This window comes from Scophthalmus maximus, chromosome 18 (assembly GCF_022379125.1).
Source record: "Scophthalmus maximus strain ysfricsl-2021 chromosome 18, ASM2237912v1, whole genome shotgun sequence".
Taxonomy (NCBI): Eukaryota; Metazoa; Chordata; class Actinopteri; order Pleuronectiformes; family Scophthalmidae; genus Scophthalmus; species Scophthalmus maximus.
In genome coordinates, this window is record NC_061532.1 from 2,045,079 (window position 1) to 2,117,167 (window position 72,089).

Sequence of the window (72,089 nt, forward strand, 5' to 3'; positions counted from 1 at the left end):
GATGAGATGCTCAAGGTTTCCTAATGGAAATGCACAACATTGTGTTATATATTAAGTGTGAGTTGTCAAATTATATATGACAACAAAGCAAAAATAGAAAAACACTAGAAGACATATTAAATGTCTTTTATTTTTCTATTTTCTTCTTTACTTATAAGATTATTACCATCAGATAAAAAATTTACCAGCTTCTTCCCACTAATAGCACAGACACACTGTCCAATACAGTAGCTTCTGAACCAATAGTATCGCCTAATTTTTATTTAGAATGCTTCTTCCCTATAGATCTGGCTGAGCTGACTTCACTTGTCACTTCATCCAAGTCATCAACCTGTCTTTTAGATCCTATTCCATCAAGGCTATTTAAGGATGTATTACCTTTAATAAATAATTCCATATTAGATCAGATCAATTTATCTATATTAACAGGCTATGTACCAAAGGCCTTTAAGGTGGCAGTAGTTAAACCTCTGCTCAAAAAACCCACTCTGGACCCAGATATCTTAGCTAACTATAGACCCATATCAAACCTCCCCTTTATCTCTAAAATCCTTGAAAAAACTGTTGCTAACCAGTTATGTGACTATTTACACAGGAATAGTCTGCTTGAAGACTTTCAGTCAGGTTTTAGAAAACATCATAGTACAGAAACAGCACTACTGAAGGTTACCAACGACCTTCTCATGGCCTCAGACAGTGGATATGTTTCTATTCTCGTCCTTTTAGATCTTAGTGATGCATTTGATACCATCGATCACAAAATTCTGTTACAGAGACTAGAACACATTGGGATTAAAGGAACAGCACTAGAATGGTTTAAGTCCTACTTATCTGATAGATTTCAGTTTGTTAACGTTAGTAACAAATCTTCCATTCATACAAAAGTGTGACATGGAGTACCACAAGGTTCTGTGCTGGGACCGATACTTTTCACTTTATATATGCTTCCTTTAGGCAATATTATAAGAAAACGCCACATCAATTTCCATTGCTACGCTGATGATACCCAGCTGTATTTATCTATAAAGCCAGATGAAACTAATCAGGAAGACAAACTTCAGGATTGTCTTAAAGACATAAAGGCCTGGATGACTTATAATTTTTTACTTCTAAATTCAGAAAAAACTGAGGTCATTATACTCGGCCCTAAACACCTCGGAGAAACATTATCTGATCATATAGTTACCTTGGATGGCATTACCTTGGCCTCCAGCTCTACTGTGAGAAACCTTGGAGTTACCTTTGACCAGGACATGTCCTTTGACTCACACATAAAACAAGTCTCTAGGACAGCCTTCTTTCACCTGCGCAATATCAAGAACATTAGAAACATCCTATCTCAAAAGGATGCTGAAAAACTAGTCCATGCATTTGTTACTTCTAGACTGGACTACTGTAATTCATTACTACTAGGATGCCCCAATAAGTCTGTGAAAAGCCTCCAGCTAATCCAAAATGCCGCAGCACGAGTTCTGACAGGAACTAGAAAAAGAGATCATATTTCTCCAGTGTTAGAATCTCTGCATTGGCTTCCTGTAAAATTCAGAATAGAATTCAAAATACTGCTCCTAACCTACAAAGCCCTTAATAATCAAGCTCCATCATATCTTACAGAACTCATAGTTTCATATTATCCCAATAGATCACTTCGCTCTGTAAACGCAGGACTACGTGTGGTTCCCAGAGTCTGTAAAAGTAGAATAGGAGGCAGAGCCTTCAGCCACCAGGCTCCTCTCCTCTGGAACCAGCTCCCAGTTTGAGTCAGGGAGGCAGATACCCTCTCTACATTTAAAGTTAAACTTAAAACCTTCCTCTTTGATAAAGCTTATAGTTAGAACTGCTCAGGTGTTTAATAATCCATTTCTTTATTATGCTGTTATAGGCCTAGACTGCTGGGGAACTTATATCATGAGCATCTTTCTCCCTCTCCCGTTCTCTCCTTCTCCCTCTCTCTCTCTCTCTCGTTATCTCTCTCTCCTTCTCCCACTTTTTTCGATCTCTCTCTCTCTCTGCCCCCATGTATCTACATTACAGGTCACTCTGTTTTCTCTCTCTCCTAGTAGATCTGACCCCAGAGGTGCAGGATCCAAACCCGTCATTATTATTATTACTATTATTATTATTAGTAATAACATCATTGTATTTATAAGTGTCAGTTTTCACTAATTATAAGTATCAGTCTGGTAGAAATTAAAGCAACTGTTATACAACCCCCTTATCCCCCGATATGTTTACAGAACATGTCACTAACCCTGTTTAGTGTATCTCTGACCCCAGAGCTGCAAGACCCAAACCCATCATTATTATTGTTATTATTATTATTATTAATATTAATATTAATATCATCACTAATAATAACAACAACATAATTGGGTTTTTTTTTTTAATTATAAGTATCAGTCTGGTAGAGATTAAAGCGGCGGTTGTACAACTCTCCTCTCTCTCTCTCTTCTCTCCTACTGTCTCTCCTCCCACCCTCTTTCTGCCCACTTCTCCTCTCTTCCCTATTTCTCTCCTCACCCCAACCGGTCGAGACAGTTGACCGGCCACAACTGAGTCTGGTTCTGTCAGAGATATCTTCCTGTTAAAAGGGAGTTTTTTCTCTCCACCGTCGCCAAGTGCTTTGCTCATTGTGGGATTTGTTGGGTTTTCCCTGTCATATTGTAATAGTTACCTCACTATGTAAAGTGCCTTGAGACAATGTACACTGCGTGCACAATTATTAGGCAAGTTGTATTTTTGAGGATTCATTTCATGATTTAACAACTACAGCGTTCTCGCTCAATCCAAATGTTAATAAAGCTCAAACCGGAATATTTAAGAAAGTAAAAGTGAAGTTTTGTCTTTCTTAAGAGAATATCTCAGTGTGCAGAATTATTAGGCAAATATTGGTGCGCAGAATTGTTAGGCAACTAAATGAAAAATGAATATTTTCCCATCTCACTTGTTTATTGTCATCTGTTAAAGTGAAAATAATGAACAAACAACTCTAAATATACAAATAAACATTTCTAAGATTTAAAAAAAAAAATCAGTGACCAATTTAGCCACCCTTCTTTTCAATAACCGTCACAAGCCTTCCATCCATGGAGTCTGTCAATTTCTTTATCTGTTGACGATCAACTTTTCGTGCAGCAGCAACCACAGCCTCCCAGACACTGTTCAGAGAGGTGTACTGTTTTCCTTCATGGTAAATCTCCCGTTTAAGAAGAGCCCACAAGTTCTCAATAGGGTTTAAGTCAGGTGAGGAAGGGGGCCATGTCATTTTCCTGTCATCTTTAAGGCCTTTACTGGCAAGCCATGCAGTGGAGTACTTTGATGCATGTGATGGAGCATTGTCCTGCATAAAAATCATGGTCTTCTTGAAAGATGCAGGCTTTTTTCTGCAGCACTGCGTGAAGAAAGTGTCCTCTAAAAACTGCAGTAGTTCTGGGAGTTGATTTTTAGTCCATCTTCAACCCGAAAAGGTCCAACTAGCTCATCTTTAATGATACCAGCCCATACCAGAAGCCCAACTCCACCTTGCTGGCGTCTGAATCGAAGTGGAGCTTTGTGCCCATTACTGATCCAGCCACGGGCCCATCAATCTGGTCCATCAAGAGTCACTCATTTCATCAGTCCATAAAACCTTTGAAAAATCTGTCTTCAGGTATTTCTTGGCCCAGTCTTGATGTTTCAACTTATGTGTCTTGTTCAATGGTGGTCGTTTTTCAGCCTTCCTTACCTTGGCCATGTCTCTGAGCACTGAACACCTTGTACTTCTGGGTACTCCAGGTGGGTTACAGTTCCGGAATATGCCAGCACTGGAGGACAATGGGTTCCTAGTAGCTTAACGCTTGACTCTTCGTAAATCTTTGGCAGTTAATTTGCGTCTTTTTTTTTCTACACGTTTCTTTCGACCCTGTTGACTTTTTGCCACAAAACGTTTGATAGTTCTGTGATCACGCCCCAATATCTTGCAATGTCAAGCGTGCTGCATCCCTCTGAAAGATTTTTTACAATTGTTGACTTTTCAGAGTCAGTCAAATCTCTTTTTGGGCCCATTTTGCCTAGGGAAAAGAAGCTGCCTAATAATTATGCACACCTTGATATAGGGTGTTGATCTCCTTAGGGCACAACCTCCCTTATTACACAAATACACATCACCTGATATGCTCAAATCCATTAACCACTCAAGTTTATACAAGTTGGAGTTGGAAAATATGCATAACAATTATGATATGGTCAAAATACTAATTTGCCTAATAATTGTGCACGCAGTGTATGTTGTGATATGGCGCTATACAAATAAAATTGAATTGAATTGAATTGAAAGAACAATTGGATGCCAGCCTCATTAATATTCGGATCAGCATTCATTAGGTGATTTGCAAGGACTTTTTATGGTTAAAAATGGGCGTGTACAGGGAGGGATATGAGGCTGATTCACGTACAAACATTGTAGGTGATCTGTGATTTATAAAGGGAGAATTGCGCACAGGTGTGTGTACGCACTGTTTTTTTTTTTTATTAACATATGTTTATTGATTTTTAACAAATCACATCACAGTACATTCCAACAAAGCATAAAATAATCAACTTAAAGCAAAGCAAACCTCCCCAACCCCCACCCCGACAACAAAAGACAAAAAGGGTAACGACATTACATAAATGGGACATTAAAATAGCTTAGCATCATATAATTAACATAAAAGTTACATCGACATTCCTTATGAACAGATCACCTTGAGAATTCCAGAGATTCTCCCAGTTCACAGCTCCCCAAGAACGAAAGAAAGGGGTTCCAGATCTCATGAAGTTTGGCTGATTTCTTTTTCATTGTGTATGTTAATTTTTGTAGGACAAGGCATGCTGATAGCTCTTTCAACCAACGACCAACAGAGGGGCTTTTAATATCCTTCCAGCAAAGAGATATCAAGCGTCTAGTCTGTACAAGACATAAGTCAGTTAGTTTTTTCTCCTTGCTGTTTAGTGTACAGTCCTCTGGGTACAAATTAAGAATGCAAAGTTCAGGGCAGTCAGGGACTGGGTTCAAGGTCATATGAGAAATACATTTCATGACTACATTCCAGAACTTTCGTATCTCAGGGCAGTTCCACAAGCAGTGAAGTAAGGTGCCTTTTTCTGTATTGCATTTGACACAGGTATCAGGAATATTTGGATTCATCTTATTTAGTCTAACTGGAGTAACATATGTCCTCATAATCCAGTTGTACTGGATCAGTTTGAGATGGGTATTTATTGTTAGTATATGAGCTTGTGAGCATATAGCATTCCAATCTTCCCCGGAGATATCCTTTTGCAGGTCTTGTATCCATTGAGTTCTCTTATGCTCAGTAGAGTCTTTGTGATTTTTAAGCAGTGTTTTATAGAGTAAGGATATTTGACCTTTGCCAATGCATTTATTCACTGCTAGATTTTCTAGTATGGACAAAGGAGGTTTTGTGTTAGAATGCGTCTCCGAGTAAATGAAACTCCTTAGCTGTAAATACTTGAAGAAATGTGTCCGAGGTATACCATATTTGCAAGTCGTAGGCCTTTGGTGCAGGCACTTTCGATTTGTACCCATGGTAAGAGAGGTTCGGGCGAGAACCAGTAGATTGCAGCACTAAGTTGAGCAGCCCAGAAGTACCATTGTAAATTGGGTAATTGTAACCCTCCTCTCTCATATGGCAAATAAAGAAGTGAAAGTCACAACCTTGCCCTTCTGTTATTCCAAATAAACTTTGTAAACATTTGCTTCATTTTTAAAAAGAACTGCGAAGGTGGGGGTAAAGGGATAGATTGGAATAAATATAATAACTTAGGCAGTATATTTATTTTGATTACGTTTATACGTCCTATAAGAGAGATTGGCATAGATTTTCAAATATTCGGTTACTGTAGAAGTCATAGGTTCTAAGGAGTACTAAGTCTTTAATGGCTGGGCTAATGGTAATACCAAGGTATTTAAATCCGTTCACAGCATTATTGAAAGGGTGGTTTATCACTGGATTTAACCGCTCCTGCTTATTTAAAAACATGACAGAGGATTTTGTTTTGTTTACTTTAAAGCCTGAAAACTTTCCAAATATGTCAATTAAGTTGGTTAGATTAGAAATTGAATTGCTTAGGTCTGTTAGAAGTACAGGGTGTCGTCTGCATACATTAAAATATGATGCTCTATGTCCAATATTCTTATGCCTGAGATTGAGGGGTGTGACCGCTATTGCAAACTGTTCCGTCACCAGAACAAATAACTTTGCCGAGAGAGGGCACCCCTGACGGGTACCTCTTGAGAGTTTGAAAGGGGATGATATTAAATGGTTGGTGGAGACCTCTGCCATTGGATCAGTATAAAGTATCTCTATCCATTTTCGAAAATAGCTTCCACATCCAAATCGAGATAGTACATCAAATAAATATCTCCACTCCACCCTGTCGAATGCTTTTTCAGCATCTAAAGACAGAATGGCAGTGTCAGGGGCTCCCTGCCTCGCGTGTATTACATTCAACACCCTTCTGACGTTATGGAAGGCCTAACGGTTTTTCACAAACCCATTCTGGTCTGGATTGATCACAGTCGGAAGCACTGGTTCCAATCTTCTAGCATGACCTTAGCAATAATCTTAGCGTCAGTGTTAAGCAACGAAATAGGTCTATATGAAGTGCAATTGGTAGGTGACTGCAATTGGTAGGTGACTTATCAGTTTTCAAGATGAGTGTTATCAGCGCACCCCTCAGGGAAACTGGGAGACGCCCCTGTTGAAAGGCCTCTTCATACATTTCTAAGATAGGTCCTATAAGTTGATCTTTAAATATCTTGTAGATATCAACTTGGAGACCATCAGGACCAGCAGTTTTACCTCCCCTCATATTGGTAATGGCATCAGCAATTTCTGAAGCCGTCAGCTTATCATCCCTATGTGTTTTAAAATCAACCGGTATAGAAGGAATGCAAGGACCATCCAGGAATTCAGTCTGTCTCTCCAAATTTACTGGGGATTCCGGAGTATATAATGTTTTATAATAAGTGGTAAAAATGTTGTTAATTTCCTGAGGGTCCGTTGATATTGTCCCATCCTGTGTTTGAATAGCATTAATTGCCCTGTCTGCATTCAGTTTTAAGATGCCAGGCCAACAATGTCCCTGGTTTTTCACCTTGATCATAGTAACTCTGTGTAAGCCGGATCAGACTATTTTCTGCTTTTGACGTAGACAGTTCTTCATATTGGGTTCTAAGAGACATTAATTCTTGTTTTATTTTTGTGGAGTCATCCAAAAAGGCCTCTCTCTCCAGTTGTCTAATTTTGTGGTCAAGCTCAGTCATTCTGAACTTGAGTTTGTTTGTTTTGGAACTGGTATAAGATATTATCATGCCTCTGATGTACGCCTTAGATGCCTCCCACCTAGTAATAGCAGAGGTCTCATTTGTATTTATGTTGAAAAATGTCTCAATTTGTGCCTCTAAGAAAAGCAGGTAATTTGAATCGGAAAGCCATCTGGGATGAAACCTCCATCTGGAGGTGGCTTTAACCAGCCCTCCAGCTTAGGGTGAGGGTTAGGTCTGATAATATTATACTGTTGTAGTTACCATCCATCACAGAGAGGAACATGGAGCTGGAAATAAGAAAATAATCTATGCGTGAGTATGATTTAAAACGGGGAGAGTAACAGGAAAATTCTAATTTATCAGGGTTTAATCTCCTCCAGGGGCCACATAAGTTCAGAACATTTACATACTGTAACAGTTTCTTCCTACGCTGCACATGAGAAGAGTCCACACCAGATGAACGGTCCAATTTAGTATCTAAAGTGCAGTTGAAGTCACCTGCTATAAGAGCTTTCCCTGGGAGAGAAGCTATTAATAAAAATAAATTTTCAAAGAATTTGGGGTTATCATCGTTTGGGGCATATACATTAATCGGGTTAATCTTTGCATTTATTAATGTCGGGACAAAACCCATTGTTACAAAATAAACACTCAACACCAGCAGCTGTGAAAAGGCACCATTACAACTTGTAAGAAACAGACATTACCTTTCCTCAATAGATGGAAAGCAAAGTTCAAGTTGAGTGTTCACATCGTCTGCTGTCGCTAAAAAGTTCAGTCACTGACAGCGGTCATCCTGGTGTAATCTCTCGCGTTGGGGCCAGTCGGCTAGATTTTCAGTTGGTTAATGAACGCTTCCACACCCGCAGGGTCGGCGAACACATGAGGTTTCCCTTCATGGAGCAGCCTGAGTTTAGCAGGGTACATGAAACTGTAGTCAATCTTCAGGTCACATAGACGTTGTTTAACATCATTAAAACGCTTCCTTTTCTTGTGAAGCTCGGTGGAGATGTCGTGAAAAAACATGACATGGTGGCCTTCAAACAAGATCTTGCCTTTCTTTCTGGCTGCCTGCATGACTCGATCGTCTTGAAAGTTTAAGAACTTCAAAATCATGACTCACGGTGTAGTGGAGTGTGGCGCCCCTGGCAGCCTGTGGGCTCTTTCAATAATCACCGGCAAGAGCATCCTCCTTGTCACCGATCCGGTCCTCTGCTTGCCCCAGTCTCCCTGAAAAGTCTTTAATGTCTGACTTAATCCCATTAATTGCAGTTAGAACTCCGTCAAATTTGGAGCCGGAGTCTTTTTTCAGAGCGACAATTGCTTCCAAAATCCCTGCTGTTCCCGGAGCTTGCACGTCAGTAGCTAGCATGCTAGCATCTTCCCCCGTTTCTTCGAGTCGGTCCGTCTTGTTCTGAGCCTTTTTCTGGTTGCCCGAGGCGGTTTTGGATGGTCTGGATGACATATCTTGGCCACGAATATCGTTAACTTTAGTTTAGAAAAAGTATGTGTTCGTTTTTAACGCAGGATAATTTCAATTTAGCCAATATTGACGGAGAAAGTGCTGCAGCTGCGACCGCTCAGCTCCGCGCCATAGCTCCTCCAGCTCCACACTGTTTTATAAGTCTGAATGTTTTTGGCCGTACGCCATTTTTGGCTTTTGGGCGCGCATACACTTTTAGTAAGGATCCTATGCAGTTTTATAAATGAGACCCCTGATCTAAACACAAGACAGACAGGCCTACAAACAAGCACCAACTGGAGGCAGCTGCAGTTCAAGGCTTTGCAATGCATCCAAGGGAGGAAACAGCATTTGGTGATATAATGGGTTCCACGCTTCAGGCAGACATTGACTGCAACAGATTTTCATCCATGTATTATAAACAATCCTTAAATTTAAAATTATGTAAATTTGTCTAATTACTTCTGAGCCTAATGTAATATTTCTGTTAAACCTGTCGAACTAAAGCTAAAAGTCTACACTTTGATCACATCTTAAATTTTCAAATCCATTATGGTTGTGTATAGAGTCAGAATTACAGAAATTGTGTCACTGTCCAAATACTTATGAACTTGAAGACGAGAGAAAAGAGGGGTTTGAAATATAGCAAAGGTCCCCAGTAGGGCCATCACATACCAGATTTTCACAACACACTTATCATTGCCAAAATAATTCACTATAATAACATTATCACAATATCTATTGATAACAATAATATGCTATCAGTCAATTAAATTATTAGCTTTGTGTTTTGTCTCTATTTTGGCAACACTAAATACTAATATCTACTAAGTAATAGTGTTAGTTAGAGCACCACGATGAAAAGAAATGGAAACTTTTTTAGAGGCTCTGGATTATTCACATGACATTATCATGTGTATCAACAGGATATTAATATATATATTAATTTTGCACTAGGACTACTTTGTTATTTAATACTAACAGGCAAAATAAAGAACATGCATGCTCATTACAGAAACTAAAAAATTGTGCAATTATGAATTCATACTGAACAAAAAATAACTAATCTGACTTCCACATTAAGAACAAGGCACTCCCCATGGAAAATTGAGAAAAAAGATACCATTGACAAATCTGTAATCCCAGTTTCATGTAAAATATGAAACCATTACGAGAAAAACCAAACAAAATGGGGACCAACTCATACAAGACACTTCTCCAACTCCACAGATTACCTTTTAACCTAAAGGCGATTAAGATGATTCAGATTAAGAGATACAACTGTGACAACTGACGAGATATGCATCAAAAATATAAGACAAAGTATGTCAATTTATAATAGGGAAACAAAGGAAAAGGTTGACTATTAAACCTTACAGAGTGAGGACATTTCGGCCATTCCTCACTGTTACATGGGCTGTTTAAGGGTTAAGACTAGGTTGGGTTTAGGCATTCATTTGTGATGCTATGGTTTAGGGAATGCATTATGTCAATTCGCATTCTCACAAAGATATTAGTATAAGTATGTGTGAGTGTAAGGTAAAATAAGAAGTCTCAAATAAAATGTTAAAACATGGAGTAAAACATTTGAAACAGTTTGTCCAAAGTTCTTAGTTTATGTTTAACAAAAAGTTAGAAAAAAAACCCTGATAACATTAATAAAGCTATTTTTGCACTATATATTCAATTTCAGATTTTTAAAAAATATTATACTTTAAGAACAGTAAATTTATAATACAATTTCAAAATTAAGATTAATTCAATGAAAACAAATCTTTAAACTGACCGAATTTGCCTTACACAAACAACGGTTTAAGAATAAACCCACAAAACGACACACTCTCAACCATAAAGCTAGCTCCAGCGGCTGCGTGCTAGCATTTACATCGACTGAAGTTAACGTTAGCCATTGTTGAAGGTGACATATTATGCTAAAACAACTTTTTCAGCCTTTTTGTACATATTTTGGGGTATGTGGGGTGCCTGCCGCCCCACAAAACGTGAAAAAGGAAACACAAAGTCGTTATTAAGATGGGCTCTGAACAAGCCAGTCACAACCATAGACTGTATGTCACAATCCGGGCGTCCTACTACGAAACATGAAGCTGCTCCTGGGGTAACCACGCCACCAGGAGCAGCTTTCTTCACTCCTTACCAGTTGGTGGCGGTAATGCACCATTTCGTTGATTGCCAACCGCCATAAAACAATAAGAGAAGAAGAAGAACAGCCACGCCCCCAACCTGCAAAATCTCCGCCCCTTGGACTGCGAGACACCGGAGCGCGAGCATAATGCCGAGAAGAGTTAATAACGTTTGCGCTGTTCTAGGATGTACTGGCCAACATAGGTCTGTACATCGACTCCCAGCCTCAGAGGACACAAGAGCTAAGTGGACTGACTTCATATTCGATGGAGATGTTCCAGTCAGATTCGGTGAAAACCTGCGAGTTTGTGCCAAACACTTTTCGTGGGACTGTTTTTCCAACCTGGGTCAGTACAACGCCGGACTGGCAGAAAGACTTTTCCTTAAAGATGGTGCAACTCCTACCATCCGTGGCGAAGCTACAGAGGTGAGTCAATACCTCATGCCTTTGTGTGTGTGTGTGTGTGTGTGTGTGTGTGTGTGGGGGGGGGGGGGGGGGGGGGGGGGGGGGTGGGTGGCACACGACAGTGTCGTTCATATTGCCGGCTTCAGTGGGCTCTGGCCACCGGGATGTGCTCCACGTCCTTGTATGCGTTGACTTGTTGAAAAGTAAAATGTAAAGTCCGCGTGTTCGCTTTACTCCCTTTGCTCCCTGTGTCTGTTCCTTGTTCGTTTAGGCAGCATCAGTTGACCCTGTCCTCTGATGTAAACACCACGTGTGTCATTGAACTTACAGGCTGTAGTTACCAGGCCACAGTAACGTTGACGCTATGGGTGTTGTGGATTAACTCTAGACTGAGCATTTGTTTCATCAGCACTCTCCAGGAACTTATTTTCCTGAAGATTTTGTCTGCAATGCCAGTATGTGGTGGCAGCCTGTTGCAGCAGCTCCCGGTGTTTAGAACTGTTTGTCTTTTACTTGCCTTTTTGTACTTTTTTCATTTCTAAATCTTTGGGACCACTGCAATAGTGACGACAACAATGCCTGGTGTCTGTTTCGGAACGTTTCTCGCTGTTTCACTGCTACTCTCGTTACTTCCGGTAACGGGGAGCCACGCACAGACGCGTTCATGGTTATTACTGGGGATGTGAACCATGCAAGACTGGACAAAACACTCCCAAACTTTCATCAGTATGTTGACTGCCCCACCACGGAAAACAGAACACTGGACCTCCTGTATGCAAACACCAACGATGCATACAGTGTCACCGCCCTCCCCCTACTCTGCAGATCTGATCACAACCTTGTCCTGATGACCAAAATACGTCCGCTTGTCCAGCGGCAGCCTGTGTTCACTAAGACAGTGAGGAAGTGGACTCAGGAGGCCAATGACGCGCTGCATGACTGCTTTGAGTCTACCGAGTGGGATTTGCATCACAGAATACATAAAATTCTGTGAAGACAACACCATGCCAGCCCGGACTGTACGTTGCTTCCCCAACAACAAGCCCTGGATCACCAGCGACCTGAAAGGACTTCTTAACAAGAAGAAGAAAGCCTTCAGGTTGGGGGACAGACTTCTACTGAGAGAGGTACAACACGAGCTGAGAGAGAGTAAAGACTCTTACAGGAGGAAGCTGGAGGCCAAACTCCAGCAGAACAACGTGAGGGACGTGTGGACGGGGATGAAGGCCATCACCAGGTGTGGTGTGAGAGACATGCAGACGTCAGGGAGCCTGGAGAGAGAAAACGAGCTGAACAGGTTTAGCTCCCAGCCCTCTCAGTCCGCCGTCTCGTCTACCACACACCCTGCCCCCCACACACCTTCGCTGCCTCCAATGCTCCCGCCCCTCCTCCCCCTCTCTCCCCTGTGGTGAGCACACCGGATCCAATCCCCCCACCTTCACAACACCTCCATCCCCCCACGGACAGTCAGAATCCCCTCCCCCGCTGGACTGTGACAACGGCCCAGGTGAAGAGACAGTTGGAGAGACTTCACCCACGCAAGGCTGCGGGACCCGTTGGCATCAGCCACAGGGTTCTGAAGACCTGTGCCAGCCAGCTGTGTGCTGTTCTCCATCATCTCTTCAACCTGATCCTGAGCCTGGAACAGGTACAGTGCTGTGGAAGACTGAACCATGAGCACGCTGATTGGCTGGTATGAGAATACTGCAAATACGGTGGCTCTTAACAGACAAATATAATAATTTAACCAAACGATCTACAAGTGTGTCGCTGTTTTTGTGCAGCCTGGTCGGGTTGTTATTTGTATCGTGACCGGGTGAAGAAGGCGAGGGCTCAGCAGAACGTGAACGGTGAGGTTGGATACTAGCTTTAGCCCAAGTTGGCACAACCACTTTGTGTCGCTTTGCCATCGGCACTCCAGTCTGCCTTTCTGTCATTCAACAGTGTCTGCGTATCTTTCTTACTGATGCGCTCACATGAATATCAACAGTTGTCTTACATCGGTCAAAGCATTTATTTATTTTGTCATGACTTTAGCTTTATTTTACTCATGTTGTTGGCATAGATTATCGACGATTATTGTCTGTCAGATGTATACAGTGTTTTATTTCTTTCTGAAATATTTGAAACTAACAAATGCATAATTATTATTGTTTTTGGTGTTTAGACAAGGATATCTGGACTGCTGGCTGAGGACAGACATCATGTGGCCTGCCAGACAGACCCCCCCGTCCCCCCCCAGACTAACACAGTTGGTACACAGCTGTCCATCACAACTTTCCAACCCCACTTCAGAAGTAAAGGTTTGTTGACCTGAGTTTTATTATTTTCGTTATGTGTGTCTGCATGTTGCAATTTTATTATTTTTTCAATTTTGCGTGGCTAATAAATTCTCATTATTTAATCAAAGGAACACAGAAGACAATATCCTGTGCCAGTGTCGGCACCTCACCTGTTGCCTTCTCCACGTCAAAACCATTTATGACATCAACAGCGGTGAAGAGGCCACGCTTGGAATTGGAGGAGGAAGAGGACAATCCTTTAGAGGGCAGCTCATCCATGAAGATTCCTGATCCACAGGACTCTACGTATGACCCTGAAGACTCTTTCACAGCCTTGACTGTGTCAGTAGATGTAACGTGAGTAAATCAATATTTAGCTCAAACATTTTAAGATTCCTCCAATTATTCTAGCATAAGTTGTACTGAATTATATATTTGTTTGTTTCCAATTTTTATTGTTTGAATAGAAAGGAATCTACCGACCCAGTTCATAAGACGTCAACTTACATTGTCTATGAAAGCTGCCTACTGGAGTTGTTTCGGATATGCCCTGAATGTCGGCGGGTTTCAGAAGTACGTACGAGTAGAGTGGGCACATTCATCACCATAGAACAGAAGTGTCTGGGATGTACGTACAGAAAGAAGTGGAATAGCCAACCTCTTCTTGGAAACAGTCCTGCTGGCAACCTCCAACTTTCTGCTGCTGTGTATGCCACTGGGGCATCCTTCTTTAAACTTCAAAAGGTAGGGGATAAGGACTCAATCATATTAAAAGTAATAAACCATAGCATATCATGTTGCTTAATGTTATTTAGAATGTTGAGAGGAAATTTTATACCCCCAGGGATTAGAGAAAAAAGAAATAGCAAAGTTCTTATACCGGATCTTTTTCTGACCTCAGATCTTCCGGGCAATGCATCTGAAGATGTTTCAATATGACACCTTCAGAAGACACGCCCGGAATTACATAGAACCTGCGATCGTGCACAAATGGAAGAAAGCACAGGGTGGAATGTTGGAGCAGCTTAGTGAGCAGCAGAATGTCATCCTCGGTGGTGACCTCAGGGCTGACTTACATGGTACGTAATTCAAACTATTTTGTAATGATGTTTTTGTTTAGAGAAGTGGTCAATAAGACAACAGATCATGACAATGCATGTTAAGAATTCAACTTCTGTGCTATCTCACTCCTGGTGCTTCTGGAGCAGAGCTGCAAAGTCTGTGTATGTTTCTGCAGGACCCCCACTGCAACTACTGTTATTATATTATTGTTATTAGAATTAGTTTGGTCTAGACCTGCTCTCTGTAAGGTGACAACTTCTATTTTGAATAGGCACTATATGAATAAAATAGAATAGAATATATATATATAAATTATGTATAATTCCACATTTATTTTTGAAGGTCATTCTGCCAAGTTTGGGACTTACTCCATGATGGACCTGAAGAGCAACACCATCATTGATCTGCAGCTGGTTCAAGTGAGTGAAAAGATATTTATTGAATTAAACTACACTATGTTTAAGAAATGGTAAAACAGAAATTACATTAATGTTACTAAATATTGTAGGTTACATGTGCTTCATTTACTTTTATAATCAGAGCAATGAAGTTGATGGAAGTTATCATATGGAGAAGGAGGGTCTGAAGAGAAGCCTTGCTCTCTTGGAGGCGCATGGTGTGACTATGGACAGCATTGTTACAGACCCTCACCCTCAGATCCAGAAATTCCTGAGGGAGTCCAACATCACCCACAACTATAATGTGTGGCACATGGAGAAAGGTATTTTTACTGTCTGTTGTGTGTCAGAGGGAAAATGCATCAGGAACATTTAGCATCTGTAGATGTGAACAGTCTATATCGATTGATGACAAAAGTCTTTGTCCAAACAATTTTCCCCATTATCATAATCAATGATGTGTTCCACAAGTTTAACACAGACTATTGTTTCCCTGACATTTTTGACCAAATTTAAATTGAAAATATAGATTTGGCACATGGAGACCCTGTCTTCCCCCAGTGTTTACATCCTGAACACACTTCAAGGGACAAGAGCAAGAATGTGGTCTTCACTTTTCTTGAAATGTTATGCAGGTAAATAAGGCTCCATTGTCTCAACACATTTATACAAATCCACTGTCCATCATATTTCTAAAGTGTTATTTCTCCTCCCAAGACTCTACTTGGCAGCCCTGCACTTCAACGAGAATGCTGGGCTTCCCAAAGCAAGAACATCAGCTGGTGAGCCGCAGTACAGGATGTACTTCCCAAAGCCCATGAACGGAGAAGTCACAGCAAAACCAGTGAAAACTGCAGCAACCTTCTGTAAGTTTTAAAAACTTTTATTGAATTATTTGAGAAATTAAATAAATAATGTGCAAACAGCAATTAAACATTGAGTGAAAAATAAATAATAATAATATTTAAAAAGTAGCTGTTCACTTTAAAAACACCGTTATAATGAATAAACCTGATTGAAAAGAAAAAGAAATGTGCAACAATGCAGCAGGGTCAGTGTGCTATTGAACTCTATCACAAACTATATATCTATATATATATATACCACTCTTATGTACAATAGGTTATGTGGATGAGTTGATGGACCTCATCTTTGACGTCTTCAAAGATCCTGCCCCATTTATGGATGAGGTGCTGAGGATCCCAATCCCACCGGCTCTGTCGACCCAGTTTGACAGTCCAGAGAAGCAGGACGTGGTAGCCTCCTTTGTGTCGGGGTTCAACCAAGCACAGGTCTGAACCCCACGTATCTTCCCTCTGCGTCGCGGAACACTGTGCGACCACACAGGCAGGCAGTACCACAGGATTGTCCGGCCCAAAAAGCCCCAAACCCAGCTTACAAAGCTTCTGTAGGCCAGGAATCTATAACGGCTGAAAAAGTGGACATATTTAGTCAAAGTTTATTTTGACACGTTGAAACGTTATTTGTTTATATTGTACATTTGTGATTTTTTTTTTGTGCCATTTATCTTTTTTCTATAATAAAACAGTATTCTGCTATAAACTTTTGTGCTTTCAGTGTTTGATATTTTACATGATTTCAAGTGCCAAAGCTGAAATATGATCAGTAACAATATAAAAGAGTGAACAGTAACGTCTTTATTTGAATGTATTTATTACTAATTCTATTACTCCATAAATGTATTATAATATCAGACAGTTTTTTTATAGAACAAAACCTACTGCTGTATTCCCCTTAAACGTAAATGGCCATAGTCCGCTCTATATACGTTGAATGCATTCTGTAGAGAGAACACATTCAAACACACAGGTTCAAGGCCAGGATGATCCACCATGCACGTTGGGATGTTCTGCTGAAGCTGTTCTTGTCTTGTAACCTAGTACATTTTAAAGGTAAGTATTTGATTACAGAAAAATAATGACTGTATAATTTTAATTTACACCAAGCATTTACTTTTACCTGGGGTATCTCCCTGCACCACACATTCTCCTCTGTAGGCATTGTTGCACAATTCCCAAATGTACACCTGTGCCAAGAAGAAATGAATACATGATAACATTGCGGATGCAGATTTTTTCAACTCAATGGTTTGTTGCTAATAACAGCACAAGTCACCAAATAAAAGATTTCATAACCTAATTGGTGTTCATGGGTACATCATTTTTAAACTAGGCTGGAAGATTATTATCAACAAAATCAGTGCTGTTCCATTAAAATTCAAGGAGGTCCAGTTATAGAAATTTTCGTGAAACAAAAGTCCGCAACCTCATAATGTCTAACTTGTGTATGATTTAGTGCCATATTGAAATATGCTGGGTGCCTATTTATGAACAACTGACTGTCAAATGCAATAAAGAAAAAGGCCTGCAATTCAATTACATTTTAACAATGTTAATTGTCAGTTTTCATATTGAACTGCGGGAATTATTAATAACAAGTACTCTAATAATTACATTACATTCATTTAGCAGACACTTTTGTCCAAATTGACTTACAATAAGTGCATTCGACCATGGGGATATTACGCAATAGTTAACAAAGTGCATAAACATTCATCAAATAGGCAAAGAAAGCTTCAAGTGCTATTAGTATTAGTTTTTCTTTTTTTTGTTAATGTATGTGCTCGCAGTATATTTAGTTAGATTTAGAATAGTAGATTCAGGGGGTATGGTGCAGTCTGAACAGGTGAGTTTTCAGTCTGTGACAGTCCTGACATCAATAGGGAGCTCGTTCCACCATTGAGTTGCCAGGACAGAAAACAGGCGGGATTTAGAAGAACTGTGGCTGCCTGCCTTTCGCAGTGAGGGAGTGGTAAGGCATTTGGCAGTGGTAGAACGGAGTGGGCAGGCTGGAATGTATAGTTTGACCATGTTCTGGATGTAGGAAGGGCCTGAACCATTCGCAGCATGGTAGGCGAGTACAAGTGCCTTGAATCGGATTCGAGCTACCACCAGCAGCCAGTGCAGGGTGCGGAGGAGTGGTGTGGTGTGGGAGAATTTGGGTAGGTTGAAGACCAACCGGGCCGCTGCGTTCTGGATGAGCAGAGGTCGGATGGCCCATGCCGGCAGACCAACTAGGAGTGAGTTGCAGTAGTCCAGGCGTGAGATGGGGGCTCGTCCGGGATCCTTTTGAGGGTCGGGTTCGGTAGGTTCTGTTTTCAAGTTACAATACATTGTGATTGCACGTTTTCATTTTCTGTTACGGTAACTTTTTCTGTTTGATATATATATATATTTTTTAAACAATATATTTATTGAATTTTCTTTTTTCCCACACGAACAATCGAGAAAAAAAAATTAACAACAAAAACAACAAGAATAACAACAAAAGTAAAAATCAAAACAAAACCAAACAAACACAGCTCAGATCAACAAACCTATACAGGAGGTTACAGGAAATAATCTTATGTTGCAGGTAAATCAGGGGCTACGAGAAAGTAGCTTCATGAGATTCCTCGTAAAATAATAGAAGACAAATCAGGTCCAAGATAATTCAGATAGGGCTGCAAGACTTCATAGAATTGGTCTGCTTTGGTGTATACAATATGTGTGAGATATTCCAAAGGAACCAGCTCAAATACAACTTTACTCCAGCCCTCAAGAGAAGGGCCCTTATCACTGATACACTGTAACAATATATTTTTCCTAGCATCAAATGTAAGAATGTCATACAACCTTTTGCCAGTTAGGCCCAAAATCAAAGACATTGGATCCTTTTCCAAATCCCTGTCAAATATTTTTTCCATGTCACATAATATATCCGACCAATGCTAATGTTATTTACGACACAACCATAAGCAATGGGTTAAGGTACCTATTTCAGTCTTACATTTAAGACACAGAGGAGAAAGTGAAGGGTTGAAACAATGTCTGCGATGAGGCGATATATGTATTCTATGTATTATTCAATACTGGATTGCTGTTGTTCGAGAACAGATGGATATCTTCTTGGCATAACTCCAAATATTTTCCCATGTCTCCTCGTCAATAGTCACTGACAATTCATTCTCCCACACGCCCTTAATTCTCTGTGCATCAATAGGAGACATGCCCCGCATTACATTAGAAAGCAAATGTAGAGACACATTTCCTGGTGGTTGAAACAACATTTTCTCAATAACAGATATCTAAGGGTGATGTATAAGGGTCGTACTCATAATGATATAATGCCTTATTTGCAAGAAACGAAAAAAATTATGTTTTGGTTGCTGATATTTCTCTATCAACTGTTCAAAGGACATAAGACTTCTATCTGAAAATAAGTCTCCCAGCTTGACTATATGTTTGTTATTCCATTGCAGGAACCCAGAATCCAACATTCCCGGCCAAAAAATCAGGATTCTAAATTATTGGGGTAAATCTGGAAGTCATTTGAACCTCCCCTCCAGACGGCGGATTGATCGCCATGCCTTAAGAGCATTGATTGTTATCGGATTGGCACAATGATCTCTTATATTCTTGAAATTTTTCAAAAAATAGTAAGTATTGTAATCTAGATAAAGCATGGACAGACTAAGAAAACTCTCCTCCCTCACACAGAGAGCTTTTCTCTTAATTTGTGGAAATACTGGGTAAACTTTCGCTCGCCATCTTCCAGCGGACGTGACTTCCTAATTTTCTAGTAGACGTGATCTACGTGACCTCCTCATTTTGCATGACAAATGGATTATAGAGTTTAATGCTCCATTTACATTCTTTGATTATTCGTAATAATGTTACATCTCTCTATATAGTTTTATTACATTCATTTAATAATCAACATAACCTCAATCAGCTTTGCTTTAAATACCATTTCATATATTTCAATCAACTTTTATGATTTATATTGACTCTTTGTGTCTTGTATTTCTCTATGTGTTACTATTTATACTGCCCATACCTTTTGTAGATAATGCATTTAAGGTTGAGATCTCAACTTCTTTTTGACACCCCCTTCTTGAGGTCGAGGACTCCGTTCGGTTGAATCTGTAGAAGGCCAAACAGCGAGTATATCGTCATCTTCTCCCGCTGACAGTAGAAGCACATCCTCATTTGTTGATGTTGATGGTTCATCCGTTGAATCCCACCGATCAACGATTGTCATCTCATCCATACACGGCGTGGTACAGGAGGAGAACAATGTTATCCCCCTGGTACTGGTCACTGATGGGGTTGGAAGGTTTTCGATGGTTGTTGCATCCTCGCAGTCATCGGGCGGAAGATCTGTGTTTTCACCACTTGTGTCCTCTACTGCCCCTGGAGATGTAGATGTGGTACAGTCATCTGGTCCGGGCTCAAGCTCTGTTATTTCTGCAATCACAGAGCTGAACTGATCCTCGATGATTGTGAGAGCGGCACGTAGCTCCTCCTGCTCAGACGAGGCCATGGGTGGCATCAGGGACTTTCCTATCCCCAAGCCGCTTGCTGAATCTGGTAACGGAGGTCCCTCCTTGATTATTTCTCCAACTCCTTCCACCCAGAACCAGCTAACCCCCTCCGTCTGAGTTGCAGCATTCTTAGTGGAAGGCAGCGCCGGAACGATGGTTTTCATATCAGGAAATGGAGATCCAATCGCCGCGAATCTGCCACCACCAAGGTTGCAGGATGAAACATATTTGCCCCCAGGCCACGCCCACATCTTCATGAAGGATGGACAGTAGAATCTGTATTCGGACACCACAGGCCCACAGGGTACTTCTTTGTGGCAGAGCACAACTCTGGCCAGATGAACTGAAATGAATCTTTCGTAGCAGCCAGTGCACCACAACATTGGGGTAATATCCCAAAGATACTTGGCTTGTTCCAGGGATATCCCGCAGTGGTTGCAGCTGGCTTCTTTCTTCAAGGCATAACACATAAAGTATGATTATTGTTTGATACATGGTTTTTTAAGCATAGCAAGCTTTAGCAAAGACCCATCTTAACATTAGGTGTGGCGGGTAGCGCGTCTCATGGCCAATTTTTCAACCATGGTGAGGTCATGATAGGTGGTGGAGTTAACCCCGGGCTCCCCATGGATGTTTTCATTGGGCCATATTGATACAGTGTAGTCAGGACTGTCCCTAATCCGACTATTACTGATAGTACTTGATAGTACTTTTAGGGTTATCCAAAAAAAGGAAATCCATTTTTCTTTCCGTGGTCGTTTCCATGTAGGCCGCAGATGCTCATCTTCATCTCTTATGGAGTCATATTCGCCTCGGATAGAGTCCAGACGTCTTCTCCTGGAATGCAATTTAGTCGCATCGGTAGGTCCATCCTTCTTCAATGGAATATGTCCAGATCTTGACTTTGTTTGAAGGTTTTCTTCTTCTTGGTCGGTTGGTTGACTAGCAGCTGCTCCTGTTATCACCGGATTTTTTAATTTTTCTTCTTAGAATCCCACCTTATGTTTACCCAAGTTTTTGGCAAAAGATGGCTCATCCAGGGTCTCTTGCCGGCAGCTGGTTGTGGTACTCCGGGCAAAGGTCCTGGGCTCTAGGGACTCAGGTCTTCTGTTCTCTTCACATGTGCTCCAACGGAGTACACTCCCTTGAATGGGACCATGACCATCCACACAGACACTTGTCCTGTGACCGTTTCTTCCAGTCTCAGGGGGGTGGCTGCCCTAGCAGCCATCGTGCCTGGGGCTTGCAACACTCCATTTCTCCAGGTCCGTCACAGCTCCCTGCCGGATTTTCTGTACACAGGAATGGGTACAGGGGTGGAGCCATGGGGTGACCTGGTCCCGCCAGTGCATTCGGTGGTATGGATGGTCTTTCCTCACGCTGTGGTGCCATCACTGCCATTGTCATCACATCTCCCGTCTCCCATCCAGGCGAGGTGTTGAACATCATCAGGGAATCGACAAATCTTCTCACCTGCCACCCTTCACCTTGTCCCACACACAGTATTCTGCCGTTGTTGAATTGGAGGCGACAGTAGTTGCACGGCAGAAGGAAACGCCCTTCCCACTGGCAGGAACAGTCCGCCCAATCCGGCGTCATCCCCCCTCAGATCCCACTGGGTGATGATGGTTATTCGAGGTAGAGCTGTCAGCCTACATATCCCACAGACAAAGAGTCCATAACCAGTGCATCCATGGCAATGCCCCTCCCAACCTGAAAGATCTACTCTCACCACAAACCTCCTCATCCAACCTCCGCTCCTGAAACAAAACCTTCCCCCTTCACCCCTCCAGGACCAGGCTGCGCACCATGGGGGATCGAGCCTTCTGCTCAGCCGCTCCTCGCCTGTGGAATTCCCTTCCAGACCCTTCCAGAGGGCTCCACAAAGCACTCTATCTTTTAAGGAGGGCCTGAAAACCTTTCTTTTTAAACAAGCATTCCCCTAAATTTTTGTACTTTTTCTTCTACCGGTTTTTTCTTTTTAAACCTATTTTTAAACATTTATTTTATCTTGTTTCTACTCTGTAGCACTTTGAGATTGCTTTTAGCAATTAAAAGTGCTGTATAAATCAAATGTATTATTATTATTATTATTATCATTAAGTAATGTGTCAGCAAACCCCGAAATGTTTGGAGGTTGTTTGAATCATTTATCATTTGTCCTTGCCCGGTTTAAATTAAATCAATTAAGTGTCTAGTAGTAGTGAAAAAATCCAAAGTAGGTCAATGGGAACAATAAATCAAACGGACCCTTTCAATCACTGAGTATGTTCAGGAAGTGAATTTGCTCATATCATCATGCCAGAGTAACAGCCCATGGAAGTTGTGCAGCTCGTACAAGTGCAGAGAGTACCGACTGTAACACTTGGGAAATAGCAGTGTTCCTTCAACCACCTTCCTTGAGGGTATGTTTGGGTACAAACAGACTTGAACTATTTATGAGCAATTCATAAGAAAGCTAAATGTTGTGTAGACATTAGCTGTGTGCGTGTATGTGTTTTCATAATGCCTTCCTAATTATGTAACTGGGTTGTGGGTTTTGGCAGCCTGCTATTAGGTTGAAATTTTACTCAAAGGAGCTTGTCATATGCCTTTTTTTCAATAAATGTAGCACATGTCAATCAAAGTCTAATCTCTGATCGACATTAACTGTCTGAGCCCGAACCTGTCGGATGCGACAAAAAATGCGTCATGTTATAGAAGTCCTCATAACGTTTGATCAGTTCATGCCAGCAACTTACGATTTGTTTGGACCGGAAGCTGACACTGGCTTCGTGGCCCTTTCAGAAGATTTTTTAGTGCGGCCTGGAACTTCAGTGTGTTTTCGGAGACTTTGTACAATATGTCCATGATGATAAATCCAACACTGAATGAATATGATGATAATTTTTATCCCGTTTTTCAATATGTAAAAGGCTTCTGTTGTTGTTCACAAACTTTTAGCCGTCCATTTTTAGATCCACTTGACAAATCAGAGGCTTTGTTACAGATTTGTACCAATCCGACGCTGTGTTGTCGACTGGTCAAAAAAAATGCAGAATGGTACAAGTGACTTATTTGTAGAAAAATGTGGATAAATTTTGATTTGCATTAGTAAGAAGGTTTTGAATTGTTTTATCTTATAGCCAAGGCTTCAAAAAACAGCTTTCAAGAGGGTTGAAAAAAAATTCAAAAAAATCGGGTCAAAATTATAACGTTTTCGTCCAGGACAGTTCCTTCTTTACATTTTCATGCAAAATAACTTGTTTGTATTTTCTTTTGCAAAACGCAGGCATGATATAATTTCTAAGATAGCATCTCAAACATACACATACATTTTTCTGAAACTGTACATCACTAGGACAGCTGCAAGGAGGGGGGGGGGGGGGAATTGTACCAATATATTTCAGCAAACAAAACCAAACAATATTTCTTCATTACATTGATTTGTCCTGTAATTCTTTTGCTGTGGTACATTTCACAGATGTTTATGCCAGCCTTTTGTATTAGGCTGGATCCTTCATTACTTTGTTTGGTGCAGTCCCTCTTCTGTTCCTACGCACAGCACGTTGGGGGCAGACGTCACCTTCCTGCATAGCAGCGCATGGGACAAGACAATGATAGTGAACGTAGTCAAAGTGACACACTGCTGTTCAGGCAGAGGCCCTGACAAACTGAGGAAAAATGTCAAAAACATGTACTTACTGTTTTTTTGGGGTTTTTTTTCCATCAACACCATCAGTTGTGCTGTTGAGCTGTGGCTCAGGAGTTTGTGAATTATGTATGATATAGAAAGGCTGTTTGGGTGAGTGTGAATCTTGGTGTGAAAGGGCTTTGAGTGGCCATTCAAGACCAGAAATGTCCTATGTCCATTTAGTTCATTGATTGAATATGTTGATTTGGTAACCTACTGATTGTCTAGATTAAGATCCAACGCTTGCTCAATACAACATTTCATCATTCCCCTGGACTTTGCCTCTATGACCTTGTTGAGTGAGAACAGACATGCTCTGAACTTTATTCACTGTGTCAGGTGGTATTACTTTAAAGTACCTTGATTTAGTTAACAAAAGCTGCAAACTGGACTGCAGTTCTCATTATGTGAGACACAGAAGTCTGGAATTGAACCAGCACTCGATCTTCATTCCTTACTCAGTACCAATAATTCTAAAATATTCTGACACTGCAGGTAAAACACTGGCCTTATTGTTATGAAGTTGTTCTGTATTAGGCATACAAGACGCAGCCAACACATTTAAGCCATCTTCAGAAATTACAGAAATTCACCGTTAAGTGCAACACTGCCGGCAAAATGAAATTTCCCCTTCCAATTGCACGAGACACTTAAGACAAACATGCATTTTATTCATCTATGTCAATATGATGTAATCCACTGAAGCTAAATTTGATCTACTTCACTGGTCATTCAGACATATAGTCACTCAGGTGTAAAGTTCAGAGCAACTTTATTTTGTGAGAGGCTGCTGCACCTGCTGCATCACAAGCCTTATAGACAACAGTCACAGTCTTTGTTCAATGAGATTTTCTTGCTAAACCAATTTAGCCGATAAAACCCACAGCGTTTAATTTTCTGTTATCAATGCTGCATTTATCATGAAGTGATCTACAAGGTTTTGAATTGTTTTATTATTGCAATTCACAGCAGATTTGAAATTTCTTTCTACATTGCTGAACTTCCTCAAGCATCACTCTATCCAGCTTATAAATGACGAACATATTAAAGTTTATTTAATTTCTACTTCTAGTCCGAAGATTATAATATGGCGCATCACCATCAGTTTAACTACATTTACCCACACTAATATGTAAAGAAGATATAGACAATTAGATGAAGACCAACAGAGTTTGGTCATATATCATGAAGTGATCTACAAGGTTTTGAGTTGTTTTATTATTACAATTCACAGCAGATTTGAAATTTCTTTCTACATTGCTGAACTTCCTCAAGCATCACTCTATCCAGCTTATAAATGACGAACATATTAAAGTTTATTTAATTTCTACTTCTAGTCCGCAGATTATAATACGGCGCATCACCATCAGTTTAATTACATTTACCCAAACTAATATGTAAAGAAGATATAGACAATTAGATGAAGACCAACAGAGTTTAATCAACACAGTGCATGTTGTAACTTTAAATTCCCTTATATCTCATGGCAGAGAAGGGTAATGCAAAATAAAACAACTTGAAAGGGACACCATTTTCTCGAGTTACAGCTGACACCCAAACCGGAGGTGCTGCTGGACAATCTCCTCCAGGCCCAAACATGTAAGTCTGTGTTGATCAGTTTGACACCCAGCCGCTGTGGGCCAATACTCGATCCATGTTCTCTCACCGAGCACGTACTGATACCTGTGGACAGAAAAGTGAAACACACATGTCAGATGCTTGGAATGAAAGAGTACCAGATACGACACACAACACACAAAGAGTGTAGACACAAAGAACAAACTTACGACTTGCCCATGATGAGGTATGGTTTGCCTGTGCCCAGATCTACAGACTCCCTGGAGTGTGGAGAACTCAGGAATCGGCGTATATCACCCAGAGGACCCCCATCGAAAACTTCCTGTGATTAGAAAAATGGCAAAAGACGGAAGATATTTAAAGATTGAGTGCAAACACTTTAAGCTCAGTGTCCAGTGGAGTCAGATTGATAACTCTCTCATATTTGTGCAGTAGAAATATGATGCTACAGCTGGAGTTGGCTGACATCATGGCATAAACACTGGAAACAGTTTTATCTCATTTGTTAAACCTGTACATAAACTGAAATGTTAAATAATTCACAGTTTTACAAGGGTTTACGTGCTGCTGTCTCCAAGGGTTGCCTTGCAATAAGATAGCCAGCTGCAAATACTCAGCACACAGAAATGAATCTTTTGGTCTGCCTCACAGCATTAATTCTTATTAGTGTGCTTCCTTTAACTGGCCATGTTTTTGGAGACTAGAAACACCACTGATGAGATGTCAAGCCCCCTTGAAATTTAAGAAAGCGGCAAAAAGAATCTATGCCATCTTCAACTTGAAGACACTTAGACACCTGTTCGATAAAACATTACATAGGGGATTGCAAATTTGAGATGGTTCAAGGAGAAGATAAACACCCACCGCTTTTGATCACCTCTTGTATCCGCATTGTGTAAATGTCAGTGGACAAAACCTCAGTAAATTGCTCCAGTTTCACTTCGCACACAGAGGATAGACAAGTTGCAGTTTGTTACCTCCCTTGCTTACTTATTCTCTCAATGTCCTTCTCACATACAAGTCATTCACATTAAGACAAATCTCTTCATCAATGCAGATCATTTTCGATTGCGTCTTACTAAAATCTATTCTGCTGCTCGGTGTGGTCTCACAAAATTTGGTGGTGCGCTGATCATTGCTGATGTTGCCCTTCTTCTGCATACTGCAGTTCTATGAAAACACACAATAGGCACAAAGGGACAAGTCATGAACCGATAATTTGAGCATGTGTGTGGGTGTGTGGATTGGTTGATGGGCGACTGCATCTGACACCTGCCCAGATCCCTTCGCAACAATCTGGTGATTTACTGTGAGTCACATTACACGACCAACTCCTCCAGTCTCGTTTAATCTTTAATTGGTCTCAAAGTATCCAGATTTATTAAGGTGCAGTCAACAGACAATGCAGGGGGATGAGTGGTCACTTCTTAATGAAGTTCTGTATTAGTGCTTACGAGTTCCTTCAAGAATTTCAGGTGCATCTTCACAGAGACACCGTCCTGTTTACCTGCAGCACATGTGCATATCTTATTTCTACAGAGCCTCAGTAGTTGACCAGCTGTCCTCACTGGATGGTAGAATTTCACACACTGGGTTTCTGCAATGGGAAAGGAAGATAATTGAAACAAAACTATGCTAACTGCATTGTTGCATTAATTGAAAATGTACATAAAATTCTATCTGCAGCAGAGAAAAAGATCTTGGAGCTCTCTGGAGCATAGAGAGTTCTGAGTGTGTTTGAGACTTACGGTCATAATACTCATAGACAGACACAGCCGCCGGCTGTAAGATGCCCACTTTCAGCTTCTGGTGGATCCTAAAAGTGATCTCCTCTGGTCGTGTTTGAGAAACCTGTGGAGAAATGTAGAGCAAAGGTGAGGTAGAGACAAAGAGAGAGAGAACAAGGAGAGATAAAAGGGGAGAGAGGGAAGAAAGGCTGACGTCTTACCTTGTCCAGGTAGATGATCAGTGAGCCTCTCTCTGACAAGAGTGTGTTCATCTCATATTTTGCAATATACTACTACACACAAACATACAGAGTGTCAGACACCTTTCCAAACCATATACCGCTGTGTGGGTTTTGTGTGGATTTTTAAAAGCTCTTACTAAGTCCAGGTCATTTGTGTTAACGGTGAAGCCAGTAAGCAAGCCAATATCCAAGATCCACATGGTTGCATCGCGATCCCTGTCCTTATATCTGAGCAGAATGGAAAAACAAAACAGGCACATACAAGCAGACAAAATGACAGCAAATGATAACAAAAAAACAACAAGAGACAATGGGCGGCAAATTACCTGGGATGAGCTCCACGGACATGTGGAACTGCTGACAGTAGCTCTCCTTCTCTGTAGACAGAGCCTAGTACTGCGACACCATCTGTGACGCAGCAAAAAAAAAGGGCATTTTAATATTGAATGCACTGTCATCAAATAATATAGGTATCCATTTGAAAGGCATTGTTCACACAAGACTGAAAATGTATCTGGTCTCATCTGGGATGAAAAGGACACAGGTTGATGTACAACAGATGATAGAGCTGCGGGCAAAAACATGTTTTTTATTTACTGTCACTGTTGCTTCTCCTGTTCCTGTGGCCGTCACTTTCACATTCTGGTTTATATCATTGATCTGTGGGGACACACACAACACACACACAAAGACACGACATCAACAGAAGTAACAAACAGGCAGAAAGCAACAGGCATGATGACAGAGTGTGTTCTCACTTCAGATGTTCTTGTGACATAGTTGTTGTTGTTGTTGAAGTTGTACTTCTCAGGCTTTGCCCTGCCCGGCCGCAAGGCAAAGCAAGGCAAGGCAAGTTTATTTGTATAGCACATTTCAACAACAAGGCAATTCAATGTGCTTTACATAAAACATTAAAAGCATTGGGAGGAAACACATAAAATTACATTAAAATACAATACAATTGTATTAAAATACAATTATTAAAAAGAGAAATTAAAAAGAGAAAATAAAAACAGGTGATAAAAGTTACAGTGCAGTAAAAGAAATGCATAGATAGTTTATTTACTGAAAGGCAGCAGCAGACAGAAAAGTCTTCAGTCTTGACTTAAAAGAACTGAGAGTTGCAGCTGTAGTGCAGTTTTCTGGGAGTTTGTTCCAGATCTTTGGAGCATAGAAGCTGAAAGCTGCCTCTCCATGCTTAGTTCTTACTCTGGGGACAGAGAGCAGACTGTCCCAGACGACCTCAGAGGTCTGGTGGACAATTTGTCCGCATTCAGATCGTACCCTGGTTCTTTAGCAGTGGCATAATATTCTGCTACGGCCTGTTACACTATTATGGTAGCCTGGACAGGAAAAGAATCCACATGAACTAACAACAAAAAAAAGTTAAAATGCATTAAACAGCTTGAGTCAACATGGATGTAGTCCTGCGTTACCTGAGTTGATCCAAAGCCTCCGCCAACCTTCTGCTGTTGGCTGAACCATCTCACAACAGGTCTGGCTTCTTCAAAGGCCTTTATCAACAGAAGGTGAGAAAAGACTTGACGTCTCTGTGGTTGACTGAATTTTTTTTTGTGTGTTTAAAAAGCAACAAAACCTTGTTAATTATAAGGAGAGATTACGGTTCTTTTATTTCTATACTTCTCCAAAACCCACCTTGTTAATCAGTTTTTTCTATAATGGCACATCCTCCTTGTAGAGTTTTGGCACTTGCCTCATTCAAGTAATCAATCACAAATCAACTTTTTATTTTTGTCAAATTTGTGTTTGTGTTTTTACGTTGTTCAAATAAAAGCAAAAAGTAGAAATTGTTTTCACTGTGGCTGGATTTTCATTGCATAATAAAATAAACGGAGGAGCGGTAAATCCCTTCAAATGTCTACCACCAGTTTGGAGTGCTCTGTTCAATAGTCAGCAGAACTGAAAAGAGTCTGTGGTGTTGAGTAAAAGAACCAAACATTTGGAAATATATTGAAATTTAAATGTTTCTAACACACGTTTCACTGACTCTCCTCATAAACCCTCCACCCTTTTAGTGAGGTAGAAGGGCTTATGAGTGTATTGTATTATTTCTGCAGCTTGACATGCTTGTGAAAAACAAATAATGTAAGCGTGACGTGCATACCTTGGCCTTCACGAGAGCAAGAAGAGCATAAGCTGTGGCCTCCAGTGTGTAAATATGTCCTTTAGGTACAGACCAGTGGGACAACTCTAAGGATAAAACAGAAAAATAACTCTTTATTATCAAGCAGAACTTGTGACAAACTTAGACACATTAATCAAAGCAGAAGAAATGTGAGCAGACACTCACACACAGGCTTGCACACAAGAGAATAGGATTGATAAAGGATTTTTAAGGCCAATACAGATTAAAACTGTTGAAAAAGGAAAAATCTGATATTCTGTTTTTAATACGGACACATATCTTAAACATATCTGAAAAATACCTTAAAAATAATTACTTAAAATTCAATTGAGCAGGACACAGGAGGAAAAAAAAGTAGAAATCATCTTCCCATAATATCGACCATGACATTGTGATGTTCGGGCTCTAATAAATGTAAAAGTTTGTGGACGTGTGTTATTTTGGTCTTCTATACATCTCTAGAGTATTTGTGTGTGACATCACCTGGGGAAACAAACTTGAAGAGGATCTCTCGGTCCAGGTTGCCTTCATTGGCCAGGGCATATGATGTCATAGCTACAACATATGGGTTGGTGAGGCTGGGCAACTGCTTCCCCAGGTAGGCCACTGCTTTGTCTATGCTGCCTGGCAGACTCTGGACATCAGGAGAAGAGAGGAAGGTAGGCAGGAATCAGCGTAACGGATAAGCAGCAGGAATTTCAGTGCAAACATGAAAGGCTGCAATTGGGTGCGATAAGAGCAGTCCATCCGTTCATGTTTAGAGTCTACTCCTGCTCAGGAATGTTGAAGCATGTGTCTTCAGAGCCATACTGAGACTCATTAGTAACAGTTACTGGTGACGCTACTCTTAAAGAAGAAATCTCAACACAGTATCAACCTTCCAAATCATAATTAGCTAGATGTTTTGGATTTTTAAAACTATGTCAGCTCAACTGATCATTTCCTGATCCCTTTTTCTAGTGGGTGACCGATCAGAGACTATCAACCATAAATAGGAACCAAAACGAGCGCGGGTTTATAGACAGCAAAATATTCTGCATGTAAAAAGTTTATGTTAGTCTTTAGGAAGTCTTCAAGGAAGTTCAAACTGTGGGATGATCTGCTCTATTATAAGATGCAATTGTCCATGTCTATTCTGGCTTTCAAATTACAACCGAGTGTGACTTACCGAGGACACTATTAACTAATTACATGAACTTGTGCAAAAAAGGCCTCTTATATGGACCCCATGACCGGCACCACCACTGTTTTTATTGTATTTTGGTAACACCACATTATCCCAAGTGAACATGAAAGCATAGTGTCGGAATATCTGAACAAATAAAGATACACAATGTAGCCAAGTTGTTAGAGAATGAAATGCAAGTCTGTTTTTGTTAATATCTGTCATGTCCGGAATAAAGGCCTCAGTTGTTTCTAAACTTATTAAACCTTTTGAGCGGTGAATCTCCCACGAGAATCCTTGTAAACAGTATGAGTATGTGTCGAGCATCAACAGAAAGTTGTTTCGCCCTTCTCTAATGTGGCGTGAGTAAATGAAGAAATAAAAGAGGTGAAAGAAAATGTAAATGCAAATGTGTGCAAGGCACTCACGTTGACAGTGGCAGTGCATAGTGTCCGTGACTCCTGCATGGCGATGTGGCAGAAGGCCATCATGGAGGCTTCTGAATCTGTGCCACGCACATCACCCTACACACACACACACCGCACACACATTCGTTTTCGTATAAGGTGATACAGCATGTAACTTTTTTCATCTCCATCAGCTATTTTTTGGCATCAAATTGAAGACTGATGTTAATGAAATTAGTGCGCGCAAAATCATCTCTCCGTGGGACACCGATCCAACTTCTCTGAACACGCCGTCGGGATGCTGTGCGTTGAGGATCAGAAACTTCACAGCGCCGCAGATCACGTCTTTTTGCAATGTCTCGAGATTGTTGGCCATGGTAAACACCTTGGCAACATAGGCTGTCAGCCTGAGAGAGAGAAGAAGAGGGTAATTGTTTGGTTCCAGTTATTTGCACATGAGATACACCCATCCTTGCATAGCCAAAATCTACATAAGGGGAGGATGTGCAAACGTTGGCATATGAGTTCATGGATGTTTGGATGCCTCACCAGGTGCTACCCTTGCGGTTGGTCCACACAGCAAAAGACCCATCTTTCTTACGGAAAGAACAAAAACATACAATGTTCTTACTGGCTGTCATTAACTCTGCCGAAGCCCATGCGTTGGATGATAGTAATAGAAGTCCTGTTGAATTGAGCTCCTTGTTTAAAGGATATTTTTCTGATGGTATTTTTGTTGTGAAAAAAAGACAATCCTGGTTAAAAAAAAATGATATTCATGTGTCTATATGTTTATTTAGTTATTTCATCTGCAAATCAGTACGTGTAGGGGATTTTACCGGTCTTGATATGCTGGAAGGCTTCGTTTCGTTTCTGAAAGCCCACGATTTCCCACTGGTTGGTTTTATCCAGATACCTGGTTGCGATGACAGGTAGGGTCATGTGGATCATGTTCTGCATTCCACAGCCTGATGGCTGGTAGATCAGTGTGCCCATTGATTTCCCACTAATGGCGTTCTCCACTAGGACACCAACATTTTCCCTCCCTGCACGTACACAGACCAACAAAAAAAACCAAAGCACCGTAAATCAACACAAAGAAAACAAATCAACAACCTTGACTCTCAGTGGTTGTGGGGGACCATACCTTTCACAGAGATCTGTGTGCGCGTAGGTGTGTTTGGAAACATATCTGTCTTTGGTATTCCACTGTTCATAATTTCTTTTTGTACACCACCTGAAGGAAGAAAGGGGCTAGTCAGAGGATCAACTCAAGTGGTAGAATATTACAACATGAATGTAAAATGTAGCTGTTTAATTGGTTGACTCACCTGCACCTTTATTAGTGGGTTCTAGAGTTATACCCCTTTGGAGATTTTACCAGTACGCCTTCAGGCTGGGAACAAAACAACAGGGCAAACATCAGAAATCACATATTTTATGCTGGTCTATGACAAAATGCAGAATAATATTTCCCATTGGTCTTATTCACAGTTCATTTTGAAAAGGCTGATTCAGTGTATATTTGCATTAGATGTTAAGCCACAAGAAATGCCTCCTCATACTGCCTTTATCAAAGGAGAGCGCCCCCATTCATGAAATCACTCAGTTCTCCTTATATATATATATCAAACACTTACTGTAATAGTGAGCAGTATTAGGACACTAACTCATCATCATTATTTTGCTTCATCTCTGACAGCTATAGACATGAACAGTGGTAAGCCTTGCATTTTTATGAAATGTGAAATTGTAGGATTGTTAGCAGAAAGTCATGCACATTGATTAGCTTTTTTGTTCCTATGGTGTTTTTTCAGATGATACTATATAAGAAGGTAGATTTACAAGCTCAGAACTTGGACTTGAATATTCGCCAGTGATTTAACAGAAGTGAACAAAGACATTTTGTTGCCATTTTATGTGCAGGAGATGCTGAATATGTGGCTACACACAACAACTCAACTCAAATTGGTTGCAACTGGCTGACAGTAGCCACATATACATTCACATCACAAAGTAACAGGTCTGAGAAGTAATGTAATGTTAAAACTGAGCACGTTTTTATTGAACATTTTACTGCAGCAGGGGAACTGTTTTGATATGTTTTTTAAAAAAGAAAAAATAAGCTGTTTCTCTTACCACCACCTGCAGTATCTTCGTGATTCCATCAATGAGTTAAGAGCTTTTAACAGCTGGTTTGACCTCAATGTGGAATTGTCCTTCCATCATGGGAATGATGAAAAAGGGTACAGATCGTGTATATTGGGCTCCGACTCTGACCTCCTGATGATACCTTGCATGTTTAGAAGCTGCACTGTACACGTGCGCCTCCTCCATCAGATCCACACGCACCTTGAGAAAGAGACAAAGGTGGAGGAAGAGAGTGAGACCTGCCACCAAGCGGATGTGTTTCACAATTTGACTCTCATGTTTGACAATTTCCTGTACAATTTGTCACAAATAAAACAACAACAATGTGCAAAGGGTGTTAAAACTAATATCAGTAAAAATCATCAGTTTTAGTGTCAGTCACTCAAAAAATAATCACCCATGATTTGAAGAAATTTAACTCTTTTCATCGTTACCCAAAGGATCTATTTGATCTTGAGAGTGAGAAGGCGAACTTCCAGCTGCTCTCCGCGGACAGTAGAGTCTGGCAGCCTGAGATCAATGAAGAATTTCTTATGGACAATCACTTCTAATGGCACGCCAACACAGATTCCTTAGAGATGAGAGGAATAAAAAATAGAAAAAGGTGATGAAACAGAGATTAATGAAAAAAAAGGGTTAAAGACATTAAAGAGTTTTAAGATATTCAGGTAATAACTAAAACAAAAGGCGGATCGCACTCACTGAATCCTCTCCATCTCCTTACAGCAGTGCAGGAAGGCCTGGACACAGGCTGCACCGTCAGAGATGTACTCACTGCGCCGCTCACAGGTGTACGAGAGGGGGGTTTCTTTCATACCATCCAAGCAACACTCATGTTGCGTCTGATCTTCATACTGACTCACTGGAAAGTAAGAGTTGTGGAGAAGAGACGTGAGAGGTGAGAAGGTATTGTATGAAGTACAAAAAAAACAAAAATTGGAAAGCTTGAAAAAAAGCATTTTAAAATAGGGGAAATTTGAAACAGACATGAATAAACTAGTTTATCCACATTGCACAAAATCCCAAGTTCACGCTTAGAATAAGTGAAAAACAAAAGTCCCAGCATTTTTGTACCACTTGATCAATACATGGTGAAGCTGAGTATTGTGAGAGCCAATGACAGAAGTTGTGGTGACTGGGTAGTTAAGAGCTGTGTTTTTTCACCTAAGCTGGTTGTGACGTCCATTACTGTAGTGGTTCTTTTCCTCCTGCTGGGGACTAGACATTTCAATTCTGGAAATGTAACACAAGCTAAGTGTTAAACAGAGCACAACAAGGCTGGACCTAGAAGAGAGCTGGTGGTGGTGAAGCCAACATAGAAATGTTTTAATAGGAGAAGGTAAAACAATGACAGTAAAGCAGCGTGCAGGACTCAAACAACAGTTCGGCATCGAAGAATACACTCATACTGTCCTTCCCTCCGCCGGGTGTGCAGCCTGTGTCATATTTCTCAACAATGTCCCACACCTGAACAGAGCAGATGTCACACACAGAAATACAAACACACTCAGCACTGGGTTCAATTCAATTCAATTCAATTTTATTTGTATAGCGCCATATCACAACACATCACAACCCCCGCTGTAATCTATACCAGACTGATACATATAATTAAAAAATACAATTGTGTTGTTGTTATTATTAGTGATGATATTAATATTAATATTAATAATAACAATAATAATGGCTGGTTTGTGTCCTGCAGCTCTGGGGTCAGAGATACACTAGGAGAGATAGAAAACACAAACAGGGTTAGTGACATGTACTGTAAACATATCGGGGGATAGGGGGGTAGTATAACAGTTGCTTTAATTTCTACCAGTCTGATACTTATAATTAGTGAAAACTGACACTTATAAATACAATAATGTTATTAATAATAATAATAGTAATAATAATAATGACGGGTTTAGATCCTGCAGCTCTGGGGTCAGATCTACTAGGGGAGAGAGAAAACAGAGTTAGTGACATGTAATATAGATACATGGGGGCCGAGAGAGAGAGATCGAAAAAAGTGGGAGAAGGAGAGAGAGAGAGAGAGGGAGAAGGTGTGTAAAATAAAACAGACCTATCTGTAAACTGTCAGGACAAGTGCAGCTTTGATGTGAGGAAGACTTATCTATCCAGTGCATTTGCAGAATGACAGATATACAGTAAACTGGATGTTGATTGGTAACACATAGTGTAGATCCATTTTTACCTCCACGCTCTTCAAAATATTTTCACAGATAATAAATTGAATAAAGAAATTGCCTTTTTCTGGGTGAGTCCGTGCTTCTTATTGAGGACGTAGACGCCTTTGTCAACCGCCGCCAGTCCCACTGTGGCATCTGGATCCCCGGTGACCTGCAGACCAAACGTCCTGCGAGGCTCGTAAGACCGAACAGGTCTAGATGATTCCAGCTTCAGCTGAATGTGAAGGAAAGGGCAATGGATGTGACATGCAGTTTTGTATTTGTTGAAGTTACACACGTGTTTCTTGGACACTAATATGTCCTGGAAGTACTGGATTGACTTTTTCACTTTGTGTGTCTTGTTTGTTCACTTGATTAGTTTAACTCACTGGGCCTATGCAGGAGTCCTTGACATCCACCCAGACAGAGTCTGATACCACCTCATTATCACTTTGATGGTAGTAGGCTATGATGCGGAATGATGGCTGCATTTCTTTGGTGATGGGAACTATCAGGGAAATCAGTACTTGGCCTCTTGACTTATAATGGCCATGTTTGACCAACTGACCCCTGCTCAGGATCTAGGGACACAGATTTACACAAACATGAGAGAGAGTATAATGGTCCACCACTCGTCAAACTCAATCTGACAGTTTTATTAACCCCCCCCCCCCCCTTTTAATAGTCATAAAAGAAATACATCCGGTCATAAACATACATCCAGTCATAAACTGCACGTGCGGTCGTGACGTCATTTGGACTTCGGGCGTGACCTTGTGTGACCTGTGCCTGGTTCCGGCCATTAATGACCCCCCATAAACTGCAGCTGTGTTTTTGATCTTGTTTTGATCTTGTTTTAACTTTTAATGTTATAGTTTGTTCGTCCCATGACTGGAGTCTCCGAGAACTCCCCCCTTTTCTCTTCCTACTTTCCCCTCAGACTGCATCTGCACCCCTGCATCTTTTCACAGGCTTTCACAGGGTTATAAATTCCATTCTCGGACAGCATCTGCACGCCCAACCTGACAAACAACCCACATAGGCCCCTCCTTTCCGCTCATGATCTTTTAAAACGTTAGTCTTTCTGTAGTCTTTAAGCTGCTTGAAACATTTGTCTCAACATCGCAAAAAGAGTTGGTGTCGATACTACCGTCAAAGTTGTTGGCGTGCGCAGGAGACTGGAGGTAGCGAGGCGATCTCCGTTGGCCACGATGATCAGCGAGACCCCGGTGACGGCCTTCAATGCTGGGTGGTCTGCTCCGAAGAAACGAATGGTTCACCCCCAAGTGCATCTGCACCCCAACCTGCGTGGACTTCCTATACAACATGTTCTCCCCCCTCGCTATATGCACTTCCTTTCGGTCACGGAGCAGTTAATTCATTCACTTATCCATTTAACAGTTCATTTATACTCTTCTTTAAATCTAAGCCTACACATAGTTGAAGTGTGAAGACAGAGTAGACGCTAGAGCTGTGCACATATGACAAAACAGAACAAAATGTCTACACAACGACCTGGCAACTAAATGGCTACACAACTAGATTCAAAAGTCTCAGATCCCCCAACTCATGTTTGGGAATGAGATTTGGTTTAGTTTTTATGTTGAGACGTTGTTAGAGTACAGATCTGAACCATAAATTAAGTGTTCATTATCGGCATACAGGCTTCTTCACAAGACTCTGTAAGCTTACACCTACATTGGTTTAGGAAATGAGAAGTGAGAAAAGTCTACCCTATTCTCTTATCATTTAACAAAATTACGGCCCCTCAGCCCCTCAAACACACACACACACAGCAACCCCAGCGATCTCCGTTGGCCGCGATGATCAGCAAGACCCGTCTGCTTAACCTCTTTATATAAATTCCATACACAACGAACAACAAAGTGTTTTAGTTACTTACAGTATTTCCTATCTCATGAAATTGTCAAAGCTTCTTATCAGCTCTACGTTTCGTTCTCGTAATGAAAGACGAGGGCAATCAAACTCCTCAGGGGGTGATCACAAACAGCATGGATTTCCTGACAATGGGAACCAGACCCCGTCTTTGCCACAGCCCATCGCCCGCAGACACACACACACACACACACACACACACACACACACACACACACACACACGCACGCACATACACACACCCCACGCACACACATTTTGAGCAAAGCAACGTTATCTGCTTTTTACAACTTTGACCAAAGAGTTTCAAGGATATAAGGACAAGCTTGGAAACAGTCATCTCCATCACTTTCCAAATCTTCTGAAGAGAGAGAGAGACAGAGAAAGACCAAGAACCCTCTTTGGAAGACGCTGGTATGTTAACCTATTGTGAGTACTTTCAATTTCTTTAGGATATTTGATGTTTACAGAGGTCTAAAAATGAACATATTTTTCTACAGAGAGCATAACATGATCACCTTCGGTACACTACCAGAGTTTGACATCTTAGACACTGACTTTGAGTATATTGTTAAACTATATAATTAATATAGTTTAACAATGACTTAACTGTAAAAATTCACCAGTCTTCTCTCTCTCTTTCTTAGATTCAATGTCTGAGTTGTGGGAGATTGACCAATTTGCCAGCCAGCAGCTAAATCTGGAACAAGAACCACAGCCACAGCCGCAGCAGACATACTCTGTTACATCCAGCCCCATCAATCTTTTATCCCCCCACCCGGACGAGTTTCCTGAGGTGTACGGGTTGAACCAGCAGCATCAGGTTGGGCCTATGCTACAGAGGTGGATCAGCAGAGGGGCCGAACCACCGTGCCAGTGGTTTTCATGTTTCCACAACCAGCAGACACGGCATCCATCGGCCCCAACCCTCCGCCACCTACCGCTGCCTCAGCTCTCCCTTCATCAGCAGCACCCGTCTATGGAGAGACAGCAAGCGGCCAAGAAGTAGAGGATCTACACCATTCAGAGGTCAATGTTTCATCTAAATTCAGAGCTCCGAGAGTTGGAGGCAGACGCCGAATTGATCCGTGTAAGTTTAAAGTTTTATTCTTTAATTTATTGTCGAAAAACTCTGCACAGAATTATGTAATTGTGGACACAACTAGAGTATGAAAAACTAATTTTTTATCTCTCTCTTTTTACGCAGGAGTAAGCTCACAGCAGAGGGGAAACTGCTGTCGTAACTGTGCTTATATCGCAGAGAGGGAGCTTCTCAATCGGCAGAGACACGAAGAGGTGCAACTTCTCAATCAACAGAGAAACGAAGATGCACTGATTCAGCATCAGAGGTTGTATGAAGTGACCGCCTCTTTACTGCGTTTCATGCAGCGTGCAAGACTGGAATAAGTGATGTACAGGGTTCTGTAAAGGAAGTGTTGGGTGATTTTAACCTTTATTTTTTTTGGTTTGGTTTGATTGATTTTTGTTATTCTTTTATGCTGTGTACAATTGTTTTTCCGCATCTGCTAATAAAATGGACCTAAACATACCTGACATGTGTGACCCATTTTTCGCCATCAACCATGCTATTGCACAGATCGAAGCAAATCAACATGAGCAACCAGATAATCAGATGAATCCCAGTAATGAACCCACAAATGCTAATAACATCGTCGATGTACGGCCTCTAGATTTCTTTGAAGATTTAAACAATGCTTCAAATAATCTGCAGAATCAACAAGGTGCAGGAAACCCGATCCTCAACCCCCAGACTCTGCTACTGTAAATGATCAGGAAACAGCGCAGCCCAGCTGTTCTACTCATAATGCAGTTGATGCAGCTCACCACGAACCATAATCAAATAGACGCGAGAGATTTAACAACGTCGAAATTATTCAGCCTCTCGACATTGTTAGCCGTGAAGAGGAGCTTGATTTTGCAGAATATTATTCTAGGGTGATGGGTATGTTGGAGACTGCTGCCGAAAGAGCCTTTCAACAGGCGGGTCGACAAGACGTGGTGCAATTTGAGCTGAGAGGTGATAATCTGAATCATGACGCCTCTGTCATCTTGAGAGGGGAGAGGGTGACCGCGATTTGCTCTATTCTTTTATTGACCGCATTGTGCAATCAAACATGACCGTCAGCGGCAACAGTAAGCTGCATGTAGTAGCTTAAATCATAAGAAACCCTCATGGTGCCGGTAAAAGACTTTTAGCAGAAACATTAGACACCGAAATCTTGAAAAAGAAGAGACCTTTTCTATACGTTGTCGAGAATGAGCACAACAGTCTGTGTTTTGCTATGAATTTAGCTCATCTACTCAACCCTAACATCACAGATAATGAAGCGCTAACGATTGGTAAAAGCATGCAAAATAGCGCGGGAATGTGCGATGACACGGCTGTAACTCTGAGTGATATACTGTTCCTGTTTCTGCATGAAAACCACTATTACGGCATCATCAGCGCAAAAGCCTTTCTCGGATGTAAAAACGTGTGTAATTATTGTTATGAGGTCAGTCAATGCGACATCTTTAAAAAATGTCTAAATTGCAACTGGTGTTACTACGTTCCCCTGACCGGTCATATTAAGCCGCACGAGTGTTCGAAGCTGAAATGTAAAATTATCTTCAATAGCTCAGTCATTTATGAGAAAACAGGAAGTATAACAAGCTCATACATAGGGGAACAGAGAATCACCAAAATAAAACAGGAAATGGAAAAAACTAACAGCAGACATGACAGTTATTGATATCAAACCACCTCTTATATGTCCGTGACATCCTGTCAGATCTTTCATAGCTGTTAGTTTGTGAAAAAAGCCAAAGGAAATGTCATAGCATCACTATTAGTTAGCATTTTGCTTTAATATGCATATTTGAAGGTTTGTATCTTCGATAGCTCTGTCATTTATGAAGTTATTGACATCAAACCACCTCTTATATCACCGTGACATCGTCTGACAGCTTTCACAGCTGTTAGTTTGTGTAAAAAGCCAAATCAAATGCCATAGCATCAAAATTAGTGAGTATTTTGCTCTAATATTCATATTTGAAGGTTTGTTTCTTCAATAGCTCAGTAATTTCTGAAGTTATTGTCATCAAACCACCTCTTATATATCCGTGACATCCTCTCAGCTTTCACTGCCGTTAGTTTGTGAAAGAAGCCAAAGGAAATGCCATTTTAACAACATTAGTGAACATGTAGCTTTAATATGCATATTTGAAGGTTTGTATCTTTCATAGCTCAGTCATTTATGAAGTTATTGACATCAAAACACATCTTATATGTCCGTGACATCCTTTTGAATCTTCCACTGCTGTTAGTTTGTGTAAAAAGCCAAAAGAAATGCCAAAGCATCAATATTAGTGAGTATTTTGCTTTAATATGCATATTTCAAGGTTTGTATCTTCAGTAGCTCAGTCATTTATGAAGTTATTGACATCAAACCACATCTTACATGTCCATGACATCGTCTCACAGCTTTCACAGCTGTTAGTTTGTGTAAAAAGCCAAAGGAAATGCCACAGCATCAACATTAGTGAGTATTTTGTTTTAATATGCATATTTGAAGGTTTGTATCTTCAATAGCTCAGTCATTTCTGAAGTTATTGTCATCAAACCACCATCAAACCATATCCGTGACATCCTCTCACAGCTTTCACTGCCGTTAGTTTGTGAAAGAAGCCAAAGGAAATGCCATAGCATCAACATTAGTGAGTATTTTGTTTTAATATGCATATTTGAAGGTTTGTATCTTCAATAGCTCAGTAATTTCTGAAGTTATTGACATCAAACCACCTCTTATATGTCCGTGACATCCTTTTGAATCTTCCACTGCTGTTAGTTTGTGTAAAAAGCCAAAAGAAATGCCAAAGCATCAATATTAGTGAGTATTTTGCTTTAATATGCATATTTCAAGGTTTGTATCTTCAGTAGCTCAGTCATTTATGAAGTTATTGACATCAAACCACATCTTACATGTCCATGACATCGTCTCACAGCTTTCACAGCTGTTAGTTTGTGTAAAAAGCCAAAGGAAATGCCATAGCATCAACATTAGTGAGTATTTTGCTCTAATATTCATATTTGAAGGTTTGTATCTTCAATAGCTCAGTAATTTCTGAAGTTATTGTCATCAAACCACCTCTTATATATCCGTGACATCCTCTCACAGCTTTCACTGCCGTTAGTTTGTGAAAGAAGCCAAAGGAAATGCCATAGCATCAACCTGAGTGAGCATTTTGCTTTAATATGCATATTTGAAGGTTTGTATCTTCAATAGCTCAGTCATTCATGAAGTTATTGTCAAGAAATAACTACTACAAATTAAAATTAAATACGAAATCTGACATCTAAAGTTAAACACTGCAATCAATACTAAATAAATATATCTGACAAAAAAGACATCACAAACAGATGTAATAACATAAAAACAACCAACTAAACACCAAATACACCAAAGTTCTTCAAATCCCCTAACAAAACAAAGGGACGGAAATTAGAACACCATTACTTAAGGTAACAGTGAGGAAACAAATAGTAATCCACCGAAAAAACTGAAAAAATTAAACTTTCCTCACTTTCCACCAATCAAACACAGAATCACTTCTTGAAACACAAAATATCCTACACCAACCAGTTTTTACTCACTTAACAACAGAAAGGGGCGTGTCCAAATACACCACGACTGAGGGACCAAATCACCAGCACCACAGATTTATGTGGAAATCACATAACCCTAACCCACAACAAAGTTTAAAAACAAACCAAAAGTCCAACCAACCAGACACCAAATAATTTTATCTTAACACAATATCCTTTACATGGACCATGAAAGGGGAGGGACGTATGACACCATGACTAAGAGACCAAATCACTTGCGCCACAAAAATTTATTATATAATCAGACACTATCGGAAAATACTTAAATAAACATTCAAAAAGACGTACCTAGAAACAAAAAAATACTACACATTCATATCCACAAAACCAGATAAAACCCAACACAAAATCGGGAAGAGATCCCCCCCCAAACCCGCCCTCCTCAAAATTACCTTGACCCACTTACAACCACAAAAAAACTGTCCAACCCTAAAAAAGTCAATAATACCTACATTAAGAAAAAAAACACCTTGTTTTTTATTTTAACTTGGAAAACTGTATAAACTGTAAAAACCCACAATGCTTTTAAAATAAAGGACAAACCAATCTAAAGCACCATATAAAAAAAGCCCCCTCACAAATGTTTTTCAAAAAAAGAAGGGGGCGTGGCTGATAACTAACCCACTCCCCCTTGTCCTAAAAACTCAACACCATGACTAAGAAGAACTTTCAAAACACAGAGCACCACACACCCTTACCCTTAGCATAGCAGGAAACTAAGACTTTTGGGTAAGTACGCCCATGAGGAAAGAATGTCACCTACCGTACCAGTCTCGTAGTTGTGCGGTGTATGGAACACAAGAGTTGGTTAATAAAATGCTATATTGTGGCCTTGTGGTGTGTGAGGCACAATATCATAAATAGCTTTTCAGGAAAGAGTCCTGAATTTCCCTTGTTGGCCACACCTCTGGGTGTTAGGGTTCATATGAACGTCCAGGAAGCATCCAGCCGGCGGGATTTAGAGGAGGCTATTCTGGCGAAGTTTGAAGTGGAGAATGTAATTTGTCAGAGGGGTAACTTTTCTTCTATTCAACCCTAATTCACATCCAAAGAGATCAGTTACAGCAGCAGATCTTCCTCGGAATCCCGCGCAAGGAGATGGCAAGACGTTTTGGTGTGTCTGTGAAAACTCTCAAGCGCAGAATGGCCATGTGGGGGTTAAGGTAAGCAACCTATCTGTCTAGCTAGATAAGGTTAACGACACCTAGCATAACAAGACACAATGGCGGCGCAAGACCCCGAGGAGAGGGAGGGAGAGAGAGAGAGAGATTTTTTTATATACGTCAGGCATCGATGTAACTGCGCCTGTGTTTTGAAAGGAGCTAGCGGACGTTAGCACGCTAGCTCCGTTAGCAGAAAAAAGTCAACAGAAGTGGAAGTGTCTGCGTTCTGATCATTGATATACGAACCTAACCATCTTTCCTATTTTGTAAGCTTGGTCAATAGAATTTATTAAACCTGGCAAATCCAGAGAAAGCGTATTGAAATATAACATTTAATTACACGGCGCTGATAAATTCTGTCTTCCGGTCTGATAATTAAGTTGTTTGTTTGCAGTACATGGCCTGACTTGATTTTTTTCCCGTCTGGATGCTCTTGTCCTCATCCCTAAAAAGGCCTTGCATGTTTGAGAGAAAAATCATTATACTTTCTCGGTTGTTTCTCTGTATTTAAAAAAACATAGTGAACTACACTGATAGCAGCCGAAGTTTGCGGGGTGGTTACCATTTCCATGGTAACAAAGATGTCGCTGTGACAATAGGATTGTGGCTAGTGTAGTTCTTAGGTAAGGTGTAATGCCATTGATTCTTCAGGAACTACATTTCTGAACAGCTGATTCTGCATTATCTACTTTTGACAAAACCGCAATTGTAATATTTACAGTTTTGTTTTCTTAACTGTAGTCTAATAGCTGTAACTTTCTGTGTACTCTGACAACAGGACTTGAACAACAGTATCAGCGACGAGGAGTTGGACCGGATTGTGTCTGACATTCATCACCAGTACCCCAGTGCTGGCTACAAGATTATATTGGGTCACTTGAGATCAAGGCAACTTTTTGTCAAAAGTATGAGCACTTGACATATTTCATTAGTACAGTATTACGGAACTACTGAACACAGACGGTGGAGTGAACATGTTTTCAACAAAAATATATATACTTTTTTTAAATAGCTAATAATCTTGAAGTCATCCCTTCAAATAGCCTATCTTCATAGCTTATTTGAACTGTAAAAGTAATATATACAACTGTTTACAATGATGACATGATGTTCACAATGACGTTGTGAACAACGTATCCATCATCATGTGTTAATGTAAATCTCCTTTTATAGAGGAACGTGTGCTGGAATCATTAAGACGTTTGGATCCTGAAGGGGTAGTGATGCGCAGACTGTCACTACGAACCATACGGCGAAGATGTTACTCTGTTCCAGCTCCCAACAGCGTTTGGCACATTGATGGCCATCATAAGCTTATACTGTAAAGTGCTTCTTCATTGACTTGAACAGTTGGTTACAAACATTTTAGGAATCGTTATGCTCAGGCATGGCATTTAGTTTTAAGAGCAAGGTGAGCAGTCAGCATTTTATTTTGAACCAATACTTCATTCAAATTTTCTTTAAATGAGGGGTGTTCTGCAAACTTATTATCTAAAGGGGATCCTCATCATTCCGGGGGTTTCCTGTCTGCTGCACAACAGTATGGAATCCCCTCTAGAGTCCGCTCTGATAAGGGGGGGAAAAACATTCTGGTGGCACGCTTCATGGTGACCAGCTGTGGACTCCATAGGAACTCTCACATTACTGGAAGGAGTGTGCACAATCAGAGGTACTTGACACACCAATAAGTAATTTTATAAGTTGATTTTTTTAGTCATTATATTATTGCATTGCGTTTTCTTTGCATACTTATACTTGTTAAGTACAAAAAATACACAGAAAAATAAAAATTAAAGTACGTCCCATTTCGAAATGACATTTTGGACACTGAAGGAGTTTTAAGGAGTTAAAAGCACGTCTTGTCACGAAAACACACACAAAAAGTGACACGGGGAAATATGTGATACACACATGAACAGGAGTTTGTCACTTTCACGATGGACGTCAAAAAGAAAAGCGGTCGATATATCGCAAGATACTCTTATGTTGAAAGAAACAGGATGATCTGTGTTATGCAGAGGGAGAGAAATAACTTGACGCGTTAATGTGGTTCCGCATTAAAATCAGCTCGTAGTTACGCTCGTCATCTGTTGCAGGGAAAATGCTCAACATAACAGAAACAAGTCTCGCATATAGTCTGCGCCATGATTTTTTTCATAAACACGTTAAAGGCAGAGAATATAAGTGGAGTGTTGTTGTGGTTTCCAGGTTGACACACTCACTGCCTGTCCCATCACAGCTCACACAGGAGATGGTTCCCTGACGCGTCCAGATATTTATCTGACAGATATCTGGACTTGTCGGCGAGGCCTCAGTGAGTCACTTTGGCCTTGATGGTTTTATTGGAAATCTGTAGTTCACAGGAGAGAATCTGTTCTCAATGTGAAAAAAAATTATTTTAAACAATAGTATTTAAATCAAAATATTTAATTTGTGATGATTCACATTAAATCCATCATTTTACATTTAAATATCCATTATTACAATTCAGTCTTAAGAAATAAAAATGTGATTAATCGCGATTAATCACAGCAAATTGTGCGTTTAAATAGTTAATTTTTTTTAATCGATTGACAGCACTAATATATATATATTCAAACTGAACAATTAATGTATATTAATGTGAATAACATTTTTAAGGTTGTTAAAAATTACACTATGGTCCTTCGAAAATAATGTTTTGACTCCGTCTTTATTCTTTCAGAATTGAGCGGTTGTGGAGGAATGTATTTGAAAACGTCATTGATCTCTTTTATATCACCCTTCTTCGCCTGGAAGCTGAGGGATGGCTTAACCCAGACAAGGGGACAGACCTCTATGCTTTACATAGATGTTACATGCCACAAATCCAGTCACATCTGCAACAATTCCAGAGAGCATGGATAAACCACTCCTTAAGATCAGCCAGAAACCAAACCCCACTGCAGCTGTGGTTGAGCAAACCAAGAGATGGGAACAGGACAAACTTCTGTCAGGTAATTTTTTCCAATCAATGTAGTGTCTTTACATTTTTTCAAAATATGTAACATTAATAGGAAAAATATGTATTATTTTAAACCTAATAATCAATTTCACAACAAATTCCAGGCAGATGACGAATGCAGCATTGACTGGATAGGGCTTCAGAGACCTGTGACAGATGGCGTTCACATTCCTGAGGTAGAGCTGCCCCGTTAACTAACTGTGGCAGAAATGGCAACACTGCCAAATCCAACTGTAACATTGCCAGAGACGGTACAAACATACATTGAGACAGTAAGCAGTCTTCGAGAAATGCTGGATCATGTATGATTTCTTAACACATTATCACTAGACTCTACAGGTCTTCAGTTCAACTGAGAATGTTAGCACCTGACAATCAATGAACAACTAACAGTTATCAGGCCAGATATCATTTGGGGACATTTTTTTTTTTTTACACCTTGTTGCACTGCACCCAAGTGGACACATTTTTTTCTGGTCTGTTGTACAAATAAAATGCAATAAAGTAACTTAAAAAAACATTTGAGTCAACATTCCAAACTTTTTAAGCATTTAAAATCTTAAATTCAACAGTTTAAACTAAGAAATGTTGAAAATGACACAACTCAACCTTTTCTTCTTACCTGAAACGGGTACACAATGAATGTCTAAGCTACACCAAAAGTTGGTGCCCAGAGAAGAGCATTGCACATTTGTGCTTTGAAGGAATCAAAATCTTTGTGTACTGGCAATCTTAAAACAATTTCTACATGTATTTGCTTCAGGGAAAATATTGCCTGACTCTTCTGGAAGGAATTCAATTGTGGGCTGAAGGAGAAAGCCATTTGGAGGTATGGTGGAGGACCCCGATGCAAACTCCAGCACATTCTCCAAGGTCAAGGGGGCACATTCTCCTTCTACAATGAAAATTGATTTTGTTGTTGAGCATTTAAAATGTTTCTGTTTATTCAAACAGTTCCATTCAAGAATTTAAAATGATATATTATATTTACCATATTATATTTTAAGGGTTTAGTACCTTCAACATCGATGAGCCAATCTCTCCAGAAGCAGATTGTTTGGTTTTCTACATCTCTTGCATGTGTACCTGGTTCCGAAAAGTAGACTTGGAAAACTGCTGCGAGGTCATTGGCTTCAAAGGCGTCAAATCTTCCACAAACATGCCACGAAACAGATCTGGGTGTGTCCTCATCTCCTGGAGGAGTCCAAGGGTGTTGAAGCCCTCCACAAACCTGCCCAGACATTTGCATTTAAAATGTAAAAATCTAAACAAATATCAGCTGCTTTTCATCTTAAAGTCTGTTATTGGCTGACCACACCATCATGCTTTGTCAATTAAGTAAGACTTACTGTTGTTTTGCCATGTTTAGTCTGCCCTCAACATAGAAGTCAACAGCAGATTGCACCAGGGCATCCTTCTGCTTCAGTGTTCTGATGTTTCTCCAAATGCCAACCATAGCAAGACTTTCCTCTGTCTCCTCTATTGCAGCTTTTGCATCTACAACTGTTGATGCTTCTTTGATCTAAATAGTTACAATCATTGCCTTGAATGTAACGTGAATCCAGAGATACAATAGCTGTTGTTCACACTGAGGTAATGAGAGACAGGTTTAATACACTGATTAGTGTATATTGAAAAGTAGGACTCGCCTTCAAAAGCCTTTCCTTGAACGTGACATCACTCACTTCCTCCAGTGTAGCAGGGGGAGTAGGTTGATCACAAAGCTGACTAAACAACCTCTCTGAGAAGAATTTTGGTGCAATTCCTCCATGAATTACACACACATCATCCGTGATATACAGTTTCTTTTCCAATGCTGAAAAAAGAATATATTAAATTACTATGACAGTGTCCCATCCTGAATGTTTCACCATTCATACCATAGCAATTTTAAGTTCTCTTGGCAGGTGAGAAACTCTAGTAATCCGCATAGATATGCCACACCTACAGTATGTATTACTATATTGAGGACATTTTGTCACAATTAGCCAGAACAAAACCACCTTCTGAGTAAATGTCCTGAGACACTGTCATTTATAGGGATGGGTGGAATGTCCACATAATTAAATGCTGGGTTTTCCCCACATACAACTATACTTAAAAGGGTTAAAAAAAACTTCAGAATCCTCACAATTCAACACTGAAGGGCATATATGTAGAAATTACCATAAGTGTCAAAGGTCAATTTTCTGTCTGTCTCATGTCCTTCAAATATGCTGGACTGAGCATATTTGAAGGACATGAGACCATCTACTGCACCTTCAGATGTTTTTTCACAATCAACAAAAAACACATCCAATATGGCCTCCGGATTGAAATGCCGTCGTCCAAAAGCCTGAAGGGTACTCTTCATTAGGTTGTGGACATTGCCAGTGTAGTCACTGCAAATGTTGATCTGATTGCTGGTGGGACATGAAGTGTGGTCAATCTTCTCCCTAAATCGGTTCAAAATGTCTTTTAGATCAGTCCTGTATAGAGATAAAAACATTAACAAAAGGGATTAAATGATAAGGCTGACAATACTATCATAAAAGACCCACCGTAGTAAACTGTAAACTACTCAAACATGACAAAATGTTGCTTTTGTTGGGGACTGTTTTCAACAGCAGTTTGTTACACACTGGGTGCATCTATGAGCACTTATGGCAGCGGGACAGTGTGTGGGAATTAGCAAAAATACACTTGTGTGTTTATTGATGTTTTTTAAGTGTGGAAAACAATGGAGCTCTGTGGCACAGACGTAAAGATACAACACAATATATTTGGCTTTAGCCCTTTCATTTGTGGATTAAAAAAAGACTATAACATCAGATATAATCTTTATGTAAAAGACATCTTACTAAAGACTAAAACTATGTGTTTGCCAAACAACATACCCTTCAGGAGAGAAAGACCCATCATGCCCAGGGGAAGACACAGTTGATGGCAAAGGGGAGAAAGTTAACTGGTTGTTGGAATCAAGTGCTGAGAGAAACTGCAATGACAAAGAGTGCATGCATACTTAAATAGCTCTGACAGCAATAGTAACACATACATTGTATTATGAAGTGAGAACAGTGAGTGAAATTAAATTCAATTTAGTGTCAACGCAAACGATATTGCGAAGTAGCTGAACATTGTATCAACGTTACATATATCAAAATAGCAAAGTTATAGTAATCAATATTATCTCTCAATGTTAAGTTATTAGCTGTTATTGATAGTTGTAAATTTCTCTGTTATTTTTGCAGTTAAAGCCTTGAAAAATACTCAACACAAAGGTTACATGACTTAAAATTTTGGCTCTCACCTCTGGATCATCACTTTGAATCCAGTGGACATGAAGTGTTTGTGATCCACTGATTTTGTTGTCCAGAAGTGTTCCAGTCATGTTGCTTTTGAGAGATGTAACTGATAGTGAACCTTGGATATGGAAATATTCAGTGGCATCTTCTTCTTGTCCCACAAAGTCAAATAGTATCTACATAAGGACTCATTCAGAAAATCTTTGCTTTTTCCAGACATTTTCAAAAATGTAAACACTAAACAGAATTTCCAGCAATTATTATAACAGTGATAAAATAGTGGACAAATTACAAACCTGAATGGATTCAGATAGAATAAATCGCCTTGTTCTGATAATGCCACTGGGGTATTTAAATCTGAGGGGGACCCCTTGAGCTGCCTTAGGAACATCAGCCATTCTCAACTGCCTCTCATGTATGACCTACAATTAAACAGAACACAAACAAACAAAAACTGAATTAGTAAAGTAAATAATTTGGGCTGCAATGGTTACTTTCATTATTTGTTAACTAGTTATTGTTGTGGCAAAATGTGTCCTGAATGTGAACATCTATACCTTGTTGAGACTAAACTAACTATGCTCACGCGGGTGTGTCCTTGCTGTGACCAGTATCGTGTTGACACTATCTAGGATAATGACGCAGAGGTGTCCTTGTTGTGAACAATGAACATGTGACAGAGGTTGTGGGTACAAAAGAACTGTACACCCAAATGCACATTGAGTCCTCTTGAAATAAACGTCTCCCGCTGAAACTGCTCATCGGCTGCTTAGACTTGTCTTTCTGCAAACGTCCTGAAACCTGGAAATTCCTTACATAATTTACTGCGCTCTTTCTTAAACAATTAATAGTTTTGTCTACAATTTGTCAAAAGATGTCACACTTGAAAGCCCAAGGGGACATCTTCAAACATCATTTTTTAACCAACATTCAAAACCCAACCATATTCAGTTTACAATCATAATAGACAAAGAAAAGTATAAAATATTCCCACTTGACCTTGACACACTTACCTTTGCCAAAAAATAATGTGACAACACTTAAATAATTTACAGCAGCTAATACCTTTTTGCGTCTTTCCTCCATTTCAGAGAATTCCTTCTGTAGATCATGCTGTGAATATTAAAAACAGTAAAAACTATTACTGCCATGCTATGTTAAGGTCAAACAATTATGGACGTGTGTTGGTCCTAATTGTGGATAAAACTTTATAAACATTTAATAATTCTTTATCAAAACCGACAGAAACTTTGTAAGACATACCCTTTCTTGGTCTGCAAGTAAAAACTCATGGTACGCTTGATCCTGCTGACAACGTACAGATCGCCATTCACCCAAGGACTCCTGGTGAGTAATAAAATAATGTTCTATTTATTAAACAGAGTATTTTATATTTTTAAAACACTTTAGAAAACCATTAAATAGCTTGACTGATTTCTGAGGGGCTGCAAGACAATGTGGTCACATTTTTGGGAATTTTATATTAACATATATTAACATTAAAGTAGTATCATAGAATATGTAGATTAAAAATGTATGGATATCCAGGACAAAATAACACTTTTGAATGAATATTTTTAAAAAACAAGCAAATTCCTATTCATAAAAGTGTGACAAAGGTTACCAGCAGTGCCTCATCATCTGTTAAGTCAATGATGTCTAATGTTGCAGCATCTGTTGATTGATTGCTGTCCACTTCAACTGGATTGGGTATGTAGCAAACATCTTGGGTGTCTGGAGGACAAATGTTAGGTGTTCACTTGCAGACCTTTAAAAGAGATTGTAATGAATATTAAGAACCTGATACTCCAGAGTAAAAGACAAAATAATAGACACAGGACTTTAAAGAAAACAATGCATTTCTTACCATATGTTAAGATCTCATTAGAAAACTAATGACTAATATCCAAATGTGAATCATTCAACTGACCAAAACAGTTACAATAGTTACAGTATATTTAGAATAAACCATAACTGTTACCAGAGTACATGTGAACGTCAAAAGTCAAGAATTTAGGTTATGGACAATATGTATACTAAGTTTTACTCCGAAGTTTGTAGGAACTCTCAAAGAATCCCACCAGTGACAAGAGCATAATCAGCAGAGTGACAGGTTGAACTGTCTGTGATGTACACTTGTGTCAATGTGATACCATATTGGCAGCCATACTATACTATTAAATATAGTAAAATTGAGAGATATTACAGTAGGTTAAAAAAAGAACAGAAGTTCTCAAACACAGGCTTGGCTCTTGCAGAGACTATTAACCAACATTTAGTTACCGATAATGGTATATCTTCTTAAAATACACAGAGAGGGAAAAACGCAGTTGAGGTCCTGTGCATACCTGCAATGTTTGATATGATTCTTCAGTTCACTGAAAAGAATATCCTCTGCGCAAATCAGACATTTTTCTTTGGGCCCAGATAAACCCAACTCAGGTTCCACCTATAGTGAGAATTTAAGAGTTATTGTTTGTCATCAGGCAAAATACAAAGCACAATACGAATGTTTTAGAACAGTCCGTTTCTGTGTACAACATATCAGTAAACATATTTCACCTTACAGGAGTTGTTTCAATGTCTTTTTGCATTGGTTGTATGTAGACAAGGGCAGCCTTGATGTGGGTCCTAATTGATTTAATGGTATACCCCATGCTTGCGTAAGGCACGAGAGAAAGCTTTTTGCTCCTGGTCAAACCTGCCTTTTTTTCAAACCTCAAACCCCCCACAGTCTTTCAGTTTTGGAAAGCCTCCCCGAATGTGACTTCTGAACTCCTCTGCACTGTTTTCATCACCTGTAAAAAGAATCAGAGCAAATGACATCCAAATGTTTTGGTTCACAATCTTTGTCTAGGCTAATCCAAACCATATATACTAAGCAATGGTTACAGATAAAAAAAAGATATGTTGATCAAAAACATGTCCAAAGAGGCCATCCTAAGGGGTATATACAGTTATTGTTGAGTCTATCAACAATTATGCCCATTAACAACTCACCCAAAAAAGTAAGTTTTTGCTCTCCAAGTCCAGCTGCATTGTGTGTCTCTTTCTTCTATTGTTGGAATCACATTCTGAACAGTGTTGGCCAAACAGAAGTAAGATCTCGTAAAGCTTGCCCGACGTCTTGCAGTGGTACAGCGGTTATGAGTCCTTCCAGCATATGGTGCAAATATTCTGGACACTTTGGCTGGAAAACAAGATGTTGTTCTTATATGAATACAGACTTGATGGGGTAAACACTTAAGCATTTCATAAAAAAAATAAAATTACAACTTAAAAGAAAAGTTTTCGCTTAACAATTGAAGGATATTTTTTTCAGTTGTTCAGTTTCAAAATGCCACATTGTATCACTAAATATTGGTTTGGTCATGGGTCGGATTGAGGGTCTTATATTAAGGGGTGCAGATTTGATTTTGGCATAATGAATATCTTTGAATCTGACACATGCAAGTCAAGTCAAGTCAATTTTATTTCTAAAGCGCATTTACAGACGGCTGAGCCGCACCAAAGTGCTTCACAAGAAAGTTCCTTAAGTGCAACAAACAATATAATAGAATAATACAATAGGTAAAGTAAAGCAAAAAAAGGAAAAAGAAAAATTTAAAAGGTAACCAGGGAACACTATGTACTGGCACTTACAAAAAAAAGGAGATACTAATCGAAGGCTAGTGAAAAGAGATGGGTCTTTAAATGGGACTTAAAAATATTCAGAGACTGGGCTGCACGGATATGCAGGGGGAGGCAGTTCCAGAGTCTGGGGGCCACTACTGCAAAGGCTCTGTCCCCCATGTCCCCATGCAGCACACAGCAGGATATTTTCCATGCAGGACTCTGTGAGTGTATTTATATGGACATGAATAACACGTTAATGAGGCCTATTCTGGTTATGACCATATTCAGGATATAGTGTTTACATGAGCACAGGGTACTCAGGTTATTCATATTCCCCGTATACATGATAAATGCCATTCCATTTGGGCAGGAGCTGTGTTTACAGAAACAAAACAGCGACAGGAGATATTCAACACTTCTACCAACCTACTACCACCACCACTTCACAACTTAACTGCTAATTTCTCTCTGTTTGGATCACGAAACTACAGCTGTCTGCTCTGATTTCATGCCCCGACCCTCTCCTCACTGGCCCGCGCGCACACGCGCGCACACACACACACACACACACACACACACACACACATTGGCTGCGTAGTTAATAAACCTCCCCTCGTTACTCCACTTTGCCTTCTTGTCCCTTTCTCTGTTAAAGTAACTCTGTCCTTGTTTCACTCTGTTCGCTAGCTACTTTCAAAACACAGGTGCAGTTATGTTGATGCCTGACGTATATATCTTTTAGGAACTGATAAGCAGACAAATGTAACTTTTTGTCACAGGTACCTGGTAACACTGCTCTGCCCCCTCTCTTTATTTCTCCCTAACCCTAACCCCCACCTCGGGGTCTTGCTCCCCCATGTGTCTTGTCTTGCGATTTCAAAATAAAAGCCCTTGCTGAGTCGTCTAATTGTGACTTCATGATATTTCATAAAATGCCTTCTTAGCTGCACTTCTAGGACCCCCAGTTCATATTTTCACAAGCTGACATAGCTAGCTAGCCAAATTGTATGTTGCTCCTGAATGAGTGAGTGACGCTAATCTAAGCCGAACATATTACCGTCAACGGGGGGCCTTGCCGACATGGCTGCCGAAGTTGAGGGTGTAACAGTCTCTGAAGATCGACCGCACTCCATTTCACTGGCAAGGTCCCTTAACAGTCTCGATATGTCGGTGTTGGACATTTTAAAAGAGGCAAAACCAAGGCAAATGCCCTGGTTTAAGCATGTGTATGTGTTCTGCTTCTTTGCCCCACAGTGCCTCTTCTTAGCACTACACCCGCCACTCTGAGGCCCCTCTGAGGCAGGTGTAGCACTGACCAATCAGAGAGCTTGTTCCCTGCTCATTTACATTGATTCAGCAAACCAAAACAGGGACCCAGAGGGACTTGGAATGTTGAAAGGAGAGGCGAAATGCTTTTCGAAAAGCTTTTTCGAATTGGAGTTGAAAAAGGATTTCGAAATGGATTTGAAAATGGATTTCCTCTAGGTTGATCACCTGAATTGGCTGAGTCTATAAAGGCCGGCCCCTTTTGTTCAATTCTCTCTCTTTCTCCGTCCTGCTCCAGCAGCACCTGTGTGATGCTTGGTATGTGGTTGTTCATTTATTTATATTAAAATGTGGTTTGGTCACAGGCCTTGTGACAGTAGGTTTGCGTCCCTACCTTCCTTTTCAGGGGTCAGTCTCATATTAGGCAATGACCTTGCAGCCAAAGAAGTGTTTCCCCCACCCATTGTAACAGACCACCCTGTGCCTCCAGAACAGGCTGAGCCGAGTGATTCAAAGTTGAGGGCCTCTGTTTATCCTGCTTGTGTTGTGACTCGTGCTCAGTCTCGGAAATTGGACTGTATCAATCTCTCTGAAACATTCATGATCCATTCTCCTGATGGAGTTGAGTTAGAGATGGTTGCTCTTGGCGCAGTCGAGTCTGAAAGTGGCGAGGGAAACTTTGCCAGGTAGTGGACAGCCAACAAGCAGTTATAGCAAAAGGGAAAAATAATACCTCAATAATAATGACCCTCAATAAATAATAATGACGATAACGGTGAGAAGGTAAGGTGAAATGACGGTGAATTGACGGTCAACAAAAAATATTAGAGCTTCTAGTTCTCTCACTGTGTCCAAAACTCCCGCCACCACACACAATAAGTAAAAGAAATAACCACACCCTCTCAATGTCTCAACACAATGACGCCATCAACGCAATGACGTAAAACCTATGTAAAGGAACAGGCAAAATATATTTTGGCTTCTACAGTGGTAGTTGTGTAGGAATAACCATGCGCTCTTCACATGCTCTGACAAATCACAGATTGTAACTTGGCTTAAGAAGAACTTTCAGTCATGAGTTTCTCTTTCTTTGTTTTACCCCCTGCAGAAAAGCGTGGACAACAACACGGCAGAACAGATAGACAAAACAAAAGCAGACCATTAAAAAGCAAGATGAGTCGGCAGTTGATCGTTCTTCAGACGAGTTGGAGTAGGACGGCACAGTGGATCAGTTTGGTGATGAATCAGAATGGGATTCCTCCAGCGTAGACATGAGAGACAAATATAAAGGGTGAATGTGAGGACAGCACAGATGATTCGAGTGGAATTGAAGAATTTTTCGATGACACAATTGACCTGATATCCAAACAGAAGGCCAAAGAAAAGAGGACCACTAAGAAAGGCCATCAAAGAGCAGGTGCAGAGCCCCAGGTTCATGGAAAACAAGAAGCAGCATCCCTACCACATCAAAAAGTCCTCCTGGTACGGAAGATGGTGATACAGCACTGTCTCCTCCATCTGTGTCTGTTTCTGCAGTCTCTAAAAAGTCAGATGGGAAAAGGGTATATGACAAAAAGCAGTACTGACAGTTTTGTGAAACTTCAGTAAATAAATATGCAAGACATCTGGAGCGTCGTCACAGTGCTTTGGCTGAAGTTGCCAAGGCTTTAAGTTATAAGAAAGGTTCAAAGGAAAAAAAATGTCATTTGAATTTTCTAAGAACCAGTGGCAATTTTATGCACAATGCATCTGTACTCAAGAGTGGACAAGGGAGCCTCATCGGAAAGAAGCCACCCAGAACACACAGTTTGAAGAAAGAATATGTGCACTGTTCCCACTGCCTTGGCCTTTTTGCAAAAAAACTGTTGTGGAAACATCTTAGAAATTGCAATAAACAACCATCCGAAGAAGGGGCACAGAAGAGGTTTTCTAAAACTTGAGTGCTGGCCACCTGCTCTACTGAACAACCTTCAGCTTCAGGCACACCTGAAATGTTTAACGATCTGACCAAGAGCATGCGTCAAGATGATGTCACTGATATTGTCAAAACTGATTCAGCGATCAGAGGTTTTGGCTGCCATTTAATGAACGAGGTCATGGGTAGTAGTACTGACACAGTTGGCAATAAGAAGACTGTCACACAACAGCTGAGGAGTCTTGGTAGGTTGATAAAGGCAGCAAGAGAGAGAACAACTATGAAGACAATCCAAGACCTAGTGAGCCCAGTGAATTTCAAGGAGACCATTAAAGTTGTACGTCACGTAGTCGGATTTGACAAACGACATCAAAGTCAGCAATTCCAAGTCTTAATGGTACATTGGGTACTGGATTGAACTACATGGCAAAGTACTTAAGAGCCGAAGCACTGCAGTACTCAGATCATGCAGAAGCAGAGCGGTACCATGCATTTTCCACTATTTATGATAGTCACTGGGGCGTGTACATGTCAGGTCATGGCAGGAGGGACCTCAGGGAGGCCAAATTTAATGCTCCCCAGCTCTTACCATTTACAGATGATGTTAGACTTCTTCATGCTCATCTAGATAAAGAGGTAACCCAAGGCATCAAGGAATTGAAAGAGGTAGTTTCAACAGCTAACTGGAAACGGCTGTGTGAGGCTACTTTGACAAATGTAATACTGATCAACCGCTGAAGGGAAGGTGAAGTCTCTAAGATGGAGTTGAAGTTCTTTTAGTCAAGAAAGAAATCAGTGCCTATTGAAGAAGTCAAACAGCACCTCACAGCCAACAAGATGAGTATGTTCTCACATTTCACTCTGATTGAACTGCCAGGAAAGCTTAGCCAAGGTGTTCCTTTACGAACAACCCCACAGACTGAAGAAGCACTTGAACTGCTGGGACGAGAGGAGTGTGCCGTTAAAAAAAACAACATCTACTTGTTTGCTCGTCCAGAAAAAGACACCAAACCCCGAGGTTTTGATTTCATTGGAAAATATTCAAATGAATGTGGTGCCAAAAACCCCAAAGCCCTTCGCTCCACAGAGCTGCGGAAACAAATTGCAACATTGTCGAGTGTACTGAATCTCAAGGACGCACACCGTGATCAATTGGCAAGGTACCTCGGCCACAATATTAGGATCCATGACGACTTCTACAGGCTCATGCTGGACACCCTTCAAATTGCCAAAGTCAGCAAGCTCCTCCTTGCTATGCAGCAGGGGGGATTGGAGACTATATAGGGATGAACCTTGACGAGATATACATCTCCCCAGACGGTATATACACAGCATTTCTCTGCATGACCCTTTTTTTTTTAATTAATTCTCTTACACAGACTGTTATAGGAATGTGCATCATTTACCACAATTATTTAGCCTTTTGGAATAGTGTACATTTAATTGTGCTATTTTTTGGTAAAAAACTTTTTTCTTAAAAGGTTAAAGCTCTATAATGTCATTGCAATCATTGCTATAGAGTGTTTGTTCTGTAACAGGGGGCTGTCCAGCTCCAGAAAGTACATTTTCAGGTGGGTTGCCAATTTCAGCCAAATAAAAAAGAGAACCCATTTATCAGCTTCAATTTTATAGTGTTCCAGGTTCTGATTTTTTGTGTTATCACTTCAAATTTCACCTGTTTATCCTGTATCTAGTCTGATTTCTCTCTCCTGATTGGATAAAATTGGTGTCCCGACCTGAAAAAAATGAATTTTCGTTTACTAAAGAGCTGCAGATATATGGATGCCCCTGAACAAACACACTATAGCAATTTATTACAAATATAGTGTGATTTATTTAAGTTAACAAAAACGTTAACAGAAAGATTCACTTGTATTGTCTTTAATTTTGCGTAATCCCATAGTCTGTACCAACACTGACGCCTGACAAGGAAGAGGTGCAAGGAGAAGACTTTTATAGGTAATGCATCAGCGTTGAGATGTGGCTATTCCTACAGTGACTAACTTAGCCTAAATATGCTAGCTGCTCCTAACAGCTGTTCACAGATCATGCATTTGGACAAATGTTGCATATCTGTAAGCACACACAGACACACAGGCATTACCCTGTACTGTGGCTGGAGATATATTTATTATTTTCTTAGTACTGACTTTTTAAATGTTTTTTATTTGTAGAGACCAGACCGAGCAACACCCTGCCCCCCGAAATCCCGACCCAAATGGAGGTGTCATCCAGTGGTATCTCTTCTTCTATAAAAGGTGAGGAAATATTCAAAACAAGGTTTTGATCAAATCAGGTAATCGGGTTCTAGGTCTCAAGTCGCATTTACAGTTGATGACAAAATTATTAGCCCCCATGTGAAAATTTCACTTCTTTGTAAATATTTCCCACTTGCTGTTAAACAGAGCAAAGATTTTTTAACACTGTTTTCAAACATCATAGTTGTATTTTTGATGCTTGCATTAATTTACTTTGCACACAGAAATGAAATTATTTCACAAAATTCAAAAACTACCAGGGTCAAAATTATTACCCCCCATGCTGCTATTAGTCAGTTGTGTATCCTTTTTGCTGGATAACAAAAAAATATAAAATTACAGTCCCAGCTCGAACGTGCTCTATTGCACCATAAAGTGCCGTAGTGTCATGTCTCTGGGCCCCTGTTCAGCCCCCCCGCAAATAGAGAGTTGTGCAACCTAATTGCATGGGGGACAAAAGACTTCCCCAGCCTGTCTGCGGAGCACCTCTGGGACAGCAGTCTCTCACTGAATGTGCTCCTCTTCTGTGTGAAGGCAGAGTGCAGACTGGGGTTGGTGTTGTCCAGTATAGCCCTGAATCTGGACAATGTTCTCTGCTCTGTCACTGCCTCCACATAATCCAGCTTCAGCCCTATCACAGAGCCTGCCTTTTTGATTATCCTGTTCAGTCTGTTAATGTTCCTCTTGCTAGTGTTGCTCCCCCAGCAGACCACAGCATAGAGGAGCACTCTGGAAACCACCGACTGATAGAATAACTGCAGCAACTTTGTACAGATGTTAAATGCAGCCAGTCTCCTCAGGAAATAAAGCCTGGGTTGCCCCTTCTTGTAGAGGATGTCGGTGTTATGAGCCCATTCCATTTTGTTGTCCAGATGGAGCCCCAGGTATTTATAAGATGTGACAGTCTCAACTGCCATCCCTCCTATGCAGATTGGGTGTTGGGGGTTCTTCTAAAATCCAGTACCATCTCGATAGGCTGCTGCCTATCCTGACAAACTGTGGTCTGTCTGTAAGATAGTCATTTATCCAATTCACAAGATTTGAATCCACTTCCATGTTTGTCAATTTTTCCTGCAACAGAAGGGCCTGAATGGTGTTAAAAGAACTGCACTTCAAAGTAATCCACTTGGTTAACGAAAAGCATGAATGCCACATCAAACTGGAAGGATATTTAAACCCCAACTATTTGCTTGTGTAGTTAGAGTGGCTGGTGGATCCTTAAGAGAAACCATGCTGTCTCTCCCTTGGTGTAAACCATTGTAATAAAACTCTGTTCTTGTTTTTTTTATACTATTGACTGACTGGGTCTTCATTCATCTGTGGTACTAAAATTACCACCAATGTGTAATTGGCAAATTATCAATTTAAATGTATCATCAATTGGACATTGTATAGTAAAAAAGTCTTTACATTACGTGATGCAAAAAGCATCTCCTCGGCCATTTTTTTCTCTTAGATGTGCAATGTTTTTGTGTTGAGAATCGATATTCAGTTGCTTTGGAACTGCTGGAAAGCTTTGGATGATTTGTCTTGCCATCTTAACAGAAAAGAACAGCAAGTTTTGTGAATATATTAACAGCCTGTACAGACAGTCATGATAATTGAAATGGAGGAATCTGACACATGAAGGGTCATGGGGATAGAACAAAATTTTAGTTGGTTTGAGATGGTTTACTTCAACTCCATGACAAAGACTCCACAGCTAGTTCCATCTCTCTGTTGTGTGAGAAATGGCGGCAGGTTTCCATGCCAAGGTCAACCAATCCTTTCGTCCAAGTACATTAAACCTTGTCCTAAAGTATTTGCTGTTGAAAAACAGACGTGGGACCATTGTGTGGGCCATAGTTACTGATAAAATGGGTGCTGTTATTATATGAAAATAATACTCTGTGAACAGACAAAGGAGAGAGGAAGATGTAAATGAAACTATTTTACCGGAAGTGTGTTGCTGCTTCCCTGGAGTCTTCCAGATCACTCTCAGGGTCAGCAGGATCAACGATGAATATTGGTGTACGGGACCCCTCCGTGTGTGAGAGGAGACCAAACAGACCCCGAGTCGCTCTTGGTATGCGGCGCCTTCAACGCGCTGATCAGAAACCTGATTCTGAGGCTGAAAGCCAAGGTTTTCAGAGAGGCAAAGGTCGAAATTACAGCGTTGAACTGCACAAGCGCGCCGCTTAAAGTGCAAGTGAACAGGTCCGCGTTAGCCGGGATCGCAGGGGTTGATGAACTGAACCTCACGAGGCTGCAGCTCTGCGAGCAAGGCAAATGCTACACGCATGACACAAATCCTGACTCTTTGGTGGATTCACCTAAGTGGGCCCCAGTCATAATGTTCACAAAACACGCGAAAGCGGGACCCGTGCTCGAGCTCAGCGTGCAGTACTACAAGATCGTAATCCTTCTGGTATTATTGAGGAGCAGCAACACGAAACGCTCCCCGACGTCTCTGATCGATCTGTTCAAAAGGGTTTCCCCGCTCTGAGGTACCGACTGCCCCCGAAAAGGGGGCCAAGGAGCAGTACCGGTCATCCTGTCAATCCGGCAGCAGCAGCCGCCCAAGGAGAGGCCAATGCTGGCCGTGACAAAGACAAAACAAATATGAAAGACACAAGGAGCGCTTGGTCTCCCAGTTGAATTGTCTCACATGCAGATTTATATAACACACAATGTGTGAAATGTATATGATGCTACACCCATGGTCCCTCTGGTCTTTTGTTTTGTGTGCCTTCACATTGCCTTGCACAAGGCAAGGGCCCAGGCTTCATTGTGTACAGTTGTGTGTGTTGTGTTACATGTGACAATGTTTACCGAAATGAGCACTGGTGTACATATATGAGCACCCATGTAAAAATATATGAACACTGATCAACTCCAGCAGCCATCGTCTTCTCTTTGCTCTCTGGTTTTTATTTCTGTAAGTCACATCAAGCATTCATTCATTCATTAATTCATTCATGAATCACAGCGTCTGGTGTTATTTCCGTAAGCCACATTAACCAAGCATTCACGACTTTAGCCACTAGATGTCTCTTTGCTCTCTGGTTTTTATTTCTATGAGCCACATCAAGCATTCTGCTTTTATTCCCGTAAGCCACATCAAGCATTCATCATTCAATTCATGAATCACAATGTCAGCCATCGATTTCTCTTTGCTCTCCAGTTTTATTTCAGTAAGCCACATCAAGTTATTCATTTGACAATACACATAAAGAAACATCATACATTGTTTTCAGACCTTCCCTAAATGACAATGCACTGAACTAAACTAATCTAATCCGCTGGTCCCAAACATTTTCGCTTGCCGCAGTCGTCCGCTGGTTTGTGCTGCTGCTGCTGCTGCGAATACACACCGGTCTGCAGCGAAGCGGAGAATGGACTAGCTGTAGCCATCTCTTCCAATTGGGATACATGCATGTTTGTGGCCAGCTCCTCTAAATAGCGTATCATGCACGCACTCTGTGGACCCTGCGCGCGTTGTCCCTTCTTGGGTTTCTTGGTCGGAGAAGAAGACATGGTCACCAAGATTTTATATTGCAGCGGTCGATTTTATGTTCACATAGCAACGACATACGCGGCGCTCCCGGTTGAATCCGTGTCGCTATCGGTCCCCTTGTCTTCGCTGCCATGTGAGTGAGGATTTGCCTGATCCGGGTCCAAGGCGCCTGAGACTTCTTTTTCTTCTTCGCACTCGATTGCCTCTCCCTCGCGTCGTCAGATTGCGGTCGAGCCTGAGCACGGGCCCGTTGCACAGGAGAACCGGCTGTTGCTTCCTCCTCTCCCTCATCCGAACCGCGGCTGCTGCGGTGATCCTTGGCTGCAGCCTTGGCTGCCCCTTTTTTTGTGCTTTCACGAGGAGGGTCTGGTCGCTTATGTTTCGCCTGGCAAGAGCCCCGCCGGTCCTTGTACTCCTCGGATTCTGCGGAGCTGTCAGATAGGCTGCTCTCCCCACTCATGCGCTCCACATCCTCACGAATCGGGCCTTCGGCGCTCTTGGCGTATCCTTCCCCGTTGTCAGATCCAACTTCGCTCTCGCTCTCGATCCAGGCGTGTCGTCTGTTGGACTTCTTAGTGCCACTTGGTGCTGTCTCGGTGTCTCCACTCGTCGTATTACGGAGCTTTCTGCTGGGGGGCTCCTGATCCTCCTGCGATTCGCTGTCGCTTCCCGACTTAGTGCTTGCGCCCGGTCTGGTTTCTCGATGAGTGGTGATCCGGGTCTTCCCCGCTCCAGGTGGAGCACGCCGGCGCTGCTTCTCCTTCTCCTCAACTCGCACGCCTTTCGGTTTCTTGAATGGAGAAGACTTGATTGACCGTGTCACGTTTGAGGCTTGAGGCGAGCTGGGCCTTGGACGTTCGGGGCTAAAACCTTCTCCGTAGCGCTTAGACCTGATGAGGTTGCTGTGACCCGGGGGTTTCAGCTGTACCACTTTGGATTTGACCTTGGTCCCTTTACCCCCAGGAAAGAGTCTGTGCCCTTGTTGTTCGTTTGCGTCTCTAAGTGCGACACTCAGACTCTCTTGTTTTTTTATGCGCTTGCTGGGCCTGGAGATTTGTCCCTGTCTGTCCGCGGTATCTCGTTCGGAGTTGCTCGAACTCGAACATAGCGCACGCTTGTATCTCAGATCTACATCTGAGGAGTTCCTGTCTGCAGAGCGCGCGTAGTCATCTTCTCCTGAGTCAGAATAGAATCCACGTCCGGATTTTCTGCTCCTGAGCGAGGCCGCGTCACCCATTGTTCCCTTTCTTTCTTTCGGTAACTTTCTTTTCGCCTGACCGCGGACGTCGTCGGCGCCATCGTCATCGTCATCATCATCATCATCATCATCATCACCATCACCATCACCATCATCATCATCATCATCATCATCACTACTGCTGCTGCTAAGGTCCGTCTCGAGTGGACTGTGATCTATGAACTCGTCACTGTAATCGTAATCGTCTGGACTGCTTCTGTCGTCATCTTTTTTCGCAGTGGCAGCCAGTTCATCGCCCAGGACCTCAAGCTCCATGTTGCTTTCGTAGTCTTCACGCTCTCTGCCTCTGCCTCCTCGGCTTCACTCAAGCACAAGCTATCGCTCTGATCTCGCCTAGCGCGAGGACGCTTTGGCGCGAAGCCACTGTCCTTGGGGTTCGCGGGACGACAGACAACCGGTCCACTCCACTGACGATGCGTGTGCCTTTTCACCGCACTCTTTCCTCTAGGGTCAAACCTCTGAGTCTGAGGACAGCGCTTAGCTCCTCTGTAGCGAGGTTTCGAGTGCTCTGCTTCGGGCCTCGCTTTTCTCAAGGTTTTATGCAACAACAGCGAGGAGGAAGCCGCTCCGTCTCCGACTGGAACCCTTTTGCTTCGCAAGGCCTTGCGGGGCAGGTGACTTTGCTTGGGCTTTTCCTTGGGAAAGGCCGCAAGAGCCTTCTCGACCCACCTCTCCGTAGACAGCGAATTCAAGCGGTCAATCAGAGCTTTGCTGAGTCGATCTTTCAGGCCCCGGCCCCTCTGTATGTTCACTATGCTGCGGTTGCTCGTGACCCACTCTCCCAGGATGTCGGAGTGCCCTTTGTTCAGCAGGGTCTCGTCCAATCTCAGTAGGGCGCACACCGCTTCTCTCCTCTCCTCAGCACCATTTAGCCAAGGGTCGCTCAGCAGCAGAGTGGACATGCTCTTGATCCAGTTGGAGGCAGGTACTGCCTCTGGGGTCACAAACAGAGCGCTCCCAAGGACGTGGGAAGGTTCGGTTGCTTGTCGGAAGCACCGACGTGTTTGCCGCGCTCGAGACCACGGGTCTTGTCCGCGTCTACGTGGTCCCCTTCATTCTCGTCCGAATCGCGATCCCGTTCTTGCTCAATGTCGCGGTCAAGCTCCCCGTCACCTCTCCGAGGCTCCCTGTTGTGTCTTAGACGGGTTTCTTTGCGTGAACCGGTGGCTTCGTCGGCTTCCGTCGAGCCGCAGGAGCGAGAGCCTTCGTCTCGTTGCTGTTCTCCGGCTCTCTGCAGTTTCTTGAGCTTGTTGTTGTTGTTGCGGAGCTTCAGGAACAGCACTTTCACGTTAGCGTAGACATCCTTGTCCTTCGCGGAGTCCTGCTTGACCAGGGTGTACCACGTTTTCTGAATCTTGTTGATGTCTTCAGGCGGCTCTCGCCTAAGCATCTCCGCACATCTGCGCGCGGTCTCGTCTGATGATCCTTTCTTATTCTCGCCGTAGAGGGCCACCAGGTCCGCGAGCGACACTCGGTCTTTCCTCATCTGGTCCACCATCAAGCCGGCGAGCTTCCTTTGCGCGACAGTGTGAAACCCGGGGTCCGAGGCGCACTTGTTCTGGAACCTGAAATAACTGCGCACCCTTTCGATTGGGCAGTACAGCAGCTCCGCCACCGCAAACGCGCTCGGAATCCTCACGTCCATGAGTGCAATAGCCAGTTCCATGACCTCAATCATCACAGGATCCCCTATCTTGCTCTCCACATGTCTTGGCAAGCTGTTGCACCACCCGCTTGGGTTCACGCGTCTGGTGAACGCGGTAACCGCGGACTGCTGTATCTCTTGACACATCTCCTGCCCGCTGATGAACGTGTCTCTGTTCAACTCTTGGAGGGTCTCGTTCCAACAGCTCATCAGCTCGCCGTTGCCTTTCACGGACCTGCGTTTCAGCGCCCTGTAGAACCTCGTCGTGGTGGACACGTTCAGCTCGCGCTGTTTGTCCTGATCCTTCCTCAGAGCCACGACTGCCAGGAGGTTACCACGTTTACCATCGAGCGCCTTACCGCTGCGTCTAAAGTACACCATGCGAGCGTCGCCACAGTCCTTGTCGTACTCAAAACGCGTAAGGTCGCACTTGACCTGGCTCTGGTCGAAACAGTCCATGCTGGCCTCACGTTTCTTGATTTTTTTGTACAAAATCTTCGGTCGACATCTTTCCTCAGTAGTCGACAGTCTCCGTTCCCTGTCGACCATCATGTCTCTCACTGCCTCGAACAGTCCTCATTTATCCAGGCAGCTAAAAGCCTCTTCATGACCATCCTCCAAATACCACTCGGGGTATCTTGACACTATAAATTTTGTCTCCAGGTCCATCCTTGCTGCTGAGACTGCTGCTTCGATCGGCAGGGCCGGGAGTCACAGAGTTAATCCCTTTCTGTACCGTGCCAAACAAGATACAAAGACCTTCGAGCCGTGTGCAGGGTATGAAGCCTCAAAGACCCTCTCCCTTCTGATGGCTGCGTCCCGACCTAGCACCACTCAAGCACAGTCTCTGAGAACAGTCTGTTTTTATGTCGATCTGATCCGTATGTTTTCCTGGAAACGGACCTGGACTTTGGCTGTGGAAAAATACTCCCACCTGCTTTCACTCTGCCGTAGTAAGGAATGTTCTGAGAGTCTGTCGAGCCTCAGGATCCCCTCCTCCCTTGACAGATCTCACTTAAGCTCATTGGGTTCAGCCCTCACGTTGTCCACCCGCAGCATTTGCATCCGACCAGCGCGCGCTGATTCCGACCACCATTCACGGGGTCCGACCACCATTCACTGAGTCCGACCACAATTCACAGGGTCCGACCACCATTCGCTGAGTCCGACCACCATTCACAGGGTCCGACCACCATTCACGGGGTCCGACCACCATTCACTGAGTCCGACCACCATTCACAGGGTCCGACCAACATTCACTGAGTCCGACCACCATTCACAGGGTCCAACCACCATTCACTGAGTCTGACCACCATTCACTGAGTCCGACCACCATTCACTCGGTCCGACAACCATTCACTCGGTCCGACGAAATAGATGGACACTGTGAGGGTTTACCAGTGATTTTAATTGCCATATATATATATATATATATATATATATATGCACTTTTGTCCGTTGTACAGCGGGTTCGCTGGCTTTTGCGTTTGTACGCTTTTGCTGCTTTTGGACACTGTGGAGTAGTTCAAATAAAACACATACTGTGGTGTAGAGGGTTTATCAGTGAATTTCACTGGCATATATATATATACGCTGTACAGTTTTCTCCGTTGTACAGCGGCTTTGCTGGCTTTTGCGTTTGTACGCTTTTGCTGTGTTTGGACACTGTGGTGTAGTTCGAATAAAACACATGAGAATACCACCAGTACGTCTATGTCTTCTTTATTTCGTATCCTGACTCAGATAGATACTGAGGCTGCTTCAGACCAGCAGCCGGTTGGGGTACACAGACGGCGACGCGTCCCGCATACGCATGATTTTCTCCTCCAGCATCCTCCTCTGTGAGCCTCGTAGTATCGGCGGGCAAGGGGTCCTCCCCGAGTCCAGTCGATCGAACCTCGGCTTAAGGATCCAATGGAAAAGACCTGTCTGCATGCAGACAGGACGCGAGGACGACGGAGGTGGCTGTACAGGGAACAAGACAGCGGAAAGCGACGGTCAACGAGACGAACCTAAGGGTTGTAACAGATATGAGATGTGTGCTTTGTGTAGCAAGAAATGAAATGCGAAAAGTGTTTTGCGTCCTCTGTCTCCGGGTGTCCTTGTCTTTTGTTTTATCATGCGCAAGGGAGCTATATAGATAGATAGATAGATAGATAGAAAGAATAGGTGAGAGATACTAAAAACAACAAAAAAGAAGAAGAAGAAGAAGAAGAAGAATTGAACATAACGGGAACGCGTGCCTTCGAAGCCACGGGGTCCTTCGCTTGACCGGAGATGGATGTGGAGTGTGATTGCCTGGTGTATGGTCATTCCACAAGCGCCGACAGAGAACAATCGAATGAAACCCACCGGTGCCCATACTGTTCCGTGTGCGGAGCGGACAGTGTCACCGAGCATGAGTTCAATGGTGAGACTCAGGTGTACGCGACGCCCGAGATTTCTTTCAAAGAAGCGGCATCGACAGGGCGCATGGTCCCCTACTTGATCGCGTACGAGGAAGAAGAGACGGGAGCACCACAAAGCCGGCCGAGCAAGGAGCTGCCGAGGCTGTACTACACAAGAGGGAACCGGATTGTAGTGCTCAGGGCTCTGATCCACCTCCGAGACGTTTCGCCCTACGGCACTTGGGTATCCCAGACCCAGGAATGCTTGCGCTCCATCACGAGATTGAAACGAGCAGGACTCGCGTGCATGAGCCTGCCCGAATTGAACAGAATGGTGCTCGAGTAGAAAAACGACGACGGGCTGCTGCACATAATGATGGTGTGGCTGGCACGGGCCGAAAACGCGAACGCAGGACTTGAAACGTTCGGACCCTTCTTCTGTGATGCGGCGCTCACCCCCGTGCTTCATGATATCCTACGATCTGAGTGGGTCGCGAAGCGCAAGGAACACTGCGGTTCAAACGGCCAACTAAAGCCAGGCTGGGCACAAGAGTTTTACGACTGGACACGGATATCGGTCACATCGACTGGCGCTCCGGTGTTTGTACGAAATCCAAGATGTCCCTGGGGCCACAAATGCAAATGCGAGCGAGACCGCAGTGAACTCGCGACCACAGTGCTGAATGAGATGAGATGGTGTGGCTACACGCCTTGGTCGGCGATACACGCCGTACGCTGCTGTGAGGAGAGGTTGCTTGGGCTTCGGTGCTCCGGGTGTCGCAAGACGCTTCTGACATATTGCACGTTTCTCATGGAACACGCCGCTCTCGAGGCGTCCAGGGAGGGTGACTGGCTCGTGCGTAACGAAGCGGTAATACAGCTGTGCTGGGCGCTATGGGGAATCCACAGCGGGTGCGAGAGCGTCCATCATAGGGACAGTGAACCGTGGCACTCTCCGGATTCCCACGCCCAACAGTTACACTGGGATGACAGCACTGACCCATTCCCTGACGATGATCAGCTCTACGTTTGGCGAGGCAGACACAAACACAGAGACTTCACTGAAGTCCTGGACTACGAAGACGAGAGTGATAAAGAAGAAAATGAGGAAGACAACTATGAGAGCGAGGAAGACGATGAGAAAAATGTAGCTGCAGAGGCAGAACGACGACTACTGGAAGGCTGGGCCAAGTCCATCGTTACGCACTGTGTGGCATTTCAGGCACAGGAGCGGCAAGACTCCAAGAGGACCCTGTCCCACATAGAGCGCCTGGCAGTGCTGTATGCCATCGACCATCTCCCTCTGACCTCCGGAAAGCCCGAGTCGGTGTCGCCCTTGAGGTCAGACGCTGTGGACCCGGCGGATCTGGCACCTGACTCCAGACTGTCCGAGGTCATCATGTCGAATGTGCCGTTTACCTCGGCGAAACGTAGCACGAGTTCCGTACCTGACGAAGAGGACCTGAGAGTCTCCCCTGTGGGCGAAACAATGCTCGAAGTCCCCGACAGGATGGAGGTCAGGAATGGGGATCCCGAAGCGATAGCCGAAGCCATGGTGTCCTGCTTCCCCAGAGTCTCGGTTTCGGCTCTGTGTGAACTTACGCTGAAAGCACCCGATCCGAGTGCTCTCAGGTCCGACCCGCGTATCCTTTGGCCCGTGTTTGTCAACCCCACCAGAGCTTGCTACCGTCTGTACAAAAGTGTAGCTCTGCCCGTTGCGCCCAACCCAGCGTACGCTTTGGAGATTCTGGCGAGAAGCTGAAGACGAGTCCCGAGTCGCGTGCTGGAAGGATTCATACCCACAGCCTCCGGGGGTACGGTCGAAATCGGGCGCTCGCACTATGAGCGATACTTTGTCGCCCCTCTGGACATGCTCTCGGGTATCGCCGCGATAGGGTGCGATGAAAGGAAGCTCATGCTCGAGGTTCTGAAAAGAGGCGTTCTGCCCTGTTTTGCGGGCCGTGATGAGAGTGTGGTCGACAGGCTGGTGAGTTCCACCCTCGCGTTGTCTTTTGCCACCTGCGGCCTGAGGCTCTTAGACTCAGAGCCCGACGCGCCTGAAGCACCCGGGTCCAGCGTTCTTGTCACTGTGGCTGGCCTGCTGTACTTCAGCGCATGGTACGTGCTTGTGTATGCGAGCGCTGTGCACACGAGGCCCAAAGCGCTCAAGACCCGCTTGTCCCAGCGAGGTACGGACGCGGACGGACTCCTGTGCAGCGCCCTGAGGCTCGTCAGGACTAGGGGCGGCTCGCCGATAGAAGAAGGAGACGGAGGTGACGGCGACATGACGTGCGGCTACTGCGTGCGCGATTACAGAGACCGGGATATCTTGCAAGCTCTATTGACCGTGTTCAAAGGGTTGCTCGATACGCGTACCGTATTGTGGGCTGCCCAGCTGTACGTTCCGGAGCTAACAGCGCAGTTGCCTTACCTGAGGTTATTGGAAAGGATACCAGACAGCGTACGGGGCGCCATAGAGGGTCGAGACGTGTGGTTAGAAATGCTGAGAGGAGACCAGCGGGCGTCCGACTCGCGTGACGAGCCCCCCTTCGTCTACGTGGGCGACGTAGCCCATGAGCTGCACGGCAGCGTGAGGGGTGCCCTGTTCAAAGGCGACAAGAGGCCCGTGGCCGCCCCCCCGCACAGTCACGATGACCATGGATTCCACCCGTGGTACGAATGCCTGCTGATTGCACATCACGAGGCCAGGTGCGATTTGCGGGGCCACGTCTAACCTAGGCGTGTACGAGGAGTACATTGTACAGGGGCTGCAAGATATGACTATTCAACAGGAGGCAGAGTATCAAAGCGACATCGAGGAGTACTGTTCTCAGAGTGGTGACATTCGCCCGGAGTCAAGGTACAACATAGATAGCCGGGTCCCTACCGTAACCAAGGACCTGAAAGAGGGCTCAGCGCAAATAGCCACGGATCCAGATCTGGTATCGGATTGCTCTAGACGCGTGTGCGAATACCTTTACATGGTCGAGCACAATGCTCTGGGGTTCACTAGCGACAGTCAAAAGACTTGCAATGTGAAGCTGGGACCATGCAAAGACGTGAGCGCGTTGTACAAGGGCGTTTGCGACCTGGAGGAGAAGTTTATGCCCATCGCGGCGATCGTGGCTGGCTTGTTTGGGGTCAACATACAGATCAACGCGATGGGATGCGCTTATCGCATCGTCAACAGTCAATATGGCCACGTGTGGCCCTCGGGGGCTCTGGAGTACAAAGATCGGACCGGCTGGTGCCTGACAAACCTGCCTCTTGGGTGTGTTATAAAGAAACCCGTTCCGGAACCGAAAAGGGAACAACATTGTTACCACAGAGGTACTTATCGCGCCTACACGAGGCTTAACAGTCTCAGGGTGATTGAGGTGGCCTCGGATGGCTACTGTGGATTCCACGCAGTGTCGACACTGCTGGACGGGACCAGCGCGAAGGCAGGTTTCGAGCGTCGCAGAAGGCTCTCAGAGATCACCGCCGCGTTCGTGTCTGCGAACCTTCGTCATAGGTCGGACATCGAAACCTATTTGAAGGTCAACAATCAAGTGGATGTTCAGGGGCTCACACAATACCTAATGACCACGGAGCGATGGCTTGATGTGCAGGACCTCAGATATATGCTCGAAGCGCACGAAAAGACATTGGGGCTGATCACGGAGAACTCGTTCCCGATATACAAGCCGACATGCGCTCATGTACTCATAAAAGACAATCACTATGAGCCGTTGCTGCCCGTGTAGGACCTGTCTATTGAGTGTGGAAAGACAATAAGTTGTATGCATATCCATGATCCATGTGTGTTTTATGATCTGTGTGTGTGTGTGTCTGTGCAGAACAGAGACATGGGTAGTTTTTTGGATTTTTACGGGAGGTAATGAAAGATTTGCATCTTTGGGGAGAAACTGCCTAGGGGACTCATCTCATACCGATCGCCTCGAGGTTTGTTGGAGAGTCGCTAGACACCCGTATTGAGTAAACAGTCACACAGGACACACGTAGTTACATTGTCTATACTTTATTCAACACGTCACATGTGAACGCAGACAAAGGCAATGTAAAAATACAAACTGCATTTGTATGTAATGACAGATACCGAGGTACACATATGACAAAACAAAATAACAACTGACAGATCAAAAACCACGGTCCGCGATGCGTTTGGCTGATAGACACGACGTCTCTCTCGACACAGGTGGCTCGGTTCATCCTTATGAGGTGTAGTACATGCTATAATATTGCGAGTCCTCGATTTCAGCGGCCCGTCTCAGGATTTCACCTGTCTCTCGAACCGTGTCGATCGGGCTCGATCCGCCCGCGCAGTTGCGAGCGTCCGTCTCGGCGCTGTTCCCTCCGGAGCCCGAGTCCAAAGGAGGCTCGGGGTAAGTGTTCGATGCAAATGTGTCAAGCAACGCTCTAGCAAGCATGTCCCCTGTGAGATCCGAGTTCGGGTTGAGCTGCCCCACAAACGTGAGTCCCAATGTCACGGGCTCGACTACGATCGCCCGGTTCCATTTTAAGATCTGATTCTGGATTCTCAC

At 42.4% G+C, this 72,089-nt stretch overlaps 2 protein-coding genes and 1 pseudogene across 3 annotated transcripts; 1 reads left to right on the forward strand and 2 right to left on the reverse strand.

The window, feature by feature from the left end:
• The first annotated feature begins 11,010 nt into the window (after nucleotides 1-11,010).
• LOC118290557 lies at nucleotides 11,011-16,627 on the forward strand. Of its 2 annotated transcripts, XM_035618338.2 has the most exons (11): nucleotides 11,208-11,343; nucleotides 11,887-12,970; nucleotides 13,490-13,625; nucleotides 13,733-13,961; nucleotides 14,072-14,348; nucleotides 14,506-14,683; nucleotides 15,009-15,085; nucleotides 15,207-15,387; nucleotides 15,594-15,699; nucleotides 15,782-15,930; nucleotides 16,187-16,627. In XM_035618338.2, exons 4-11 carry the CDS (start codon nucleotides 13,804-13,806, stop codon nucleotides 16,360-16,362), a joined length of 1,302 nt encoding a protein of 433 aa, XP_035474231.2. In that variant the 5' UTR covers nucleotides 11,208-11,343; nucleotides 11,887-12,970; nucleotides 13,490-13,625; nucleotides 13,733-13,803; the 3' UTR covers nucleotides 16,363-16,627. The 2 variants fall into 2 exon arrangements, with proteins under 2 accessions (XP_035474230.2, XP_035474231.2); XM_035618337.2 differs by lacking the exon at nucleotides 11,887-12,970 and having other exon boundaries at nucleotides 11,011-11,343.
• Nucleotides 16,628-16,937: 310 nt separating this feature from the next.
• LOC118290559 lies at nucleotides 16,938-20,854 on the reverse strand. The gene is made up of 3 exons (XM_047328864.1): nucleotides 19,964-20,854; nucleotides 18,104-18,236; nucleotides 16,938-17,111 (listed from the first exon to the last, which is right to left on the reverse strand). The coding sequence occupies exon 1, from the start codon at nucleotides 20,831-20,833 to the stop codon at nucleotides 19,982-19,984; it is 852 nt and encodes a 283-aa protein (XP_047184820.1). The 5' UTR covers nucleotides 20,834-20,854; the 3' UTR covers nucleotides 16,938-17,111; nucleotides 18,104-18,236; nucleotides 19,964-19,981.
• A 4,691-nt stretch (nucleotides 20,855-25,545) lies between these two features.
• Nucleotides 25,546-39,177, reverse strand: LOC124849603 (annotated as a pseudogene).
• Nucleotides 39,178-72,089: the final 32,912 nt, after the last annotated feature.

What these genes read in the sequence shown, in the direction of transcription:
- LOC118290557 (XM_035618337.2), top strand. Translation starts at nt 11,065, where the DNA reads ATGCCGAGAAGAGTTAATAACGTTTGCGCTGTTCTAGGATGTACTGGC. An exon ending in TCCGTGGCGAAGCTACAGAG is followed by an intron (nt 11,344 to 13,489) that starts GTGAGTCAATAC and finishes TTTGGTGTTTAG; the next exon opens with ACAAGGATATCTGGACTGCT. An exon ending in ACTGTGTCAGTAGATGTAAC is followed by an intron (nt 13,962 to 14,071) that starts GTGAGTAAATCA and finishes TTGTTTGAATAG; the next exon opens with AAAGGAATCTACCGACCCAG.
- LOC118290559 (XM_047328864.1), bottom strand. Translation starts at nt 20,833, where the DNA reads ATGTTGTGGTGCACTGGCTGCTACGAAAGATTCATTTCAGTTCATCTG.